Source organism: Mytilus galloprovincialis, chromosome 14 (genome assembly GCF_965363235.1).
Source record: "Mytilus galloprovincialis chromosome 14, xbMytGall1.hap1.1, whole genome shotgun sequence".
In the NCBI taxonomy this organism is placed as follows: Eukaryota; Metazoa; Mollusca; class Bivalvia; order Mytilida; family Mytilidae; genus Mytilus; species Mytilus galloprovincialis.
In genome coordinates this window covers 24946024-25018112 of record NC_134851.1, presented here as the reverse complement: position 1 = coordinate 25018112, position 72089 = coordinate 24946024, and the positions used below count along the sequence as shown (strand labels likewise).

General features: G+C 32.4%; 2 protein-coding genes and 1 long non-coding RNA gene across 7 annotated transcripts; 1 reads left to right on the top strand and 2 right to left on the bottom strand.

Annotated features, from left to right (window-relative positions):
- Positions 1-1542: 1542 nt before the first annotated feature.
- Positions 1543-4644, bottom strand: LOC143059407 (uncharacterized). The gene has a single exon (XM_076232896.1). It carries the CDS (start codon positions 4642-4644, stop codon positions 1543-1545), a length of 3102 nt encoding a protein of 1033 aa, XP_076089011.1.
- Positions 4645-13753: 9109 nt separating this feature from the next.
- On the top strand, positions 13754-22948 carry LOC143059192 (uncharacterized). The gene is made up of 3 exons (XR_012973423.1): positions 13754-13798; positions 14341-14381; positions 22829-22948. It is a non-coding gene; the product is annotated as an uncharacterized LOC143059192 (long non-coding RNA).
- A 21416-nt stretch (positions 22949-44364) lies between these two features.
- On the bottom strand, positions 44365-67961 carry LOC143058853 (methyltransferase-like protein 27). Of its 5 annotated transcripts, none has more exons than XM_076232334.1 (6): positions 67914-67961; positions 60186-60312; positions 59627-59755; positions 58747-58882; positions 57807-57899; positions 44365-45389 (listed from the first exon to the last, which is right to left on the bottom strand). In XM_076232334.1, exons 2-6 carry the CDS (start codon positions 60294-60296, stop codon positions 45220-45222), a joined length of 639 nt encoding a protein of 212 aa, XP_076088449.1. In that variant the 5' UTR covers positions 60297-60312; positions 67914-67961; the 3' UTR covers positions 44365-45219. The 5 variants fall into 5 exon arrangements, with proteins under 5 accessions (XP_076088449.1, XP_076088445.1, XP_076088447.1 ...); XM_076232330.1 differs by lacking the exon at positions 67914-67961 and adding an exon at positions 61967-62055 and having other exon boundaries at positions 60186-60333; XM_076232332.1 differs by lacking the exon at positions 67914-67961 and adding an exon at positions 61967-62025.
- Between the last annotated feature and the right edge of the window lie 4128 nt (positions 67962-72089).

Sequence of the window (72089 nt, the reverse complement as noted above, 5' to 3'; positions counted from 1 at the left end):
TTGCATCGCAATCTAAATCTGACGTCATTTTTCTAACTATTCGACACGTGATTGGCTAGAACGTTCCGTCGACTTCAAATTTGAGCTTGTCACCAACAGCTGATCGGGCACCTTGTTATGATAGAAGTCAGTGTCTTCAGTTCGACAACAACACGTTAATATAGATGTGAGTTGCTTATACTTTGAGGTAAATTATTTTAGCCTTCTTCCGAGGATCTTGGATATTCATTTCATTCACGATTATGAATGTAGTCTGGAGAGAAAGCTGCATGTTTACTTAAAAAATTTGGTTATTTACAAGTTTCTTTATCGGGACTCCGGGATTTTTTTCTGATTTCGGGATGTCGGGATTAAACTTATTTAAATTCGGGACCTCGGGATTTCGTGTTTTTGAGCCCGGGATTTCGGGATCAGGACCCTTCCTATCCCCCCTCATGATTGCATGACTGTGTGCATCATACTTATGCTTCAGTCTGTATTTAATAAAATTGTGTAAGCATTCACATGAGATTTTATATGTGAGAAATATTATTTATTATCATGGCCATAATTTATTAACAACTTAAGGTTTTCATTTATGGTTTTAAATCTGATGCTAAGTCATTATAGTATCATTTTAAATCATCCCTTTTAGTGTACATTTGAATTTGTTGTCTTTACTTGTTTTTTTTTCTTGTCTTTTTTTTTATATATAGACATAAGATTAAATTAAATATGTACTTTTAATATTGATTCACTATAATAATGTGTATCTGAAGTAAATGTGTGTTTGTGTAAATCTTTTCAAATTTTGACACACTTGTTATAAAACAATTTACATCAACAGATCAATATTAATTGTGTAATTATTGTAACTTCTTTTGCAGATTGATTTACAACTGGCACATATAAGTTGACAGTTAATGCATAAAGAGTGTGGTTTCTATGATATGAGGTCTACACAATTAAATGTAAGTATTTATTGTAGTATAATGAATGATTCCTGCTAGGGTCCTTCAGTTCTATATTTTATATACCATTTTCTATAATCTTTATATCTGTTTTGCTCATTATTCTCTATTCTTTGTATTTTAACACACCATCATTCTCTTTTGTTATCAGTCTTCTCTTAATATGCTGAGCCTGACTCAGCTAGTATAACCAAGGGACTGTATCGCAATCTCGGCAAATTATAAAGAATAACAACTTGTGGGTGAAGATTGTAGATTATAATTCCACCAGAAATGATACAGGAGTTTTACAGAGCGTGTATTGTTTGGTAAATTGACGGTGATTTGTCACAATATCCACAGGAGTAGTTTTGTCGTGGCATCCATTTGCAATAGACAGGTGAGGAAGAGAAAGTAAGCACTAGTGAAAATACGGACAAGTCGAGATTATTTCCGGAAAATATGGATGTCTGAAAATTTAATCCAATAGACTATACAGTTAATATAATTGCGAAAGTGATCCAGAATACTCCCCGTCTGAAATCTACCTGATTTCACTATTCCATAACACATATGAATGTCAGTATATGAATCCAAAAATATATACATATAATTACACAGGGTTGTTCTCTATGAGAAGAATCATGTCCACGATAGGGCGTGTGTAGGTTGTGGCTTTTCCATTAACGATTACTCGAACTTCTGCTTTTCGGACATGTTCGTCTGAGCTTTTTAATGAGTTCACTATAATTCCAACGGGCCATTGGGTACGGCAAAGGTTTTTGTCCTTTAGAAGAATGACGTCTCCATCGATGAGATCACGGCGATCTTCGGTCCATTTTCGTCGTTGTTGTAGTAACGGCAGGTATTCCTTCCTCCAACGGGACCAGAAAACACTGGCCAGAGCCTGCACTCGTCTCCATTCGGCAAGACAGAGATCTCGTTTGTCGAATTCCCCAAGATGGTCTGAAGTGAAAACGTAGTTGGTTTTCTGTGTCAATAACATAGCCGGAGTTAATATTAACGGATTCTCTGGATCTGTAGACACCGGTACCAGAGGTCTAGAGTTCACTATTGCTGAAACTTCTGCCATTAGTGTGTTGAGCACATCATGTGTTAGGCTTCTTCCGGCTGCGTTAAGAAGCATAGAATCAAGAATTCTCCTAGTGATACCAATCATTCTTTCCCAGGCTCCACCCATGTGGGACGAATGCGGCGGATTGAAGATCCAAATTGTATCAGAATTGTACAGAAAGTTATTGAAGGGTCCATCTTCAACGTTGATTGAGTCAATCTTTAAATCGTCGATTGCGCCGATAAAGTTCGTTCCACGGTCAGATCGGAAAATCTTAACTGGGCCTCTTATAGCGGTGAATCTCCTGACAGCGTTTATGAAGGCTGAAGAACTCATTTCCTCGATTAATTCGATGTGAATAGCTCTTGTCACTAAGCATGTGAATAAAATTGCCCAACGTTTTGAGTTGGCGTATCCACCACGTGTTTTACGTGAAACAATTGTCCAGGGTCCAAAGGTGTCTATTCCAACGTTAGTAAACGGAGGTGAAGGTTCAAGACGGTCCTCTGGCAAATCAGACATGATTTGATACTCGGTTTTTCCTCTGAGTTTGCGGCATGTCACACATTTGTGAATAATAGATGAGATCAAGCGTTTTGCTCCTACGATCCAAAATCCTGCGGATCGAATCGCTCCATCTGTGAAATGGCGACCTTGATGTTTTATCTTGTTGTGGTAGTGTCGAACTAATAATGTCGCTATATGATGGCGTCCAGGGACGATCAATGGTTTCTTTTCACGGAGGTTTAAGTCAGATTTGGCGATACGGCCTCCTACTCGTAATAGTCCTCGTTCGTCCAAAAACGGATTAAGGTTGGCTATCGGACTCCGCTTGTGAATTTGTTCCTGACGTTTAATGCAATCTATTTCATCTCCGTAAACCTCATATTGAGCAGATATTAAGATGAAATTTTCGGCATTCGAAAAGCCTTCCAGAGAAGTCACTGGTGCTGTCTGTTTTGACCCGTGTAAACGGGAGAAACGTTCCAAAAAGGCTATCGCTCGCACAAGTGATGTCCAATTGGAGAATCTGTTGAATCTATCAGTTCCGATACCTTTATGCTCAAGTGTGGCAAATGTTTTTGCAACATTAACAGTTGCACGTATTTCTCCATCTTCCTCTGGGTCTATTAGCTGATATATGTCCTCAGAATTCTTTTGTTCTGAGAAAAGAAGTTGTCTTGGTCCTAATAACCATTCGCTGCTATGAACTTCGTGAGCAGGTACGGACCTTGTTCCCGAGTCTGCGGGATTACGGTTAGTTGGTACATAATTCCATTGACTTGGAGAGCTAAATTTTCTTATTTTCTCTACTCTATTGGCGACATAGATAAAGAACCTTCTTGTCTCGTTACTGATGTAGCCTAGGACTACTTTACTGTCTGTGTAGAATTTTACGTTGTCTATATGTAAATCTAAATTATCCATGATGGTCTGTGTTATCTCGACTGCTAATACTGCAGCAGATAGTTCAAGGCGTGGAATAGTATGACCACTTGTTGGTGCAACTTTAGCTTTCCCAAGAATGAAACCTATATTTGGTTCACCACTACTGTCGGTCGTGCGTAGATATGCAACAGCTGCTATGGCTTTTTCTGACGCATCAGAGAAGACATGTAACTCCTTTGTGGTGGTTTTGCTGAGATACGGCACGTAGGTACGTGGAATGCGCAATGTTTCTATAGCAATTAGAGTATCTCTCCAAGATTTCCACTCAGCTGCTGTCTCATCAGAGAGAGGTTGGTCCCAATCAACGGTTTCTGATACTATTTTCCTTAATAGGAGCTTGCCTTGTATAATTACTGGAGCTAAAAATCCAAGAGGATCGTAGAGACTGTTTATCGTTGATAAAATTCCTCTCCGAGTGATCGGTTTGTTTTCTGATGATAATTGAAATAAGAAGTTATCAGTGTTTACGTCCCAGCTGAGACCAAGACTACGTTGTAGGGGTTTGCTGTCGCATTCTAAGTCTAGATCTTTAAGATTTGAAGCCAAATCACTGACATGAAATGCAGACATAACTTCCGCACAATTAGAGGCAAACTTGTGAAGGCGTAAGTTTCCATATTTTGCTAATGCTTGCTGTGTGTCCTTCATGAGCTTAACAGCTTCCTCTTTAGTAGGACATGACGTTAGACCGTCGTCGACATAGAAGTCTCTTGTAACAAAGCTAGTCACGTGACTGCCAAACTCTTGTTCTGATGCTTGCGCTGCTTTTCTGAGTCCAAGCGTAGCAACGGCAGGTGACGGACTATTTCCGAAAACATGAACTCTCATGCGGTATTCGACAAGGTTCTTCTGTAGGTCATTGTCTTTATGCCATAAAAATCTCAGATAATTTCGGTGGTCTTTTCTGACAACAAAGCAGTGAAACATATGTTGAACGTCTGCAGTAACTGCGACCATTTCTTTCCTGAAACGCAGCAATACTCCCAAGAGATCATTGGTCAAGTCTGGACCTGTAAGCAGGACGCTGTTAAGTGAAACTCCGTTACATTTGGCGGAAGAATCAAACACACCTCTTATCTGATCGGGTTTCTTCGGATGATAAACACCAAACAATGGCAAATACCAGCACTCCTCATGTTCGTGCAATGGTGGAGCGAGCTCTGCATGATTATTATCTAAGATTTTACTCATAAATGTAAGAAAATGTTCCCGCTTCACTGGGTTTCTATTCAAGCCTGTGGTCTGTTGCTTGGCAATGGCTGTCTTGGCACTCGGAACGGTAACGGTGCTATCCAACTTCCTTCCGAGTCTCTCACAAATTCGTTGTCCATCTGCTTCATGAACATTTTGTCCTCATATGACTGTCCAGGCTTATCATCGTCCTTTGTTTTTTCAAAGAGTGGCGATTGTAAATCTTTCGTTACAGGGTCTGTGTAATTTTCCCGGATGTCAAACTTGCTTGTGCATGGTTGAAAGGTTGAAGGTTGTCCTGTAGGTAAAATGTTGGTTATTTTAACATTTAATTCAAAGGGTACGTGCTGCTTGTTAATGCAGGTTTCTCCTATCACTACCCAACCAAGTTTCAATTGTTGAGCATATGGAGTTCTTGGTGGTCCTATGCGCTGGTCAAGGACGTGGTGTGCCTCTATAAGGTCTCTGCCAATTAGGAGAAGAATTTGGCAATTTTCGTCTAATGGTGGAATGCTTCCTCTGAGTTCTTTTAGATGAGGGTGATGCATTGTGACTTCCGGAGTAGGAATTTCGTCCCCATTATTTGGAATATGATCACATTCAATCAGTACAGGAAGGTCAAACTTGTCATTACAGTTGATTGATTCCATGATGAAACCTCTTCCTCTTTTCCCGGAGGTGACTACTTTGCCGGAGCATGTTGATAAAGTATAGTTCTCCGGTTTATCTTTGACGTCGAAAAGATTAAAGAATTCGGGCGATGCTAGTGACCGGTTGCTTTGGTCATCAATGATGGCGTACATGCGAATAACTTTGTCCTGGTTATCTTTGTGATAAACATTCACAGGCAGTATTTTAGCACAAGATTTCCCACTATATGTATCTTTGCAGATCTCAGTACAGGTAGAGTTAACTGAGGTTGCCTTAGTTTCAGCCGATTCTATAGGCTCCCCGCCGTAGGCTTGCTTAGGCGAGCTAGACTGAGAACTTGCAGGTTGCTGTGGTCTAGTGATGTGAAGTGCGGTAGTGTGTTGTTTACTTCCACATTCTTTACAACTTATGCGTGCGTTGCATTCCCGGCTTCTGTGTTTGGTGGAATCACAACACTTGTAACAGACATTGTTTTCTTTCAAAAGACCTTTGCGTTCCTCTATTGATTTGGCTCGGAACGCTCTACATTCATTTAAGGAATGCTTTGTATTGTGCAGAATACAAAGACCTTGTTTGCTGGCGTCTCCGGATTGTTGCTCAACCGCTGTTTTATGAGTACCAACTTTAGTCTTGGGGTAAGACGTGAACCTTGACGCAGCACCCTTTGTATTTGGTGTGACTTTTGACCCAAAGTTTAATCCAGGATCGTTTTTAATTCTACTGATTTCACTGATGAATGCAGATAACTCTGTAAAAGGAGGAAAGGCAACGCCGTGATTAGATTTGTATCTAGACGCCCTTGTAATCCACTTTTCCTGAAGTCCATATGGTAGTTTTTCAATGACAGGGTTTATTCCGGTCGGTGAATCAAAATAAGCTAGCAGACATCCCAGCTTGGGATTTTCCTTGTGGTATTCTATTTCTGATAGAATGTCAGACAGTTCATAAAGACGTGCGTTGTCCTTATTCGTCAAGGTTGGGAATTTGTCAAGTTTACTCCTGAGAGAGGCTTCCAACATTTCTGGAGCACCATACCGCTCGTCAAGCCTCTTCCATAATCTTTGTATACCTATTGTAGGATTATTGGCGTTCGACGCTCTTATGCTTATGGCATGTTTAGCAGACTCAGGACCGAGCCACTTGATCAATAAATCAATCTGTTCCGAGTCAGATACTTGTAACTCGTCTGTCACGTTTTTAAAGCTTGCTTTCCATGTATGGAAGGATTCTGCCCGATCGTTAAAGCTTGTTAATCGGGAGAAAAGCAGGTCCTTGCGCAAGAGAAATCTAGTAATCTCCGATGTTGGGTTGATTTGTTGCTGGTGTGCAACAGGGATCTCTTCTATTACGCCTTGTTTTTGGTGTGAAACAGGGATATCTTCTATAACGTCTTGTTTTGTGCGTAAGACAGGGATCGCTTCTTTAACACCCTGTTTTTGGTGTTCAGCAGGGATCTCATCTGAAAGGCCTAGTTTTTGTATGCCGGTTACTAATCCCAGATCTGGGATAGAGGTAACTTCCGGTGACTTAGTATCGGAAGGCAAGACAGCAGATGTCTGTGACAGTAAGTTCAGTGCCACGGATGGCACGAACGCTGGTGCTTCGTGACTCAGCTCGATCTTAACAGGAATTTGTTTTTTCTTTTGAGGTCCTGTTACTTCCTTTACAACAGTTGATACAGGAAGTTTATTGACGAAATCTTGCACACGCTGGAGCGGGTCTTCCTTTTCATCAGGAAGATCGCTAAATGCTTGGCTGCCGTCGTATTCTAGGACACGGGCCTCGGCTTCTGCGGCTGCAGCTTCTCTTTGTGCTTCTAGAATGTTCATAGCAGCTTTAATTTCGGCCTTTTCCCGTGTTGCACGTGCAGCCTCTTGTTCCATTAAAGTTTTCCTGCGTATGGCCTCGCGTTTCATTTCAGCTCTCTGGTGTGCAGCCTCAGCATTTCTACGTATAGCCTCTTGCTCCGCCTCGGCTTTTCTGCGTGTGGCCTCTTGCTCCGCCTCGGCTTTTCTGCGTGTGGCCTCTTGCTCCGCCTCGGCTTTTCTGCTTGTGGCTTCTTGATCTGCTCTGATGGCTTCTTGTTCTGCTCTGATGGCTTCTTGTTCTGCCTCGGCCTTTATTTCATTTTGCTTGAAAAGAGTCTGTTCTTCTATCATTGCCTCCTGCTTTAGGAGCAAGGCCTGTTTTTCAGCAAAGGCTATCTGAGTTCTGGCAGCCTCTGCTTTAGCACGCTTCTTCCGTGCAAGACTTGATATGTCAGAGACGTGGGAGCTCCCACTGTGTGAGGATTTCTTGCCTCTAGATGTCTTTGTTTTTGTAGATTTAGCCTTTGTAAGAGCGAGGCGATGCTCGTGTAGTTTTTCCATAACTAGCTCCACTTTGGACAGACGTAAATCCAAAGAGAGTTTACATGCATCAATTTCTTTTTGACTCTCCAATGTTCGGGTCCTTTTCAGAAAGTCTAGGTATTCATCTGTGAGCCTACGATAATTATTACAGGCTTTAACAAGTTTGTCCTGGACTGTTAGGAGTTGCTGGAGATCGTTAGGAGGCGTTGTTACTTCCAATAACTGGGATTCAATGTCTGCCCAGAGGGCCTCTAGTTCCTGACAGAACTTGTCACGTTTTTCAGTGAAAGCTCCTTGTCCTTTTTCCGTGACGTCACGTACTCGCCTAGCCTCGGGAGTTTCATCTGACTGTGATGTATTAGACGGATTTTCTAATAGTTCAAGGACATCTCCTTCTTGGGGCTGAATCTCTTCTTGTTGTTCCACATGACTGGGATCCATATTGACTCAACTTTGTTAGGTTGCTGTCGAGTTCACACAAGAGTTTACACTGTGAGTGTAAAGGTATGTACGTATGTACGTTGCTACGTTGTCGTTCCTTGTCTGGATATGTAAAGACAGGTTGTCGTCAATTTACTATGCTGAGCCTGACTCAGCTAGTATAACCAAGGGACTGTATCGCAATCTCGGCAAATTATAAAGAATAACAACTTGTGGGTGAAGATTGTAGATTATAATTCCACCAGAAATGATACAGGAGTTTTACAGAGCGTGTATTGTTTGGTAAATTGACGGTGATTTGTCACAATATCCACAGGAGTAGTTTTGTCGTGGCATCCATTTGCAATAGACAGGTGAGGAAGAGAAAGTAAGCACTAGTGAAAATACGGACAAGTCGAGATTATTTCCGGAAAATATGGATGTCTGAAAATTTAATCCAATAGACTATACAGTTAATATAATTGCGAAAGTGATCCAGAATACTTAATCTTTAATGTCTCAGCCTTTAAATTTTGCACCTTTGCCCATAGGGATTATAACATGATTGGTGTATCTATTCTGTAAACACCATCCAGACCCTCAGTTTATGTGAATATATATAACTTATCTGGTGTATTTAGTCACACTAACCCAATCTTGATTAAGTCATATTGATTATTAATAACAAATTTGCAAAGCAATGTGATGGGTAAATATCAGTTAAAGTAAGTTGTACTTACAAACTTTATTGTACTATTACAGACAATTCATCAATTAAACTTTGTGTCAAGTTTTCTTTTAATTCAATAATAATTAAGGAATACACAAATGTGACAATTTTGACTGAAGTTTTCTATTTGTATCATAATATGAATACCAATTACTTTTAAATGCCATTAATGGTTTACATATTTTTTTCAGTACATGCATGAAGATGACTTGGAGGCAATGGTGTCATACATGTTACTTTTAACTATAATAGCCTAACTGAAATTTGAAAACAGTTATCAGAGGAAAAGAGTGACCACTTCTTTCTTATGAAGATCAACACTCACAAGGAAATTATCAGACAATTTGTAACCAGATATGAGGGCAGTTTTAGATATATGCATGGAAAGAAAGTAAAATCAATGTTTTTTTAGGTAAAAGCTTGATGATATAACACAAATATTACAGTGCTGAATATGAAAACCCCATGCCATGTCACATGTAACTTTTGGAATGCAGAGCTTTTCAGTATTACAATAAAAGGAAGGATTTCATTAATGTTAAAACTGACTCTGGAACATTCAAGACAAAGAAATAAAGAAATAAAAACATAAGAGGAAATGACTGTGCACTTCTTTTTTGAAGGATCAACACACAAAAGGAAATTTTCATATCATTATGCATCATGTGCAGTAGTTGAGATAATTTTGGATATATACATAAAACTGTGAACTAAGTGATAATTATAATTCAAACATCATATGTGGTACCTGCATGTACTTACTGGTATATATATTGTAATTCACAACATTTTACATGCATCTAGGAATATTCTTTGCATGTTACATGTGAAATAAAAAAATTATCTTGTACAACATTATCATATGAAAACCAGCAGGATGATATATGTCTACATTTATTATGGATCATGGAAACCCACAAGAAAGTATTGTATGCATTGTAATAAGGATTATCAGTTTAATGTGACATATGCAATGCTTTTTGTTTTTATTTTGAGAAAACAATTTTAAATGAATGAAAAAGTATCACAAGTTTCATTGAAACTTTTGAAATAGACATATATGTATTTAATAGGCAAATAATACTCATAATGAACCCAAGGCTTTCATATGCATATAACTTTATTGAATAAACAAATAGTTTTATCTCAAGGAAATTTCTTTTTTTTTTAATGTTTTTTTTCCATCACTTTACTGTTTTATATTGAAAAGACTACAATGAATGCATGTTCAATAAATAGCTCTAGAAATTCTTGTTTACAGCTTATATAGTTTTAAAAAGAAAGACCCATTCACACATGTTATGTGACAGTTACTGATCCTAATAATTCAGTGAACTAATTAAAATGTTAAAAAAAACAGGGCTGAGCAGATTAATATTTCTCATGAAACATGAGTTTGATAGAAGGTGCTTCATATTACCATGCACAAGTGCTTGTTAAAGTGTTTTTTCTCCTATCAGGAGAATCATTTTGTTTTAGAAATAGGTGTTTTGCTGTCCGTCATCACGTTATCTTACTATGCCAAATCTTGGTAATCTAAAAGTCGTAAAGACCCTATGATAATCAAGATAATTCTATTTGCAATCAGCACATATCACACATATGTGCAGTTAGAAATGAACATTGGGTTACAAAAGCTCTTAAAAAGTATAACATTAGAGTACCCCCCTTTTTTCCCCTCTTCGTATGCACGGTGATTCTTTAAAGATTCATGAACACCTCAAGTATAAAAATGAAAAAAAGTAACATTATTTTACATCTTTAATGTGTCTATTTCTAGTCAAAAACTATCAAAATGTCGATTAATTCTTTCCCGGTATTCTTACACCGCAAAGGGGAATAATCGATCTGAATCAATTCAGTGTTTAAATGTCGCCGCGTAAGGACTTGAACATCATTCATTTATAAAGATCGCATTGGCACACCCCGTTAACATTTATTGATCTCTGTAAAACTTGGCACATTTATTCTAGAAAAGCTCCTGAATACCAAAATTGCTGTTTCTTGGTTTTTTTTTAAATGAATCCAACTCTTTAAAATCGACAAAATAGTTGACTTTTGGTGTGGCCACGGTTGGATTGTATGACACTTCTGTTATTTTTTATTATAAATGGGCAAATTTAAAGGAAGAAACAGCTGTTACGGGAAAGATACCATCTTTGTCAACAAAAAACAACTTTATGTTCATTGATTTGTGTAGTTCTTTGGGGTGCGCCAGTCTCTTGAATTTGTCCGTTCACACGCCATCTTTGAGTCATGCCCGTGGTAACCAGGTAGGGGTTTTGAGACACCAGAAATTAAAACTTTGGATGATATTAAGCTTGATAAAAAATAAGTTCTGGGTATGAAAGTTTTTGGACTAAAAGTTTTAATTTCTTGTGTCTCAAAACCCCCCACCTGGTTACCATGGTAACGGGCATGACTCAAAAATGGCGTGTGAACGAACAACTTCAAGAGCCTGGCGCACCCCAACGAACTACACAAATCAATGAAAATAAAGTTGTTTTTTGTTGACAAAGATGGTATCTTTCCCGTAACAGCTGTTTCTGCCTTTAAATTTGCCCTTTTATAATAATAAATTTCAAATTTGAATGATTTTTTGATGAATAAATAGCCGATTTACTCTAGAACAGCATTAACCTACCTGCGCTAAATTATAATCCGGGTACCTTTGATAACTATAATGATTAATTTCTCCTAGACGAATTGTTAATGATAGTAGTGTGGAATTATATCCATCAATTACAATCTCCTGTTATATTGCAACAAGTCTGAAAATCAGTTCGCAAGTACAGGAATTTATAAAATATATAAGTTAATTCAAGAGTTACAGCACATACATTACCATTGAAGCTTAGTAATGCTTAGCAAATCGGTCTTGAAAAACTAACGCACTATATAATATTGTCTTGTTTTGAAGTTACTACATGTCAAAAGTCAATTAAGGACCTGTGAAACAGATGTGTTATAACGGTCAATAAACTAACTCGTAATGGCGTAACGAAGAGATATTTCAACTTCACTACTTGTTGCTCTTTGATTGTACTTGGTACTCTTGATTTGATAGGACCTTGTTAGCAGCAAACATCTTTCAAGAAAAAAGTAAATGAAAGCTTTCTTGTTGATTCAATTTGTGAAGCAGTCTACTTTTAAACCAAACGAAAAACCATGTTTGCCACAACTACGATACACATCGTTTCAATTGTGATATATTTGGACAGGAAACTGAATATGTATAAGTAATAATTCAGATTTAATTCATAACAACATTCCTATACATATTGAGAGAAGAAAAAAACATGTCTGCACGTATAACATTTTCATGCGGTTATAGCAATAAAAATGCATCAGGTTCAAAATTTAGATGAATCCTTTTCGTGCACTGATATAAATTAGACCACCCCAATGTTGAAGGCCTTGCGGTGTTCTGTACTTGCTAATTTCTGTGTCACTCGTTTTTGTTGTTGAGAGTTGTGTGATTGGCAATCATACCACATCTTCATTTTTTATAATCAATACAATACACATACAAATCATGTTATCCATATAGAACAAATCAATAAAAGAATCATGAAAAATATAGACTTGATGAGATATAATATGGCACAACCAACACGCGTTTCATCATTATAAAATTGTCTTTTATATGATAATTACTGCTATTAAGCCTATGATTTAGTGAATGTCGATGGAATTTGTAGATGTCTCCCTAATAAGCTGTTGCTTTAACTTAATTTAAGCCGATGATTTACTATCTATTTTAATTGATTCAAATTTGGCATAATGAAGTCTTTAATGGTTTATTATACAGGACAGGTTTGACTAATGGTTAGGGGTTTTCCGATCCAATTTGCTATTAACTTCCTCGTCCCCTGAATTGTTCTGAATAATTTCCTGATTGATCCCATGTATATCACATCTTCTTATTCTAAATCAATTGTATTGGAATCGATTGCTAACGGTATATCCATAAATGACTAAATTATTTCACGCACTTATCCATACAAAGTAAAACACGGAGTGCGCATCACTTTATGTTCCATTATGTAACATACTAAGCAATAGTAGATAGATGATATATTTATCAATAACCATTCCATTTGATAAACATTCATCTTTTTTTCTTGTATATCTTGTATCTTGTATATGCGGTAGCAAATCATCTTTGCAAATTTTTTTTTCAACAATACTTAAATGGTAATTTTAAATAACTCTTATTTCAGAACGAAATGTGTTCCGCTCTCAATATAGATTTGATGATGATGAGATTTTTCACACTTAAGATTTAAGATATCTACTCATTTTATGTTTAAACGTAGCACTGGCTTGTCAATTGTGAACTAAAGTGATAATTTTGATCTTAACAACATACGATCATTCGGAAACGTATAGAAAAGAGATAATAATAAGTGAATTTTCCAAAAAATAATCTTGTTGTAAATTTAGGTCATTTCAGTTGCAATCAATAAAACATGATAAAAACAGCATACAAAGGGTACATTTCAAATGTAACTGAATCGAAATGTGAGACATACTATATTTTGATTAACTTAATGGGTTATCAGTGGTACAAATACCGGAAGGATTAATTCAACATGTCTGAAATTATTTGTTTATGAGAGCTTATGAATGCTCGAGTATAGTATTGCTATTAAGAATAACAATTTTACATAACGAATGTGTTTTGATGTAATGTAATTATTTTTTGAAATTTCTCTCACTGAATAATGAAATATCAACTCAAATTATATATAAACGCAACACTAGTCAAGCCATTTTAAATTGAAACACCAATTTTAATATGAACAACATCAGAAAAGTCTGAACCATACAGTCTTTTGGCTTGCAATCATTCCAGTTATTGTTAGACACTTGTCGAACAATTATGTCTGTTGCTGTTGTGTTGTACAGATACATAGATATAGACAAACCAACCAAATATAAAATCATGAAATTTCAGGTGCACAAGAATGTTATGCAGATCATTGTTCAAACGTGAGAGGTAAAGTACAAAATAACGTTTGACAATTTAATCTAGTTAACATGAAAGTCTCGTTTATAATTTTGATAATTTTGAATATCGTGTTGCTTATTCTTTAGTTTTCTATGTTGTGTCATGTGTTCTATTGATTGTCTTTTTCATTTTTAGCAAGGCATTGTCAGTTTATTTTTGATTTATGAGTGTGACTGTGCCTCTGGTATCTTTCGTCCCTCTTTTATACATTAATCTGTTTCTTATTTGAATTCCGAAGGAAAGATCAATTGCAAATAAATGAAAATATGATACATATATGTTGATAACCTAATGCTTATTGAATACTGTAAACCAACTTATTTTTGCGGATACTTTATTTCGCGTTTAGACCTTTCGAGTCCATTTCACAGCAATATAATTTGCAATTATCTAATTAACTTCATGTAGTTAAATAAGATTTACATATTGGCGATGATTTAAATTCGCGTTATTTTTCTACTCGCGAAAGGTGCGAAAATTAGTTAGTTTACAGTATCATGGTCTTGTCTAAATTATTTTGTTCTCTTCAGGCACACATGGTGAATTTTCTCCATCAATAACAGATAGCCATGTAAGTACAGAGTGCTGCAGATGGCGTTTAAACAAGCTATCAATCATTCAATCAAAGTTATAAGAGGTTTAGTTGGTGTTATTATACAAAAATTGAAAGCTGTTCACTTATATTTCTCCTATTTCCCAATAAGTCTGTTTATTTTGTCAACACATCATTATCCATATAATGACATTTTACGCAACTGTGTTGAAACATGTACAAGTGAGAGATTAAGCTAGCTCTGAAACCAGGTTCGACCCACAATTGTTTTTATAAGAACACGCTTGTACCAATTCAGGAGTACGACAGTTGAATCAATTCGTTTGATGTGTTTGAGTATTTCTTTATGTCATTTGATAAGGGCGTTTCCTTTTTGAATTTTCCTCGGAGTTTGGTATTTTTTATATTGTATTATCTACAAATATTAATTTTTGTCAAAATACGTTTAACATGTCGTCTTAACACCAACACAAGTGCAGTAAACCATACTTTTTGAAAAAGTAATGTTAAAATATATCTTAATATGTTTGATTTAAGAAGGACATTGACAGTTTTGATGCAGCAAAATGTAATATAGTCAGTCGTGCTAAATGTGTGCATACATGTACACAGTAAACAACATTAACACGCTATGGGACTTGTTTAAATGGAACAATTGTGTGACATGGTTTCTATGACTTTCTTTTATCTGTAATGTTATTGACCAGACTGATGTTATTAAAGTACAATCCAGTCATAGCATCCGTATTCATTGAGAATGTAAATATTGCAGCCTTTCAATTACATGTTGTACTTACAATTGCTCTTCATAAACATGGCATACGTGAAAAAAATACCTAGGGAACTGTGTTGGAATATAATATATCAAAAGCTGTCTGAACCGAACCGCTTCTGGACATTTGATTTTGTTAGATTTTGACAAATATTTGGTTAAATCATGTTCACAAAGCGTCCAATTTGATACGGCTAGACAAACAAACATTGATTTTTATAGTTCGTTCTTATGTTGTACCACTGTCCCAGGTTAGGGGAGGGTTGTGATCCCACTAACATGTTTAACCCCGCCACATTATTTATGTATGTGCCTGTCCCAAGTCAGGAGCCTGTAATTCAGTGGTTGTCGTTTGTTTATGTGTTACATATTTGTTTTTCGTTCATTTTTTTTACATAAATAAGGCCGTTAGTTTTCTTGTTTGAATTGTTTTACATTGTCTTATCGGGGCCTTTTATAGCTGACTATGCGGTATGGACTTTGCTCATTGTTGAAGGCCGTACTGTTACCTATAGTTTTTTAATGTTTGTGTCATTTTGGTCTTTTGTGGATAGTTGTCTCATTGGCAATAATACCACATCTTCTTTTTTATATGTTTAATTTAGACAAGTCGCGGCCTATGCAAGATTCGGCTGAGACAGATTTTATTTCATTTCAATTGAATTAGTTTGTCATGCTCAATTATAAATTTATAATGAACTGATCGAGTCTATTTAGATATGAATCTCAGCCTTGTACATTTACCTGTTTAATGCATACCCATGAATATGATACTCATGTCTGTTTATATTGTTCTATGTTGATATTGTAACAATACTAGTGGTGAGTAAAGACCAAAATATACATTATTTCTGATATTTTAGATTGTTTTTGTGTCAGTCTTTCCATCATCAATCCGATTGAACAATGAATGAGGAACAAGTAGTGATACGATATACACCAACAAACGACAATCAATCATTATGAAATACAGGCTGTTGAATCAGGACTTTAAAGTTTACATATTTTCCTATTGATGTTATTTACAGCTGTCCAGTTTTAAATATATTAAAGTTTGTAATAGCATGAGTAACACGACGGGTGCCACATTTATAGCAGGATCTACGTAGCTTTCCTGAACGTTTTTGGTGTTGTTCGTGTTGCTTGATTTTTAGTTTTCTATGTTGTGATTTCTTTACTATATATGTCTGTTTGTCTTTTTCTTTTTTTGGCCATGGAGTTGTCAGTTTTTTTGTCGATCTATGACTGTATGAGTTTGAATGTCCCTCTGGTATCTTTTGCCCCTCTTCTATGGTAGAGATACGAAAAGTGAAGTATATTTTTATGATATTTGTTGGTAGAGAAATACGTGTATGAATAAACGTATAAAATATAAACAACTTTCATAAAAACGGGTGGTTGGGAAAGCTATCAAACTTCTTTTTCGGGTAACTGAATATACCTAGTTAGGAATATGGCAGCTGTTTTCATTTGTTCCATTGGAGATAGTATTCCATTTTTTTAGTTTTATCAGTTTGATAACTATTTACACCACTGGGTCGATGCCACTGCTGGTGGACGTTTCGTCCCCGAGGGTATCACCAGCCCAGTAGTCAGCACTTCGGTGTTGACATGAATATCAATTATATGGTCATTTTTATAAATTTTCTGTTTACAAAACTTTGAATTTTTCGAAATACTAAGGATTTTCATACCCCAAGAGTAGATTACCTTAGCCGTATTTGGCACAACTTTTTGGAATTTTCGATCCTCAATGCTCTTCAGCTTTGTATTTATTTGGCTTTTTAACTATTTTGATCTGAGCGTCACTGATGAGTCTTATGTAGACGAAACGCGCGTCTGGCGTATAAAATTATAATCCTGGTACTTTTGATAACTATTTACACCACTGGGTCGATGCCACTGCTGGTGGACGTTTCGTCCCCGAGGGTATCACCAGCCCAGTAGTCAGCACTTCGGTGTTGACATGAATATCAATTATATGGTCATTTTTATAAATTTTCTGTTTACAAAACTTTGAATTTTTCGAAATACTAAGGATTTTCTTACCCCAGGAGTAGATTACCTTAGCCGTATTTGGCACAACTTTTTGGAATTTTCGATCCTCAATGCTCTTCAACTTTGTATTTATTTGGCTTTTTAACTATTTTGATCTGAGCGTCACTGATGAGTCTTATGTAGACGAAACGCGCGTCTGGCGTATAAAATTATAATCCTGGTACTTTTGATAACTATTTACACCACTGGGTCGATGCCACTGCTGGTGGACGTTTCGTCCCCGAGGGTATCACCAGCCCAGTAGTCAGCACTTCGGTGTTGACATGAATATCAATTATATGGTCATTTTTATAAATTTTCTGTTTACAAAACTTTGAATTTTTCGAAATACTAAGGATTTTCTTACCCCAGGAGTAGATTACCTTAGCCGTATTTGGCACAACTTTTTGGAATTTTCGATCCTCAATGCTCTTCAACTTTGTATTTATTTGGCTTTTTAACTATTTTGATCTGAGCGTCACTGATGAGTCTTATGTAGACGAAACGCGCGTCTGGCGTATAAAATTATAATCCTGGTACTTTTGATAACTATTTACACCACTGGGTCGATGCCACTGCTGGTGGACGTTTCGTCCCCGAGGGTATCACCAGCCCAGTAGTCAGCACTTCGGTGTTGACATGAATATCAATTATATGGTCATTTTTATAAATTTTCTGTTTACAAAACTTTGAATTTTTCGAAATACTAAGGATTTTCTTACCCCAGGAGTAGATTACCTTAGCCGTATTTGGCACAACTTTTTGGAATTTTCGATCCTCAATGCTCTTCAACTTTGTATTTATTTGGCTTTTTAACTATTTTGATCTGAGCGTCACTGATGAGTCTTATGTAGACGAAACGCGCGTCTGGCGTATAAAATTATAATCCTGGTACTTTTGATAACTATTTACACCACTGGGTCGATGCCACTGCTGGTGGACGTTTCGTCCCCGAGGGTATCACCAGCCCAGTAGTCAGCACTTCGGTGTTGACATGAATATCAATTATATGGTCATTTTTATAAATTTTCTGTTTACAAAACTTTGAATTTTTCGAAATACTAAGGATTTTCTTACCCCAGGAGTAGATTACCTTAGCCGTATTTGGCACAACATTTTGGAATTTTCGATCCTCAATGCTCTTCAACTTTGTATTTATTTGGCTTTTTAACTATTTTGATCTGAGCGTCACTGATGAGTCTTATGTAGACGAAACGCGCGTCTGGCGTATAAAATTATAATCCTGGTACTTTTGATAACTATTTACACCACTGGGTCGATGCCACTGCTGGTGGACGTTTCGTCCCCGAGGGTATCACCAGCCCAGTAGTCAGCACTTCGGTGTTGACATGAATATCAATTATATGGTCATTTTTATAAATTTTCTGTTTACAAAACTTTGAATTTTTCGAAATACTAAGGATTTTCTTACCCCAGGAGTAGATTACCTTAGCCGTATTTGGCACAACTTTTTGGAATTTTCGATCCTCAATGCTCTTCAACTTTGTATTTATTTGGCTTTTTAACTATTTTGATCTGAGCGTCACTGATGAGTCTTATGTAGACGAAACGCGCGTCTGGCGTATAAAATTATAATCCTGGTACTTTTGATCACAAATTATAATCAAAATCAAATCATAACACCGGTTACTAAATGTCGTAGTCAAAAGCTATACGGAACACTAAGGAAAGTCAGAGGCTCAAAGAGGGAATATAATGACATGCTTCAGTCAATAATACATTGTGAACACAAAATCATGGAATTTACACTTTAAATATTTTAATATAATGATACAAGTGTTATTATAAATTGTACCTTTTAAAATTGTTACACCATGATGACTGCTGTACCCATATTTTGACTATTTTATTCATTGTGTCTGTTTAGTTAACGCTTCATTGTAAATATAACGGAATTTAATGAGACTATCATCAAAGTGAGAGGGTTAGCGCTATAAAATCAGGTTTAATCCACCATTTTCCTATTTTGAAAATGCCTGTACCAAGTCAGGAATATGACAGTTCTTGTCCATTCGTTTTTTATGTGTTTTGTTGTTTGATTTTGCCATGTGATTATGGACTCTCCGAGTTGATTTTCCTCTGAGTTCAGTATTTTTGTGATTTTACTTTTTATTACATACACCATAAAATTATTTTCACAGCAAATTACAAAATCCTATACTAATGTCAAACATGTCAGGTTGAAATTTCAATATATCTGTTGTAAAAAAAAACAAACACACATACAAACACAAAATATGAAATCTAAAATTTTTATTGAAAACATTTTTCTAAACGGAAAAAAAGTGTCAAGATAAAAGAGGTGTATTTAAATGCATCATGAATGATTTACAAATAGGCTTCACTGCAATGGATATAAACTCTAAGCCAGGAATGTCGCAGTATTTACTCTGTATGAGACCTAAATTACATGTAATATACGAAGTAGCTGATATCTTCCACTGATTTGGGCGCAATACATATCTTAATTTGACATACAAATAGATTTTTACGCTTGGAGTAATTCGGTTTCCTTACTCATATATATCTTTTGATTTCGTGTCTTTATCTAGTCGAGAAAAATCAATGATCAGAATCGAGAAGTATATTTTAAGTTCAAGATGTGTTATTCAAAAGAATATATTAATTTCTGATTAAATATTTTTATAGTTCGTTTGTTGTGAGGGTATCACCAGCCCAGTAGTCAGCACTTCGGTGTTGACATGAATATCAATTATGTGGTCATTTTTATAAATTTCCTGTATACAAAACTTTGAATTTTTCGAAAAACTAAGGATTTTCTTATCCCAGGCATAGATTACCTTAGCGGTATTTGGCACAACTTTTTGGAATTTTGGATCCTCAATGCTCTTCAACTTTGTATTTGTTTGGTTTATTACTATTTTGATATGAGCGTCACTGATGAGTCTTATGTAGACGAAACGCGCGTCTGGCGTACTAAATTATAATCCTGGTACCTTTGATAACAATTTGTATTTGTAGACTTCTTATATTCAATTTGAACTTTGGAATTCATGCTGAAATTTATGATTTATATTATTAATTATTATTTCAAAGTCTCATCCCACAATGTAAGCATTACATTGATGTATTTGCTGTTTGTGGATGTCTTCTTTAAAATCTGTTTTCTTAACCGGCCTTTATTTTGTTTTCATACGTTTTTATACTTTTTACCAGAATATCGTTCATCATATCGTCTGAATATGGTTATTAAAGATACCAAGATTATAATTTAATACGCCATACGTGCGTTTCGTCTACATAAACCTCATCAGTGACGCTATGATCAAAATAGTTATAAAACCAAACAAGTGCAAAGTTGAAGATGTGATATGTTTGTCACTGATGCCATCAACTAACAGAGATCAAATAGTGTATATTTAGATGTGGAAGTTGTTTTAAACTTCTTTGTAACTTGGGTTTTGGTCGGGGTTGTTGCATTGGCAAACATACCAAATCTTCTTATTTCTTTATTTTAGTAAGTGTCAACGTACGGCCTTGAGCAACTTAAAAAAAAAACAATTACGCATCAAAAGCTACAGAAGTATGTCTTTAATGTGTTTTAAATTAAGTTTTTATATCATAACTTGTAAGAAGAATTGTGGTAATGGTAATTATATAGGCATATTTCTTTCGACTAGACGCACTCAGACAGCTTTACCACTCAGTTTTTTTGGTTTGTTAATGCATATTAATACAGAAAACCTTTTAACGAGTTCAAGATTAGTTTCGTCGTATTTGCTTTCGAGTTATTTTTCATATCAATATAATAGTAACATTTGTTAGGTACGCTTATTTTCAGTTTAGAAAAAGAAACTATACAAACGTTTTAATTAAAACATACTTTTTATATTCTTATGAACATACTTTAGGCTTTGTGAAGCAGACTAACAATAAGTCAGTTAACACGTCTGTAATAGATTAAACCGCAGTCGGTGAACTATGAATTGATAACGGTATAATGTGTAGTTAGTTGTTCTGTAAAGCAGAAAATTTATAATAATTTTCCTTAATCGTCCATAAATTTAGAAATTAATTAGGAAAATAGGGCTTTAATTCCCTCATGCAAATTTTTGCCTTTTACTTTTCGATGTATATGGGTTATGTTCTAATATCCATTTTTGTAATATGTCTCATCAACTGTTGCAGTTCTTATCCACCATTCGCTTTCAAATATTCAGCTTTGAACATCTGGAGAAAGTGAATCAAGTTGGCGCTTTAGATTAATGAAATTTATAAAGTGAAGTTTTCATTTTTTGCACGAGTACAGGATTTATACACCATTCTGTTACGGAATGTTCCTTTCATGATAATATACCAATTTAAAGTGTAGTAATTTTTATTATTCACTACGGTATCCTCAAGAATCACCCTAATGACTAGAAAAAACAATTCATCCTTAATCCTATTACAACCTTTGATTTCAAGGAGCAATTATAATCGGATGACGTTTGCCTTGGAGTATATCATTTTCACTTGATTGTACGCAGCTTTAATAAATCTGTTCATATTGATGATGTCTTAAAGCTCCCACATTCTTAATATTTGGAACATTTATTCATATTTTTGTTCAGTTTTATAAACCAATAATTTCATTGATATCCAGAAATGTCTACTTACAACTTAGAGTAGTTTAACGCGGGATAAAGTACTCACACACAACATGTACGCGATGATTATTCAATTTGACGACTTTACAAGAATGTTGTTATTGTATGATGGATAATATGTTTTCTTGGTGAAAACAACTATTAAGTTAATTAGGTTCACAGTCTTTGATTCAAGGCGAATTATTCAGTTACATAAATGTTAAATGAATCTTAAGTCAAAACAATTATGGAGTAGAATTTTCGGTGTGATGCTTGCTCATCATAGATGCAAAGATTGACATTTTGTACGCCAGACGCGAGTTTTTTCAACAAAAGACTCATTAGTGACGCTCGAATCAAAATAAGTTATAAAGGCCAAATCGAGTACGAATGTTTAGAGCAGTGAGGACCAAAAATTCCTAAAAGTTTTGCCAAATACAGCTGAGGTAATTACAATATCACCTGAGATAGAACATATTTCTTTTCATTTTTGCAAATACCCGTAAATCAAGATAAACATTAGATTCAGAATTTACTGGTCGTGGATGTCTTTATAAAATTCCTTTCTCTGATCCTGAGTTATGTTTTAATTTCTTCTAGAAGATATTTTATAATTTCGTCAGAAGATGTGGTATGATTGCCAATGATCCAAAAGAGGGGCGAAATAAACCTGAGTTAAAGTCAAACTCATAGATCAAAGATAAACTGACAACGTCATGGCTAAAAAATAAAAAATAAATGGGGGTGCTCCGGAAGGGTAAGAAGATCCTGCTCTAGTTATGGCACTCGTCGTGGAATCTGCTAACAGCTGAGACCAACTGTTGTTAATGTAGATGTAGAAGTTGTTAACCTCCCTCTTTGGCATTTGTGTTGTAGTTGAGAGTTCTCACATTGACAATCAAATCACATCATCGTAGCTGTATATGTCAGCAAATGTATGTCAACTTACGGCCTTGGATGGTGACAAAACAATCATAACGCATCGAACGCTACAAAAGTATGTCTAAATTTGTTTTAAATCATAATTTATAACATTTCTTTTTTAGAAAGAATTATGTGCACAATAGTAATTATAGAGGCATATTTCTTCCGACTTGACGCACTCAGACAGCTTCACCACTCAGTGTATTTTTTTTAGATAAATAAATAGAATAAATCTCTTGAACAATTGTAAGTTTAGTTTCATTGTATTTGCCTTCGAGTTATTATTTTTATATCAATATGATAATATTATGTGCTTCTATTTCCATTTTTTAAAAAGAAACTTTACAAAATTTTAATTGGAACAAACTTGTTTTTTGATTCATTGCAAATACTTTTAGGCTTTCTGAAGAATAATGATGATTGATTAGTAATATACTGCACTTCTGTAGTGTATAAGACTACAAGTGATGGACTATAAGTTCCCGACCATATCACAACTAGTTAGTGCATCGGTAAGGCTATGATTCATAACACAGTTTTCTTAAATTGTCTATTGATTTCGAAACAACATAAACAAAGTAGGCTTGAACTGCCAGGGGTAATATTGACCTTAATCTTGTTATGAGAAAATTGCTTATGTTTTAAGTTCCATTTTAATTGATATCTGATCAAATGTATCGGTCATTATACACCGTTTGCTTTCCAATAATCGACTTTGAGCGTTTTTTGTAAAGGTAAATACAGAAATTGCATTGGAGGCATGAAATTCAAAATGTGCAGTTTCCAAGTTTTGTGTGAATATAAGATTATCAAAGTTACAAATGTTCCTATTACATGTATTATGTTGAACTTATGATTACAAGACATCGACCTTTCTTATGTGTATTTTGACATCACCAAAACTTCACCTATCGACGATGGCAACAATAATAGTTGTTATCATTTCATAACCCATGACTTAAAGCATCATGCAGTAAATTTTTGGAAGTATTCAGCTTTTGAATATAAAGTGTCACTTGTTCATGTGTCACTATAACGAATCTCCATTAAGCTCTCATATTTTTTTTATATTTAGAATCTCTAACCAATTTTGTTGAGTTTTATAAAACAATAACTGAAATTTGAAATTAAGACATGTCTACTTTTGAGAGATGTTCTCCGCGGGATATAGCACTACCAGGAACAACATTTATACGTTGAGAATTCAGTTTAGCGACCTCATTAAAATGTCATTACTGTAGGATTTGTTATAAGTTTTGTTTGAATAAGCTATATTGTGTTTGAGTTCAGGCATATTATTCAGTAGCCTACTTTTAAACGCATCTTTTGCCAAAAGATAGACGAGACTATGTTAAAATGATTCTGAGCGTGAACACTTGGTTTGAATGCCTTTTGCTCTTAGGGCCCTGACGTCTATGAATGTCTGCCTTTGTTCACCAACATACTGTAGACCGACCATTATAGAATATTATTGTAGAGATATATTTCTTCAGACTTGACGGAGTCATACAGCTTCGAATTCACCAGTCAGGTTTTTTTAAATATATATTAATACAATTGATTGATTGATTGATGGTTGCTTAACGTCCAGTGGCAAATATTTCATGCATATTCAGGGAAATGAGGGTATCTTGGATAGTGACAGAACTCTTGCCTTGCAACAGGCCACCTACGGACCCCTCAAAAGAGTTGTTGCAAGGGTTCTTAACGTGCAAAGAGCGTGGCACTCTGTTTACACGAGACATCGGATTTAACGTCCCCCTTCTGACCGGACGCGACTGCGAACTTGATACATCCCGCACAGCCAAACGGACGCCCCACTTCGGCAAGCGTTTTACTGCCGGTCGGGAGAAGACCAAGTGACCATATTTCTATACCCCAGTCACCCTTGGGGGGTATATTAATACAAGTAACCTCTTGAACGAGATCAAGATAAGTTCCATCGTAGTTGCCTTCGAATTATTTCGTATATCAATATAATAGAAACATTCGTTTTGCTTCCATTTTCTAAAAAAGAAATTTTACACACGTTTTAATTGGAACAAACTTGCTATTTTTAATGCAATTTTTTTTTCTGCTTTCTAAAGCAGAATAATGATAAAATCACAAATTGTACCAAATAATGATGTCATTTTATGTATTGTCTAACCATGACAAAGATATTATTACGGAGCCCCGATATGGAAATGCATAGAAAAAAAATATAGTGTGCGCACAACTTTAATATATTCTGCGCAGAAAATAATATATTGTGCGCACAGTTTAAAAATATTGTGTGCACAACTTAAATATATTGTGCGTACAACATAAACATATTGTGCGTACAACTTAAATATATTGTGCACACACAATGATATATTGTGCGTTAAATTCTTTGACCTTACACATGGTACGCGGCTTTTATGTCTGCTTTTTAAAGTGACAGAATGGAGAAATGCATAAGATTTTATTTTAAAATGGGGCTAGATTACATGCAAAAAATCATCACTGCATTTTTATCGGCACCTGACGTGAATACTGAATAAGCTACGTGTATTTCATCTGAAACTTGCTCTATTAACAGATGTGTTGTTAGCGGGTACTTTAGATCAGTGTTTATTTGAACAGTTTGAAACATACTTGGCAATAGAGCAAGGACACCATCGAACGTATGCAGACTTTGATAATATAAGTGTATCTGTTTTTTTGTAACAAATTTAAAACTACTCTTTGCACTCATTCGTTATACTTAATGTCAATATTTTGTTTATGTTGATTGTCACAAGACTGACATGTTGCTATATTTACGACTTTTGATTTTGTTATGCCCCGTCGACGATATAGATGGTCATTATATTTATAAGTTTTCACATCCGTCCATCCGTCCGTCTCTATTTATGATAAATGTTTTGGTCATAGTTTATGATGAAGTTTTAGTGTCATAAACTTAAATGCATTTATATGTGGTTTCTCTAAAGATATCATTATAAAAGTGAAGAGTAAGTCACATCCACTGAAAACTGAGTACACGTACACGATCTTTATTAACGATGACTATGTTAGATCATGATTAAGTACGGTTTTGCCCCAAGATGTACTGTTCGTTATTGAAATGTGACGGTGTGATGAGTCTTAAGAAATTCACCATGATGTTGTGATCAAATAAAGATAAAACTGAGTACAGATATAAATCAGAAGATGCAATATAACGGCCAATGAGACAGCTCTCATTCCAAGTCATAATTTTATGAGTTTGACTTTTCCTCTGGTATCTTTCGTCCCCTTCTTTTATTCAACGTCAATAATTATAGGTCATAGTACGGTCTTCACCACGGAGCGTTGGCTCACAACAAACTGCAAATATAAAAGGCCCCAAAATGACTATAACAAAACCATAAACAGATATCAACCACACCAATAAACGACAATCACTGAACAACAAGCTCCCGACATAGACTAGTATGCTTATTTTGATTTAAAATTTTTAAGAGTTTTGTACAAATGTTTCAGATCAAGTTTCATTTTCATTCTGATTAATAGAAGAGAGGACAATAAGTCACTAGTATCTATTTTTTATGGTCATCGATTTCATTATACAATTTTACAAAATGTTGTTCGTATACATTATGAAACTGATATGTTACAAAGCAATTTAGGAATACTCAATGGAAATGTATTCCTCAGTGGAGTATTTTGAAAACAAATAAAATAATTATGATTCATGTTTCTCCAAATATGGTCGGTGTTGATGCATCATTTATTCATAAACTTGTGGCGTGATTGATCGCGATTGGTGCGATTGCCAATGAGACAATTACATATACATCATATACACCATAGCTCATACAAATACGGGTTATATTCTTCTCATATATTTTACGATGGTATGATACTCAACACCTAACAGGAGAGGTTGTGCTTGATATTCATATGATAAAGACATAGATTTGCAATCAGTTTCAATGAGGTCTGGCGCTGGCATGTCAGTAACTGATAGTAGTCATTTGTGAATTTATGTATCATTACCTATTCTGACATCGCCCACGGACTTCTTTTGAACTGAGTTTTGTTGTGCTGATTGCTGTGTCTCTGTTTTTTTCTGCATTGGCAAGGCGTTTGTGTGCATATCCCAAGTCAGGGGCATTTGGCATTTGTTAATCTTGTATGATTTTGAATTTTAGTTTCTTTTCTATATTTTGGAGTTAAGTATGACGTCCATTATCACTGAACTGGTACATTTTTTATTTAAGAGCCAGCTGAAGCACGTCTTTGGGTGCGGGATTTTCAAGCTGTATTGAAGACCCATTGGTGGCATTCGACTGATTTCTGTTGTTTTGGCGGATTGTTCTCTCTTTGACACACTCCCCATTTCCATTCGTAATTTTAAACAATCAACGAAAACAAATCAAATTTGACAGACGGATATTGATACAAGCCTTGAATTACGGACGCCTGACGTGACACAGGCAAACATAAAATGTCATTGTTTAAACATGATTATGAACGAGAATCATTCACAAAACTGTGTTAAAGCTGAAACAACACACACAAAAAGATAAACATGTAAAAATAGTTAAAAATGTAAATATTCATAAAATGAAGAAAAGACACAAAACTGTTAGTTAAAATATCGCGGTTAGAGTGCTGGACGCTAGTATAAATTCAATTGTAAAAAATGAAAATCATGTTCCCTACATCTAATTGACTTCTCATATATAAGTCTGCATAGATATACTGAACAAACAAGAGTTAACACACTGAAACGTTTCGCCTGTTCTTGTGTTCATTATTGAATTTCTGTTAAAAGTAAAAAAAAAGGAAGTTTATACACCAAGCATTACATTGGATTGCCATTAAGATTTAATGTCCGATACACATGTATGCAAAGTGAAATAAATTCCTACAGACAACAATAGAGGCTATACAATCATTGCAAGCAACAAACTTAGTTAAACAATAGCAAAACGAATTTGAGGAAAAAAACCTTATACGACATGCGCGCCGAATGATTATTTTGTACATAAAATACAGTAATACTATACCTTTACTATCGTATCTAAAAAATAGACCAATTCTGAGATAATCATCATTGACCAATAATCCAAGAAAATAAGGTCAAGGTCAGATAATACCGACCAGACAAATATATTTATACCTTACGATAATTCCATCAAACAAATATAGTTCACTTATTCTCTATGGTATCTGAAAAGCAGACCAAACAAGAATCAAATAACATGGACCAATGAACCATGAAATTCAATATAAAATCAAGGTCAGATTATAACTGCAAGATAGACAATCATACCAAATATATCTAGCTAAATGCTTATAGTATCCGAAAAATAGACCGAAACACAAACATTTTACTTTGCCGATCCACTCAACCCTGAAAATTATGTCAAGGTCAGATGACAAGTGGACTTGTAGACATAACAATCGTTCCATACAACCAAATATATAAGAACTATTGGATATTGGGTTTGGTATCTAAGATGCCGACTTAACCACGAACAGTTAACCTTGTTCAATGATCATACATGAATGCGGTCATGGTCAAGTGAAACGTGTTTTACTTATTTTGGGAAAACAGTATATTATTTTGGTGTGCACAATATGTTTAAGTTGTGAGCACATTATATTTAAATTGTGCGCATAATATATTAAAATTGTGCGCACATAATATCTTTTTGTGCGCACATTATATTATTTTGAGCGCACAATTTATTTAAGTTGTTATTACCAGATATTATTTTGTGCGCACAATATTTTTTGTTCTTTGTATGTCCCTAGCAGGGCTCCGTATATTATAATAAAATTGTGTTTGTGATAGTGTTTTAGTTGTAATTTATAACACTGTCGGTTTTTTCTTATGAATCAAATTCTGTACATATGGTAACATAAACTTGTACAGATGAAACAACTTATTTATTATTTTAACCTTTACATATTTATAGAAAATAAACAAAAACAGTTTAATATGAGGCAAGTGGATGTATGACCAAAGACTTATCACATTTAAAAACCAACAAAATAAAACAAAAACACTGTAGACGCACCACGAGTAACTCAAAAACTTGTACTGATAAATAATACATCAATGATACCATAGGAATATTTAAACTCCTAATGGATAAAAAAAATTAAAAAATTAAAAACAAAACAAAACAAAACAAAACCTAGGGTTGAAATTTAGTGAAAATACATAATTAATACCACAAACAATAACACATAACACTACATTAAACCAGACTTACAAAAGAAACATTGTAACTAATAAATACATGAATTTTGGTGCAGTGCAAATACACATTCGGGAGTTTATTTCGAGAAGCGGTTAGGTTCGGTATGAAGACCTCAAGACCACATGGACATAGTAGATAATAAATCACGATCTGAGAGGGATATGAATGTTTTTAGTTAGTTAGTTAGGATACAGACACATCGTATAGATTAACCAATTCGTGACGGTGTCAATTTAATTTATGGAGTTGTATTGTAAATATTTCCTCTTCATTACTCTGTCAGATCAGTTTTTTTAAGGAGCATACTCCTCTATATATGACGTCAGTAAAGGGTAACATGAACGAGCTTAGCGTATCAATTGAGATATGTAAACACGATTGGGTATAAGGCATGTTACTGATGTGAAATGGAAAATTAATAATAGGGACTTTGAAGTCATCCCGTTTTTCAATGACAAAACACCATCTTATTTCAACTTAAGTATCGATTATTTGCAAAATAATTGTTTAGTAATATTATTCTAAAATGAAATATTTGTGTTCTTGTAAAAAACAAAACAACACGTTTTACCTGTCATTCATCCGAAGCGCTGTTCTGAATTTAGCTTCGTCAGGAACACTCAAAGCAGAATATTTGAAAGCCAAGGATGTATAAAGACTGACAACGTAGAAGATCTGTCAACCTCAATGAACCTACACAAATAGCCAAACGATAATATTTAAAAAAATATCAGTTTAATAAAATGATAGTACATACTTAAAAATAAAATTGTGGTTTGACATAATTGTAGTTCATTTCTTAGAGAAAAAAAATAGTTTAATGCAAATGTGGTACATATTTTTGATTAAAAATAATTGTTTGATAAACTAGTAATTCTGTTTTGATTTTCTATCTACGTCAAATTAACTGAATTGCCTTGATTGGAAAATTTTTATGCGAAACATGTTTTATGTGTATTATAATTAAGGAGGTATATTAGATAACCAATATTTAAATAATATCTGCATAACATTCTAAGATGTGCGGTAGAGATAAACGATGTGTCTTAAATTGTTAACTTCATTTAAAAGAATATTTTGGAAAGTATGGAAGTGTAAGCATATTTAATCATGTATTAATATATGAAAAATATCAAGATATATATTTAATTATGGTGCAGTTCAAATTGAGATAATTTTCTGCATGTGGGTTCATCGAATCAAGTGAATGCACTTATTATTAAAATGTAATTTCAACCAAAGGCAAATTAGGTGTTTGGGATCAGGAGAATGAATCAAAAGTACGTAGTATCCATGCACAAAAAAGTGCAGAGAATTTTGACAAAAAGGAACGACTAGCCATTCCTTTTCACGATTTAATATCAATCATATAAGAAGAAAAAAAACACGATAATCTATTATTTTCAACAGAATAAAGACAAAATGTCAAGGCTCATTGGAAAAATAATCGTAAATTTGTTTTATACAGATATTTATTCAAATGTTGATCTAAAGAGTTCACAAATGAGAAGGTGTTAATGGGTGGATATTAGAAAAATGATCTGCTGATACATATATATATTATTAATTAAATGAAAACGATAATTATGATTCTGATTGTATAGTTATATTGGTTGTGAAGATTGTGACGGCTTCTATATAAACGAAATATCTTTCAAAACTTAAAATCCATCGGCAAATCGTAGAAACTTGCAGCTATAGTAGCGGAAGCTTTCGATGAGTACCGTTTGGCTATAATCCAATTCTGTTTGACTTTGTAGATACAACTACCTGACTTTCATGTATCAACAACCGTCGTTATCAACATACACGTTAATTTTTCATCCTTATCATCACATTTATATGATTTCATTCAAGCCGTTTTCGTTGCAAAAAAATATTGCTTATTTAATATGAAGAATTACAAGGTATCACTCAATAATGTCAAGGACTGGTTTCTTTAAACTCTCGAATATCTCTCACGAATTAAGATCAAGAAGGGCGTATTTGACAAACAAAATTAAGAAGTTGTTGAATGTGTCAGTTGGATAGCCATTTGTTTGATGTTTGAGCTTTTCCATTTGACAAGGGACTTTTCGATTTGAATTGTCTTTGAATTTAGTTTAAAGATATAGTGGATTGGTAAACAAGTTATTGTAACTTATATTAAACCCTTTCCACTTTGCTGGTTCGACATTTGATAAAGGATTTTCTGTTTTGAATTTTCCGTAGAATTCTGTGTTTTTCCAATTTTACTTTTATTTACATAACATATCATTTGATTATTCAAATTTTTTCCTGCTGTTTTTACAATACTTTCAATGTTGTTCAATAATGGCGACTGACAAAGTTTCATAAATCTATTTGTTCAATTTCAATTTTTTATATAAGCTCTTAAAATACGTCACTGTGTGTGGTACGTGGTGTTGTTGTTAGCCGTAGAACTAGGTTCAATCCACATTTTTTTTCTTGAAATATACATATATTGATATATATCCTTTCTTGGCTTAGTGGCCGACCTTTGTCTCAAAAACTCCAAAGAAAACAAATCAAACATAAAATTTACAGAAACAGGAACAAATTAATTTTCAACATATGTTTAATTGGATATTCAAATGTGCTCTGTGAAAATAATTTTATTATTTAAATGATACCTTAAAAACGAATGATTATAAGTTTTGATTTTACTTATGTGTTTTATAAATTCCTGTTCATGTGAACTGATATTCAGACATGCTGCATTATTTCAAGTGATTGTATTTGTCTGATTTCATTCCTGATAACTGTAATTATCAATCCGTCTGGTAGAACTAAATCAAGTACTTTTAGTTTTGTAATGGTAATTATTTGTATTTGACCTTCATTTAATTAAGGGAACTTTTATTTATTCTAGTGAGCTTCCTCCAGGCATTCTTGGAGGATGCTCCGAGCATTTTAGAGAAGCTAATATCGTTAATACACCATTACATTCCCATTAATGTCAATCAAATATAAAAGTAATAGTTAAGAGCTTGCATGAGCTTTTTGTGAGCCTTTTGTACGCATGAATTAATAAAGTTTTACTATGTTGCTCTAGAAAATTAGTTAATAGACACAAAAATAGATAAATCAAAACTTGAGGTTAAACAGTTTAGGGATATTTCATCAACATGAGAACGAAAAGCTCTAATATAACTAAAACATATTTATATACAGCCGATCATAATAACACAACAGTGGTTGTAAAAAATGGATTACATCAAACCAGAAACAAGTCACCTTAAAACAGTTATCATTACATGAAAATAAATATTAACGTTGTTGTCAAATCTATAAAAAATATTGTTGAAAAACTATATAGGAAAAAAGAAATAGATTCACAAACTTATAATTTTTTGAAACATAGACACATGTACCTTCTTCTGAAAATTCAAAAAATCAATCTAGAAATAATTAATGAGGCATTTAGAACTGGTCAAATAGTTAGCAACATAAACATTTCTTACCGACCAATCATCCACAGCTTCAACACTCACTTTTTGTTTTTGTTTTGAATAATTATCAATACAGAAAACCTTGAAATGAGTTCAAGTTCACTTGCATTGTATTTGCCTTCGAGTTATTGTTCATATCAATATAATAATGACATTCGTTATTCGCGCTAATCTTCACTATAAAAAAAGGAACTTTGCAAACATGTTAATTTGAACTTGTTATAATATTATCAAATGTTGCTGAAGATATCATTTTCGAGTGCGATAAAATAGAGAATAAAGATGTTGAATATCGTTCCTTATCTGTGTATTGTTGCATGCAATTTTGCAATCTTTAAGTATCTGAATAAACGAAAAAATTGATGAACATTTCTTTTTTAGATATAAGCAAAAGTATTTTATCGATATTGAAACCTAATAAGTCGATTTAGAAAAATTAAGGTGCAGTAACACACAAAACATGAATGAATCACACAACTCTCAAAAAAAATCGAGAACGAGTGCATCAATTTGTTTTACATGCACATCATCAGCTTTTATTAGAAAAAAAATTATGAAAAATTCAAAAATCTTAGAAAAATTCAAAACGAAAAGTACCTAACATAATGGCAAATTCAAAAGCTCAAACACAGTGAACGAATGTCATATTCCGGGCTCTGTGCATACATTTTTATGTGGGAATTCGAAAATGTGGATTAAACCTTGTTTTATAGCTAGCTAAACCTCTCACTTGTATGACAGTCGTACAAGAATGAACACTCTGTCAAAATGTTTAAATTGGGAATAGGACGCCATCAGTAAATTCACGGGTTAAACGACACTCAATGATAATACCTTGGTTAAAGTCTTCATTTTGAAAATCCTATAAACAATACTTTATGGCGAGACAGATGTTTCTATCAACAAAACATAAAGAAATGCGTTTAGAGCATTAGATAGATTTCCTGATTTTTAGTACACACTATAAGTCAAAAAGATATAGTCTTATAAACAAAATAACTCGAAATTTTTATTCGAAACGTTCAACTCATTAAGATTATTTCTACGGTATGGGTCTTTATCATTGTTATGTGCCGTACGCCACTGATATAATTTGACCTGTTATTTATTATATCTATGTCTTGTGAACATTGATGGATATTTACATCGTTGACAACCATACAACGACGCCTTATTTTTATTCATTATTACCATCGGATAAAGATTTAACTTTGACTTAATATACTGATTTTACCATTCCAGTATATTTTCAACTGCTACAAAATTACAACGTTGCAAAACAAATAATTAGTAAATACGCACTTACGAAGAACAATTATGCGAGTAATTAAAGATTGACACAATAACATTTGCAAAAGCAATATAAAGGACCAATAAGGTTATAAATATCTTTTTCTTAATTAAACATGTGGGATGTTTGTTAGAAAATATCTAACAAAATGAGGATTTGTATTTGCATTTAATTTAAAAGAAGATAATTTCTAAACGGAATAACAGGAGATGAAAAAACTTTCTACATGTATCAATTAAGAAACCTTTAAGGAATGATAACTCGATATCTATGAAGGTACATAAATGCAATTATTTTTCAATGCCCACACCATATATATTATTTATAGAGAGTAAGGAGAAAAAATGGATAATAACATTTTTTGAAGGGATTCGTCAAGTCTTTAGTTTTCTATGGTGTGTCATGTGTAATATTATTTGTCTGTTTGTCTTTTTTTAATTTTTAGCCATGGCGTTGTCAGTTTATTTTCGATCTATAAGTTGGACTGTCCCTCTTGTATCTTTCGCCCCTCTTTCAAAACATTTTGCAACCAACAAGAGCAAGGACCCTTGTAAATGAAAATAAAGGTATAAAATGGATATCTGGTGTTATTATATATTATATTAAAAAAAATCATTTCTTACCTGGCACATCTTAGTATAATATGTTATGACCTAAATGAATTTAACAGCTAATATTTAAAAACTAACTATTGTACTTAAGACATCGTGATAAAAGGTTTGAAATGAACAAAAATACAACAATGATTACCCAATACAGAATACCAGGGGTTGAAGTCATAACACTTTGCTCAGTGCTTGGAGCACAAAAATCATGCTCGAAACATAAAATCCAGCATTTTGATTGGTTAATTTTTTAGTACGAGTACCAAAAACTGACTCGAAAGTTTTATGACCGCAAGGCCAGGTCTTGTAGATAAAGCGCTTGTCTAGAGTACACGAGTATCACATTGGTAGTTGGATCTGCTTTATGAGGGTAACCATGCTTTTCTATGTTTTATTTATACATTTCTTTGGATTCAGCCGTAAAATTTGTTGAATTTTATAAACGAAAGTACCTACAATGTATTAAAATACAGAAGCAATTAAAGTGACAATCAACACACATACCAACAATATTCCTGTAACGAGAAAAGAAATATTTTACTGTTTATATTTTTAAAATCTAACATTCTAACTACAATCTATCCCTTTAAAAGCCCATTAACAAAATAACGGTCCTGTATATTATACATGATATAGTAGTATTACTTTTTGATATTTGTAAGAAATGATGTAAATATTATCACACTAATAAGACAATAACAATCAAAACCAAGGAGTAAAAAAAGACTAAAAAAAACAAAGGACATTTACATCCACAGTTATAAATAATAAATTAGAAACAACACAAACTCCACTAAAAACCGGGAGTGAAATCAGGTGCTCCGGAAGGGTAATAATTTCTTGCGCCGTATACGTCACCCGCCGTGTTATTTCTTTGTTCAGTTCGGTAATGATGGAAGGTTATTATGACTGAGGAAGAATATCAGATATGATTTCTGACACACTTTTGTCATAATGGCCAATCAGCTCATGATGGCGACCGTAAAATTTCTTGAGTGATGAATCTTACGGTAGTACAATTTACAAAGGAACTCTCTGAACTGCTGGTATATACAATGATAACATAAAACATAATTGTCCATTAAATGAAATAATACTACTTTCGTCAAGTTTATCAATAATGTTATATATTTGAGGTTCACATTTGAAGCCTGCAGCATTTCGTGTTTTACATAAACATTGTAAAAAGACAAAATAAAAGCCTTTTTTTTCAACCAAACGTAGTGTAGTTTTAATTTTTTTTTCATATATTTAGAGATAGTTTCTTGCTAGGTTTCGTGTAGCCCAATTAACCTTTCGCAAACTTCCAGGTTTTCATCCATTATAAATCATAACTTAAATCATTGTTCTTTAACTACTTACACTTAAATAAACATAATTTAACTAAACCGTTCCAGGACCCAGACAAAAAGGTTTTAGCAAGTTCTTTAACTTGGCAATGAAATATATCTATGATTTATCTATCGTTTCCTCTCACTTCATAACTAACATATAAGTGTAGGCTCGCATCCCATGCAGCTAAGTGAAATTGAATATAAGGAAACAGTAGTATACCGCTATTCAAAACTCATAAATCCATGGACAAAAAACTAAATCGGGGCAACAAACTTAAACCGAGGGAAACGCATTAAAATGTCTGCTCTTTGTTCGGGTTGTGGTCTCTTTGACACATTCCCCATTTATATAAGGTTACTTTATACAGAAATATTCTGTCGGGGATTGTGACAAATGCAGACGACAAGCGACACATCCTACATACATACTTTAATAGCATAGCTCTGTTCTAATAGCAATATGACGTTTAACTACTGATGTTGACAAACATGCAGTGTTACGTTCACTATGACAATTTTTTTTAATATAGTGGAGCGGCGGAGAGGACAATTTTTCAGAAATTTCAATAAGCTAACTATCTCATGGCATTATAAAAGCTCATTGGAAAGCTGAAATCGTGTCCTTTTTGAAAATATGCGTCGTAAATATAAACGCCGGTACAATCTTGCCGTAAATCAAGATCAAAGTTCCTCATTTAAAAATTTCCTATTTTCATCTGCAGAAAAAAAAACATGATATTTTACAGAATTGATAACAAATGAAATAAATTATATAAGTAGTATTAGGTAACAACACATAAGTTCATACTAGATGTTTGTCGATATTTGCAAATGACGTCAAAACTTTTCCAAACCCATTAAATAATTTACAGTAACATAATACCTTGATATTTGAACGAGACAAATAGCATTCTGGAATACTTTAGAATATAAGTGTTCGAAAGAACATCGAAATGGTTTGTTGATAAATCAGACAAAATTTGCAGTCATGTTAATTTTTGTTTAAGTTTTCCGGGATTCGTCATGTCACTGAATTTTCTAAAAATGAATGTCAACTGTCCCAATGAATGATGACTTGTCCGATGATGCGATTTTAATTTTTAGTCGACATTACTGCAATGAGTGAAAGCGTGTCATATAACAAATATAAATAGTAAGACATTATTGTTTCCGTACAAAATGAACCGTTGAAAAATTCAAAATAAAGTTAAAAACAAAGTTCATGATAATTCATCTCTGTCATCAGAAGCGTCGGCTGATACGGCCTGGCCATTGTTGCAACTACCTACATTTTGACAAAACCATAAATCAGTACAAAGAAGACCATGTTCTTTGCAAACACATGCTTCCTGTCATGATTGTTCTTCTTATACACGGACAAATAATATCTTATAGGATGTCTAATGCCGTCTGTCCTTCAAAGAAAACTGGCTCCAATTGTCATTTTGCACACTTTTTGAACCAAAGTCACATGGTGAGTCATTATCGTGGTTGTCCAAGTTTGCAAACACCAAAACTTTGCTAAGCCACAAAGCACGTTGTGAAAATACTGATTCATATAGCGGAATCTTTATACGAATTTTAACTGTATTTATAGTCAACTGATGTCACCGCATATTGCTTAGGGGTGCAAGCAATAATAGGCAACCGTACGGCCTTCATGAATGAGAAAATCCAATGCCGTATAGTCGGTTATTAAAGACTACAACATAATAAATAACAAAAAGTTACGGCCTTGTTTTTAACAAAACAATGAACAAAAAACAAATATGACCGCAATCATCCAACGAAAACCACCTAGTTACAGGATCCTGATTCTCGAGAGACAAGGTTTTCTAAATGCAACAATGAACAAAATTGAGAATGGAAAAGGGGAATGGGTCAAAGAGACCACAACCCGAACAAAGAGCTGACAACAGCCGAAGGCCACTAATGGGTTTTCAATGCAGCAAGAAACTCCCGCCCCTGGAGGCGTTACTGGTCCATAAACAAAAATGTATACTTGTTCAGTGATAATGAAAGTCAAACAAACTCCGAAATATACACAAGAAACTAAATTAAAAAACATACAAGACAAACAAAGACCAGATGCTCCTGACTTGGGACAGACGCAAAAACGCGGAGGGATTAAACATTCTTTATCTAGTCAGGGTAAAAAAACTGACATGAAGTGCTAATGATTAACGCCTATACGTTTTGTAGTAATATAATTAAATTTTGCTGAATACATCAGTGTCGATTGTGATAAATTAGAGAATAACGAGGTTTGATAGCGTTCCTTACAGATGTATTGTTGCATGCAGTTTTTAAAACTATTGGAATCCAAATTAAAGAACAGTTGTATTGTTGATGAATATTCCTTTTTTTAAATTTAAGCAACAGTAGTATATCGATATTTAAATCTCATTAATCGATTGAGAAAAATTAAGGCACAGTAACACACAAAACCTGGGTGAATCGTGAATTCCAAAAGAATCGATACAGGGTGCACCGATTTGCGAAATCCAAAGAAATTTAAAACGGAAGGTTCCTAATCTAATGGCAAATTCAAAAGTTCAATCACATCAAACGAATTGATATCTACTGTCATAATCTTGACTTGGTATATACATTTTCGATGTTGAAAGAGGCGAACTAAACCTGGTTGTATAGCTAGCTAAACGTCTCACTTGTATGACAGTCGTACAAGAATCCACACTTGTTCAACATATCTCAATTGGGATTAGGACGCCACAAGTAAATTCAAAGATTAAACGACACTCAACTATAAAAACTGATAAAACAATGGTAAAAGTCTTTAGTTTGAAAATCCTATAAACCGTACTTCATGGCGAGACATAACATCAGAACATATGTTTCTATCGACAAAACATACAAAATGGTGTTTAAAGCATGATATAGACTACCTGATTTAAGTTCACACTATTATTGATAGCAAGTCAAAGAGAAATATTTTTATTATCGAAATAACTCGAACGGATACATTTTAATTCGAGACGTTCAACTCATTAAAATTATTTTATACGAAGCAAACTAGACGGTATGGGTATTTATCATTTGTATATGCCGTACGCCACCGGAATGCTTTGGCCTATTTTTGCTTTTATCCATGTCTTGTAAACATTGGTGGATATAAACATCGTTGACAATCATACAAGGTATCCTTAGTTCGATAAAGTATTGCAAATCATTAAGAGTTTACATTCACTTAATATGTTGTTTATTTTTCCATTTAAAAATACCATTACAAAAACGTAACTGCTACAAAATTACAACGTTGCAAAACGAATCAGTAAAGACGCACTAACGAAGACAATTTACGATGAGTAATTAAAATATGATTGAATGACATTTGCAAAAGCAATATAAAAGACTAATATTGTTATAATTTTTTTTTTTTTATTAAACATGTGGGATGTTTGAGAGAAAATGTCGAACAAAATGAGGCTTTGTATTTGCATTTCATTTGAAAAAAGAAATTGTTTGAACGGTTTAATAGGAAGTTGAAACAAAACCTACAAAATGAGGGTTAGTAATTGCATTTCAATTTAAAAGAAGAGAATATCTAAACGGAATAACAGAAAATGAAAAACCTTTCTATCAATTTGAAAACATTTAAGGTAGGAAGGGTGTCTTCCTCCATCTTGGATTTGGAAATACCAGAAAACAAGGTCTAGATCTTTAATAAAATGTGCAAATTTTTAGAGTTGCAGGTAAGTCATGTGTTAGAACTTTCATTTCAGTATAGAAAATGACATGTTTTATCATATTTATGGTTGTTTTTACAAAATAACAGAATACATTTGTTTGATTAAATTTTTAAAATTTTCCATCTAAGGGGAGGCAACTCAAATGACAGGGCAGATAATTTAGATTAAGGTACTTTTACAATAGAACGTGTTAGGAATTTACCTATTTTATAATGTAGCAAGAAAACCTGTCCGGTGACCCTTTTTTTCTTTTTCTTAAATGAAAGCATGCTATTAAAGCTATCTTCTCATATATTATCTCAAAATTCTATGGTGTAGTTTATGCTTTATTGCAGAAAATTGGGTTTTCCATGCATTACCTATACAAAATTTGTCAATTTTGAATACCATGTAGCGTGAAAATAACCCCGCTACCCATTCTTTTTATAAAAAACAATTAAAAAGCATAGTATTTTTTTAGCAAATTATTAAAAAATTCTATGAATTATAATTTAGACACCCCATCTTCCTTAAGGAATGATAACTTGATATTTATGAAGGAACCCAAACGCAGTGATTTCCCATTGCCTTCACCATATAGCATGTGTATAGAGTGAGACAAAAACTCGTTTCAAGAAGCAAATTCAATCAAACCGATCTGATTGATAGATCTATTAATTTATTCATTGACGCAACGTTTGATGGAAAATTGCATCTATATGCAAATCAAAAACATTCGATAATTAGTCATTTCAAAACGTTTTGCAAATCAACATGAGCAAGGAGCCGTGCAAATGCCTACAAAGATGGGATATGCTTGATATAATGGGAAATTGTGTATATTTTTTTTCTTTAAAGTTGAAAATACATATTATTTATTCATATTTTTATTTCACTCCTTAATACAATACGCTATGAACTAAATGACTTATACATGAATAAGTCCGTTTGATTTATCGTTTGAATTATTTTACATTTATAATTTAGGGGCATTGTAGCTGACTAGCAGTATCGGCTTTGCTCATTGTTAAATAGCCATGCGGTGACCTATAGTTGTTAATTTCTGTTTCATTTGGTCTCTTGTGCAGAGTTGTCTCATTTGCAATCATATCTTTGTTATAGATTAATCGCTACTCTTTTTTAAAACAAAGTATTGCAAGTGTAAAGTGACAATCAGCACAGACGAGAATGATTTTACTGTTGATATTAAAGCTAAGATTCTAACTACAACCTATCCCTTTGAAACTAACAACATAAAGGTCCTGTACATTATATTAGTAGTACCTTTTAACAGTTGTAAGACATGATGCCAATATCATCACACTTAAAAAAACTTACGGTAGTACAATGCACCAAGTAAAATTAGGAAAGGAAATGGGGAATGTGTCAAACCGAAAACAACCCGACCATAAGGCAGACAACAGCCGAAGTCCACCAATGGGTTTTCAATGTAGCGAGACACTTCCGCACCTGGAGGCGTCCTCCAGCTGGCCCCTTAAACATATGTTTACTAGTTCAGTGATAATGGGCGTCATAGTAAACTCCGAATTATACACAAGAAACTAAAATTAAAAATCATAAAAGACTAACAAAGGCCAGAAGCTCCTGACTTGGAACAGGCGCAAATTTGCGGCGGGGCTAAACATGTTTTTGAGATCTCAACCCTCTCCTTATACCTCTAGCCAATGTAGAAAAGTAAACGCATAACAGTACGCACATTAAAATTCAGTTCAAAAGTCCGAGTCTGATGTCAGGAGATGTAACAAAAGAAAAAAAAACAAAATGACAATAATACATAAATAACAACAGACTACTAGCAGTGAACTGACATGCCAGCTCCGGAACCTCAATTAAACTGATTGAAAGATTATGTCTTCATCATATGAATATCAGGCACAATCCCTCAATATCAATATTTAAGCCAAAATATGAATTTAATGACCTGACAGTATCGTAACTATATCCCTTCTTAATAAGTCTGTTTAAAGGTTTTGTAAGCTTTTTGAGGTGAATACTGACATGTTTGAGCTTCGTTAAGAATATTACCATAAAAGATTGGATGTGAAATACCTGAACATATAAGATGTCTGCATGTTGAGTTATATTTACGAATTATTTCCTTATACCGATGATAAAATTTAGTACATGTTTTGACTAGTTTGTGATATCGCAAACCCTGGTGTAATAATTTTTCAGTAATACATAAATTTCCCTCGCTAAAATCTAATACGTTATTACAAACACGAGCGAATCGTACACGTTGAGATATATAAACACCATAAGATGGTGACAATGGAATGTCACCATCTAAAAATGGATAATTAACGATAGGAAAAGACAAATCATCTCTTTTATCATAAATTTTTGTATCAAGCTTCCCGTTACTGATACAGGTATCAAGATCGAGGACAGGGCAGTGGTCATTGTTAGTATTAGCTTTATTTAAAGTTAGTTCAACAGGATAAATTTCTTTAGTATACATACTGAAGTCGTCATCCTTGAGAGCCAATAGATCATCCAAATATCTAAAAGTATTGTTAAATTTGGTATCAAATGTTGTTTCAATGGGTCTTTGCTAATTTTAGTCATAAATTGTAATTCATAACAATACAAAAACAGATCCGCATTAAGTGGTGCACAGATAGTCCCCATTGGAATTCCAACTAAGAAACTCGTTGAACTGCTCCTGTATACAATGAGAACTTAAAACAACATTTTCTATTAAATGAAATAATACTTCTGTCGTCAAGATTATCCTTGATGTTATCTTTTAGAGAACACATTACTTTCACTTTGAAATCATGCATCATTTCGTGTTTTACTTACTCGTAAAAAGACAAAATTTTCACCGAAACGTAGAGCAGTTTGAAATTAATTTTCACATCAAGAGACTGTTTTTTGGCAGTTAATATAGTCCAATTTATCTCGCATGAACTTTCTATTTTTTTGTTTTATTTAGCGGAAATTATAATTAAAATCGCTGTTCGTTTCCTACTTACACTTAAATAAAGCAGAGATGATCCGAAACCTTCCAAGGACCCAGACAAAAAAGTTTTAGCAAATTCTGCAGTATCTTACTGAAATACATTGATGATTTATTGATCGTTTTCTGTCACTTTATAACTAACATATAAGTGTGGGCTTGCATCCCATGCAGCTTAGTAAACTTGAGTATAAAGTTACTACATACAGCAACGTCTGTTTTACATTCTGTAAGTGATGTTGACAAATGCAGACGACAAGCGACACATTATTCATACATACTTAAAACATGGCTCTGTTTTAATAAGAAGATGAAGTAAAATTACTGATATCGACAAATTATGAAGTGTTATGTTCACCATGACAAAATGTTATGATATATCTGTGTATCAACTCTTCACCGACAAATTCTCTTAGTCTTAGATATTTATTATAAGGAAGTGTCGTCATATTTGTGTATTTACTGATTATGTCCTCCTTCCCTATTGTGATATTGGAATAAAAGAGAGGAAAAAAAACATTTTATAAAGTTTGTTTGTTTGTTTGAAGTACTTACCGAATTTTGCCTTCACCTTGTTCACCATGACAATTCAAATCTCTCTATTTAACATCAAGTACCTATAAACACGAGAAAAACGTGCAAGGAGGTAAATCCAGTCAAGGTTGTTAAACACTTCCATCATCATCACCATACGATAAAAGCGTAGACTGAATGTGGATTCGCAAGGATAATGAAGCATGTATGTAAAAAGCATTCGTGAATTGCAACCAAAAACAAAAAGCTAGTTAAGATAAATATTAGATTGTGCTATGTGCGTGATCTATGTATTAATGAAAAAAATATATAATTTCAATGAGTATAATCTATGTAATACTGGTAAATTTTTTAGTCAGTAATTTCGATGCCACAACAAGTCTTTACTACATCTTTTTATAAGATACAGAGATTTGGTTAGAAAGTTAAGTTGTACATATAGAAGACTTCTTTCATACGGAATAGCATATCCCATTTGGTTTATGTATGGTTTTGCTCAGCCAGAAATTTAAGATACGATCCAGGTAAATGTATCAATCATTAAAATAGACTTATTCTACAAGGTCCCCCATTAAAAACTGTAATTAAATCTATGATTTTTTTCAGTTATACACATATGCAATTCATGGAACAACAATCTGTCGACACCTACATGTGGCAGTGTACAAATCACTTTTTTTCTCTGACTGTTAATGATGTTTTAAAGTTATATTCATTAAATGCTGGATGTGTACTGATTGATGTGTCAGTCTTAGATACTTGCTATTTTAAATTAGTTGTTTTAGCTTTAAACTAGCTGTCAGTAACAGCAAAAAATTGTTAAATCTGCAATAGGTGTATTTTTGTTGTGGGATGGATGTATACGCTGCCACGTCAAATGTGCTAGATGTTCTGCTTTGCTTCTGTGAAAACCACTTCATTTAAGATATGACAGTTATTTTACCAAACCTCCTCATTTGTATACATTATAGTAGATGGGTTAATCACTAGTATTATGCACGACTCATCAAAACGGTTAAAGTGTAGAGGTTTCAGTATATTTGTATTTCGAATTTATCCGGAGAGTTTTACATGAAAAAATTTAATAGAATTGAGAATGGGAATGGGGAATGTGATAAAGAGACAACCCGACCAAAGAACACAAAACCGCCGAAAGATATATTTTTTGCAACAAAAAGACAACAACCTAACCAAGGATCAAGCACCAGACAAAAGGCCACCAAAATAATTCAAACACAGGGAAAAATTCCCGCAAACCCGGAGGCGGGCTTCAGCTGGCCTCTAAAAAAACATTGGTGCTAGTTCAGTGAAAATGGACGGCATGCTAAACTCGAAACCATATAAACGAACAAGAATCAAAAGGCACACAAAAAATACAATAGCCAGTGGCTCCTGATTTGGGACAGGTGCAATAGATGTCGTGGGTATATAAATGTTAAGTGTGATCTCAGTCCTCACCCTTTAATCCTAGTCAATGTGGAAAAAAAACGTTCTGTTAAACTTAGTTTAAAGTAAATCCAATGTCAGAAAGATAACAATGTAAATATTTTTGATTTTAACAAACGAAATCTCTTTATTACATAACAATTATAACACCAGGGTTTTCGATATCACAAAAATAAAAAAGTATCTTTTTAAATTCGATCATCGGTAAAAAGATATATTTCGGAAATATTAATGAACGTGCATGTACCGTTGTCAAGTCATTTAAGATGGCATTTATTTAATAGGTAATATTGATTCTCTCAATATCCTTCCATACACATAGACATATTTGTAGATCTTGGCTTGCTTATCGTTTTTCATCTCGACGTTTCTTTATATCTATCCAAGTTATCTATATAAATGGCAGACATGCATTTTTTTTTAAATTAAAATCGTCTATCATGGTTGTATAAGAAACTTGCTGATCATTTTCCTTTCTGGTCATAAATGCTATAACAATTCATCTCTATTTATTACAGTTTCATAATGATAATATGTACAAATAAACACGAAATAGGTTTAAACGTCATAACAATGCAATTTTCTAACGTAAGTAGTCGTATAAGAGATTAATTGTAAATGAACAATAAGAGGATATATACATCGTAACTATTACTTCCCTTTCTTTTTTTCTCTAGAGCCTTTGTCAAGATAATAACACAACCTGTATGTAACCCTTATTTTTTTTTTATCCTTAGTCATATCGGTCACATTGTTTGTCAAGGGAGATAATCCAAATTGCCAAGTAATTAATATGGGCAGTTCAATCTAGTTTAATTTGACATAGTATGTTTTTGTAAAAGTAAAAGTTAACAGACGAAGACGGAAGCTAAATGACGGAAACAAGTCATTTGACTTTAAAGCTGTGTCAGCTTGAATCAGAATGAAAGAGTGACATAAAGAAGAAAATGCGCAATTAGTCTTTTATGATTCTGTACACAATAATGAGAGCTGGAGTATCTTTTCTATATTTCTGTGTTTCTGTAATTTCCTCTTTCTTCAGTTGTTTATTTTTTTCCAATGTTTCTAATAATGGCAATAATAATTCAAATGCTACTGTTCTTCCAACAAAACAAAGAATACAACCTGAAATAGATTTCAACATACATAAATCTACAAAATACATAAAAAGGATATACTCATGAAAAATACCTTTCTAGATGTCATTCAACCTGAAAATGTTAATAATAAATTTGATGAGTCCTAACACAATTGCCTAACATAAGGATTTGTTATAACATAAGCAACACGACGGGTGCCACATGTGGAGAAGGATCTGCTTACCATTCCAGAGCACCTGAGATCACTCCTAGATTTTGGTGGGGTTTGTGTTGCTTATTCTTTAGTTTTATATGTTGTGCCATGTGTTCTATTGTTTGTCTTTTTGTCTTCTTTCATTTTTAGCCACGCGGTGTCGGTTTATTTTCGAATTATGAGTTAAACTGTCCCTCTGGTATCTTTTGTCCCTCTTTTGCATAGAGACATATTTGAATGAAAAAAATGAAATCGGGAAAAATAGTTGATTATTTTGATAGAGCCTGCGTTTGTTTTAAACATTAACATTTTCTATGTGTTTCTCTCAATAAGGGTTGTGTTACTGTTCCTATAAGTATTCAATAATGACGTTTAATTTATAACCTCTTCCAAACGCACTTTGATTTATATCATACTATCAATTTCGTTGTGTTTTTACTATACGGTTTTGCAATACACGATATATAATGAATGTTAATGCACTGATTATATTTTCTGATACAATAGTAATAAGCTACGCATTTTAGACACAGAGTAAACTGTTCTGTGATACAGTGATACATTTTCAGTTTTATTGGTTTTCTATTTGTTACTCTTGTAATAATGTGTTGTAATTGACAATGAGCCAATCAACCAGCTGATACCTAACAATGAAGAAGTAAACAATTAAAGGTCATCGTACGGTTTACAACAATAGGCAAAATGAATACTTCATAGTAAGCTATAAAAGGCCCAAAATGACAAGTGTAACATTATTCAAATTAGAAATTATCAGAATAATTTCTGTACAAAACAATAATCGATAATTCAATATGATACATGTTTCCAACAATAAACGACAATCACTGAAATTCAGGCTCCGTATTAAGAACAAGTTAATACATATTATGGCCGAGTAAAACATGTTGCGGGCGCTATATCATCTTCTGTCCTTGAACGGTAGTGTAATGGCATAGCATACAAAAAACTCGTATGAGAAAGCTTAGCACATCAGATTGACATAAAAAAGCTAACAAAATAATTAAAGACACTGACTTCAGATTTGCGATTACTCGGTCTTATCCAGTTGAAGGCATAAACCAAAAAATAAGAAAAACATTGTTCTTTTTTTTAAATATTCACCCGTCTTACCATGTCAAAAAAATGAACTTAGGGAACATATATTTATTCTAGTGAGCTTCCTCCAGGCATGCTTGGAGGATGCTCCGAGCATTTTAGAGAAGCTTATATCGTTAATACACGATTACATTCCAATTAATGGCAATCAAATATCTATACTATTAAACGAGAAGACCTCATTTTGGGTGTCGCTTCTCCTCTTTCCACAATAAATTAATCCACACGTCTTTGTTTCCTATAGGTACAGTGCATAGTCGCACATGTCATCCATTCATATGATTATTCAGGTTGAGTTATTTTAGGAGAAAAACGAGAAAAAAGGCATCCGGATATTGTCCCGTCATTGGTCGAAATTTTAAGTCAGATTAGACTTCCGGTTTGCGGTTTTTTGTATTCTTTAAACATACATATACTTTGAATAAAGTGTACTTTCAGAATTTTATCTGCTATCATTTTAAAATTTACTATTCACGGTGGTCACAGAGTTTATTAAATAGAAAGGGTCTGTATACTATATCAATGATCACCATGGATCGATTAGTAAACTTAGAATTGAAAGTAAATACGCTTTAGGGAGCTACCATTTGATTTCTATAAGGGGGGGAGGGGGGGGGGGGTGGCTAGGATGAAATTTGAAAAAATAGGCAGGACAGGAGTTTTGAGTAAAAAAAAAAGGCAGGATGAGACACTTGCAAAAAAAAAAAAAATCAGGACGACAATTTAGGTAAAAAAAAAGTCAGGATAAACTAAAAAAAAAAGACAGGACCGAACAGAGTGAAAAATAAAAAGGCAGGACAGAGATTACAGCTAAAAAAAATGCAGGACAAAATTTTTCATCCTAGCCCCCCCCCCCCCCCCCCCCCCCCCCCCCCCATAAAAATCAAATGGTAGCTCCCTTATTTATATAGTAATGAATGTTCATAATATACAGATAAGCACTAAAATTATTTATGTGAACTTTTGTTACCTTTTCTGAAAATCTCATGTCATTAAATCTTTTACAAAATTCATTGATTACAAAAAAAAAGAAGATGTGGTATGATTGCCATGTTCGGACAACTCTCCACAAGTGACCAACATGACACAGAAATTAACAACTATAGGTCACCGTACGGCCTTCAACAAAGTCATTAAATCTTTTACAAAATTCATTGATTACAAAAAAAAGAAGATGTGGTATGATTGCCATGTTCAGACAACTCTCCACAAGTGACCAAAATGACACAGAAATTAACAACTATAGGTCACCGTACGGCCTTCAACAAAGAGCAAAGCCCATACCGCATACTCAGTTTCAAAAGACCCCGAAATGACATTGTAAAACAATGCAAACGAGAAAACTAGCGGCCTTATTTATGTACAAAAAATGAACGAAAACCGAATATGTACATTTGTAACACATAAACAAACGACAACCACTGAATTACAGGCTCCTTACTTAAATGTTCATAACATACTAAATGTATGTTCATATTGAAATTGATAGAAAACCAAAAATTGGGAAATTTGGAAATAAAGGTGAGGGTAAAAAAAACCATTTCCTGTCCCCAATAACCTATGACTTATGATACTTTTGCTGAAATTGTCCAGTCATTCTCATGTATTTTACAGAATTCTTCCAACAACACTTTACATACTTTAAACTACGCTCTGAATGCCCGCGATTTCGCGGGTGTGTTCTAGTAAGAGTAATAGTTAAGAGCTTGTATGAGCTTTTTGTGAGCCTTTTGTACGCCCGAATTAATAAAGTTTTTTTTTTTTTTTTAAAACTAAATTTTATTAACATATTTACATTTGTTAATATATACATCAAATACCGGTACCTTATCCCGGCCTCGTTAACATTAGTATAATACATCTAAAATTATGGTTAATTATGTTAGTACACAAATTTTCTTAAATCCGGATATAATTGATGTCTTTGCCAGAATGATTTTCTAAACTAGTATCTTTGTTTACAAAGAAGGTAGATAACACGTGCAGTGCATATATATATATATGGAATATAAACTAATAAGTGCTTTTTATTCAAGGAAATGTTTCCAAAATATTTGTTTTGAAAGGATTATTGATATGCCGTTATCTTTTTCTGTTGTGAATATTCGATTGATATGCAAATGCATTTTGCCAAATATGACTACAGTAAAATCGGATGCTATTTTATCAATTGAAGGTAATTGTCATTTATGTCAGATTATAGATTGTAACGTTATGTCTTGGATAACGTTAAACTTGTGGGGGGATATGAGTGGACAACAACAAAAAGAGACGAATAATACATAGTACAAGTAATAACCATGAAAACATAACAAATACATATAAAACAACAGCTGACTGTTGTGTGAAAATACAGTCAAATCTAAACTCACAATTTATAAACACTATAATTTGCATGCACATACATAACCAGGTAGTTAGTTATACATGTGCTGTGCTTGAAGAAAAATTACAGTATAATCTCAATATTTCAAATCAAATATTTACATGTATATACATAAACATAAACAGGTAATTATACCTTTGCCTTGTTTGAAGAAAATTACAGTATAATCTCTGTATTTGGGTGAATGAGTCAGACATTCAGTTCATTAAATTGCTTTAATAGTCTGTCAATTTTATATCCTAAAAAGTTTCTTATTTCAATAAAAGTTCTGATCTCTTGTCTTAATATTTTGAGTGGTTGTATAACTTTTATTTTTTTGTCAGACATATAGTATACTTTATATATTGTGTAACTAATAATAGTTGAAAGTAAATTGAGTCCATAGTACTCTTTATCATGTATTTTATATCCAAAAGCTATGCTTTTTAGATTGATAACATGTCTTCCAATATTTAGTTTCTTAAGAATTTGTTGTACTTTTTCCCAGAATAATTCAAAATATGAACATTTGAGGAAGAAGTGTTCATAATTCTCTATTTGTTTACAGTGTAAGCAGGTGTCTGTTTCTACTATATGCCATTGTTTTAATAGTTGATTACAGGGAAGTATATGATGAAGTAGTTTCCATCTAAATATTTTATATCTATTATCATCTAAAAATGTAAAGATAAATTTTAATGTTTCATATGCTAGATTAGTATTTTCTAGTGTAAAGTATGATTTCCATTTTAAAAAGCCAATAGGTGTTTGCATTTCCTTTGTTTCTAGTAAGAAGTTATAAATATCATAGTTATTTAGGGTTTGAATAGGCTTTTTGTTTATGATGTTCAGATTTTCTTTTATATTTATATTGACTTGTGTATGTTTAGAAGGTGAATTTTTGATGATATTGGTCCACTGTTTTGGAATAGCTTTCTTCAGTTTTGTGAGCTCAGCTATCCAGTTTTCCTTATTTTTTAGTTTACTTAGTATGATATCTGAGGATATATTTCCATCTTTATCTAATAAGTCATTTATTACCAGAATGTTGCTTTGTATCCAGTTTTTAAACAGTAAACATTTATTGTTGATGTTAATATATTTATTGCCCCATATTATTTGTTTCCTTATTTCCCAAAACAATGTAGGCTTTTGTATAGTTTTTTCTTTTACTTTTATCCAGGTCTTTATTAACTGCATATAAAACTCTGGGATTTGTTTTATAATATTTTTTTCAATAATATTTATATTGGCTATATTCATCTTGAATATTAAAAAATTATCTCCTAACTTATTCAAAAAATATTTTGGAATTATCTTCCAATGTTGCTCATCATTTTCTTCAAACAATAATTGTTTTATCCATTTTAGTTGAATTGTTGAAATATAGGTATCTATACAAATCATTTTTAATCCCCCTTCCGTATAATTTTGCGACAAATTATCTCTTTTAATCATATCTCTTTTCCCATTCCATACATAGTTATATATCATAGTTTTGATGTTTTGTATAAAATCTTTTGGTAATATCATGTTGCTTGCTATATATGTTATATTTGGCAGTATTAGAGACTTGACTACAGTTATTCTTCCTAGCATACTTAGCTTTCTTTTTGACCACATGTTTATAATTTTTTCAATTTTATCAGCTTGTTTTTGACAATTAAGTTTTTTACAGTTTTCTTTATTATAGCCAAAATAAATGCCCAAACTTTTTATAGGTTCTTTCGTCCAATTGATTCTTTCGAATTTATCTTTAGTATGTTTAAGTCTGCCTAGCCAAATTCCTTCTGTTTTAGTTCTATTTAATTTTAATCCTGAGAACGAGCCAAATGTTTCTATTAAGTTCATGACTAAAGATATTTCCTTTTTGGATTTTAAAAATAAGGTTGTGTCGTCAGCCAGTTGACATATTTTTATACTACAGTCTTTTCCATTTCATTTAATTTGGAACCCTTTGATATTTTTCTCAGATCTAATTCTGCAGGCTAATACCTCCACCGCTAGTACAAAAATCAAAGCGGACAACGACATCCTTGTCGAATTCCGCGACAGATCTGAAAGGGGTTTGATATCCACCCATTATTTACAATGCACCCAGATATACCATTGTATATAGTCTCAACCCAGTGTATAAAATCTTTTTTAAATCCAAATTTTTTTAATGTTTGTATCATAAAAAAACATTCAATTGAATCAAAAGCTTTTGAAAAATCTAGAAATAAAATTGCTCCTTCAACATTGAAGTTTTCAGCATAGTCAATAACATCTTGTATTTGTCTTATATTAAAACCAATGTATCTATTTTTTACATAGCCTTTCTGGTCTGCATTAATAATATTGGGTAAAACTTTTTTTAGTCTTTGTGCAAGTGCATAAGCAAGAATTTTAACATCTACATTTAGTAAAGTTATTGGCCTATAGTTATCCAGAGATTTTGGATCATTCTTTTTAAAGATCAATGAAATTGCCCCCTTTTTTTGCGAATTTGTTAAACTTTTCTTTTTATATGACTCATTATATACTTTGGTTAATATCTTTTGAATTTGGGTCCAAAATTTTCTATAGAATTCTACATTAAGTCCATCTAAACCTGGTGCTTTATTAAGTTTCATTTTAAACACTGCTTCTGTAATTTCTTCTGATGTCACAAGCCCTTCTAAGCTATTACTGTCTTTATCTGAGAGTTTTTTTTCTATTTTAGTATTTTGAATATACTCTTTAGTATGTAATTTATCTGGATTTGATGATTTATATATTTTTTCATAATATTTTACTTCCTCTTTTAAAATTTCTGTTTGGTCTGTTATAGTATTGCCTTTATCGTCATATAATTCTATTATACTTTTATTTATTTGTCTTGATTTTTCTAAATTCAAGAAAAAAGCAGTATTTTTTTCACCTTCTTCTATCCATTTTGCTCTTGACCTTATTTGAGCTCCTTTAGTTTTTTCAAGGTATAATTGATCTAATTGTTCAGATATATTATTTATCTGCAAAATTAATACAGAATTATTAGTACTTTCACTTTGGTCTAATTTAATATTTAGCTTATTAAGGTCGTTTTCAAAAGTTTGAATTTTATCTCTTTTTTGTTTTTCTTTTCTTTTGCAAAAATCTAGACTAATGTCCCTTACTTCAGATTTAAAGTTATCCCACAGTATACCTATATTTTCTGTCGTTTATTCCTTGTTTTCGTAATATTTTATTAGTTTTTCTATATTACAACATTAGTCTCTATCGTTCAGTATTGATGAGTTTAATTTCCAGTATCCTTTTCCTCTGTTTACTTTTTGAGTTCTGATTTTTAATGAAATACCGTTATGGTCTGTTGATTTTAATATAATAGGCCTTATATCTGCTTTGACTATTTGTGCTTTACATTCCTTACTTTCAAGGAAGAAGTCGATTCGAGTTGCTTCTAATCCTGATTTTCTACGCCATGTATATTGAATTTGTGTTGGGTTTTTATCTCTCCATATATCTATAAATTTGAAATATTTTATGAGCGTTTTAAGCCCGTGAACTGGTTTGTCAAATTTGTTTTTTGTTTTTTTTTATTTTTTGTATCATTAATTTTTAGAATGTCATTAAAATCTCCTCCCATTATAATTTGGCCTAAGCTATGTTCTTGAGTCCAGTCTTTTACTTTTTTAAAGAAAGCATTTCTTTTTTTTGCTATATTTGGTGCATATATATTTATAAGAGAATAAATATTATCTCCTAGTTCAACATTAATTAATAGATAACGTCCCTCCTGATCTTTAAATTCATTTATAATGTTATATTTTGTTTGTTTTGTGAACCAAATTGCTACACCCCTTGATGCGCTACTACCCCAACTATGAAAGATTTCTCCAGGTAAGTCATTATTTAAATTGTCATTCATACTTCTGGTAAAATGTGTTTCTTGCATCATTAAAATTTGACATTTTTGCTGTTTGCACCACTCAAATAATCTTTTTCTTTTTTCAGATTGCAGTAAACCTTGAGTGTTTACAGAACATATGTGAAGTGGTTTAGGAGACATTTGTGTGTAAAGGTAAGTTTGTTTATTTTTTTATTTTCATTCATTATTTGTTTGTTCTTTCTGTTTTTATTTTTTCCGCTAACGTACCTTTCGTTTATTGTTAACTCTGTTCTTAATTTAAATGACCTAGTTTGTTGGACTTCATAATATCGCAAGTGTGTATTGACACAGTCACGTGATGAGTGTACATATAAACAATACCACGTGATATTGCTATCATGTGACGTTTGTAAATAAAAACAATACCATGTGTTTTCTATGTTAGTTGATTCAAGTTTGTTTATTGTAATGGGGGTTTTACTTAAGTTCTGATTTTCCCCGTGTTTAAATGCCATAACCAGTATGTATCTTGTAACAATATTTTTCATACTTGCATGCAACTTAGCAGCATTTAAATTTAAATGTATACACTTGTTTACCAACTTATTTTTGCATACAATACAAATAATGTGACATCCTTTTGTCGCATTGGTTTCATTAAACCACATGCAGACTAAATATTGTTGTATATTTTTTTTTGTATAAACATAAGAACATTGTTAATACAATGAGATATTTACAATTCAAAAAATACATTGTTTATTTAATGTGTTATTGTGTCATATTACTTTTCTTGCAGTTACTTTTTCTGCTTTTTTGAACAATTTTCTCTTTGATGTAATTCTTCTGGAGGTGTTACTGGCGACTTTTCAAATACGTTCAAAAGGCACTTCACATTTGTTGACTTTGGTGTTTTTGGTACTGTTTCACTAGTTGTATTTGATGTTTTAACAACATGTACATAGTCTGACATATTACTTTGTGTTTGATTCTGTTTTTTTGCTTCCTTTTTTTTACGTCGTTCGTCATTTCTACCGATATTGTCTTTTGGGGTCTTTTGGGTTTCCTGTGGAATTGACTGATATGGATTTACAAATTCTGTGTCACTTAGGTTTTGTGTCGCTTTCTGGTTTTCTTTATTATTTTGCTTTTCCTTGGATTCTGTTGATTTACCATCAGTTTCATTTCCTTCTACATCTCCTGTTTGTGCGCTTGATGTTTCGTTCTCTTTCTCTTCCTCAGATTCTGAGCTTTCTGTATTGTCTTGTTCATCCTCTGTGAACAAACCTTCTGTGCACGCGTCTTGTTTGTGACCAGACTTCCCACACCCTTTACATTTCCAGTCGTTTGTACATTCACCAGCTATGTGTCCTTCTTCAAGACACTTTCTACAGATTATTTTCTGGTTGTTTCTTGGCTGTCCATAATGTATGATATTTGCAGCATACTTTCCTATTTTTAGAAATCTTGGAAGAGGGTTTTCAAATTTCAGGCAAATGATTATACGGTCTCCTGTCTGACAGTTTGTATTCAGATCTTTGTACCTTAACCGTTCTCTGTAGTGTGAAAGTATTTTGATGTTATATCTTTCAAAAACATATAGTATCTCTCCGTCGTCTGCGGATAGTGGTATATCTTTGACTCTGACTCTAATAGTTTCTTCTTTATCATATTCTGTGAAGCGAGGATTTCTGGTATAGATTGTCATGCTCTGACCTCTAATAGAAAGTCCTTTGGATATGAGTGTTTCTCTATCACTTTCTCTATCTAAATATATTCTCCATAGACCTTTGACGCGTTGCAATCCTCGTATTGCATGCTTTTTCACTACTTGAGACAGATTAATAAAGTTTTACTAAGTTGCCCTAGAAAATTAGTTAGTTGACACAAAAATAGATAAATCAAAACTTGAGATTAAACAGTTTAGTGACATTTGATCAACATGAGAACGAAAAGCTCTAATATAACTAAAACATATTTATATAAAGCCGATCATAATAACACAACAGTGGTTGTAAAAAATGGATTAAATCAAACCAGAAACAAATCACCTTAACAGTTATAATTACTTGAAAATAAAAATGTAGTTGTCAAATCTATAAAAAATATTGTTGAAAAACTATGTAGGAAAAAAGAAATAGATTCACAAACTTATATTTTTTTTGAAGAATGATAACGAATCAAAACATAAACACATGTACCTTCTTCCGAAAATTCATAAAATCAATCTAGAAATAATTAATGAGGCATTTAGAACTGGTCAAATAGTTAGCAACATAAACATTTCCTACCGACCAATCATCCATAAATGTAACTCTACCACGAGACGCATTGAAAGATTACTGGATCTAATTCTAAAACCATTATTGAAGAGTCATCACTTTTACATTCAAGATACCAAAGACTTCATTTATAAAATAGAGTCGCACAAGGTACATTAAGAATGCATTCTCCATGTCTATTATGTAACAGTTATCAATGCATTTTCATCAGTTGACAAACTAGAATATACTTTAAAAATTTTAAACACACAGAATAAACTGCATTTGTAGAGTTAAGAAACATTGAACTTGAATTAAATGGACATTTATACAAACAAATAATACGAGCGCCTATTGGTGGTATATGATTTACATCTGTCTGGTCTATTAAAAATATCTTGAATATTAAGTTCCAATGGATAGAAAACATCAAATTGCACTACCAATACAAAGACGACAGCTTTATGTTCTTCACAGGCACATTAAAACAGGTTAAAAATTTCTTTAACACAGCAAACAACATTGTCCCTCTGCTTAAAATCACATTTGAGGTGTCTAGATTTAGCTTGACCTATTTATTTACCGAAGTGTACAGAGGTGAAAGATTCAATAATAATAACATACTTGATGTTCAATCAAAAAAAAAACACGAAACGTATCAATATTTGAATATTAAATGTTTATCTAATTCAGCGATGTGACTATTATTTCTAATATGACATATATATTAACACACTGTAATACTTTTTAATGTGTGTGTAGGAAGGGCTCTAGTGATTGGTAAATATTGATACGTCTTGCGTTTTTGTATATTTGATTTAACAAAAAGTAAGTTATTATTATGGAATCTTTCACCTTTGTACACGTCGGTAAATTCTAAATAGGTCATACTAAATCTAGACACTTCAAGTGTGGTTTTAAGCAGAGAGTCAATGGTGTTCGCTGTGTTAAAGAAATCTTCAATCTGTTTTAATGTGCCTGTGAAGAACATAAAATTGTCGTCTTGGTATTGACAGTACAATTTGATGTTTTCTATCCATTTGGAACTTATCTAAGATATTTTTAATAGGACAGACAGATGTAAATCTGCATGTCGGAAAAAATATACCACCCAAAAGGCGCTCCAATAATTTGTTTGTATAACTGTCAAGTTAATTCAAGTTCATTGTTTCTTAACTTTACAAATGCCGTTTATTGTGTTTGTTTGCAATTTTTAAAGCATATTCCTGTTTGTCAACTGATGAAAATGCATTGATAACTGTTTCTTCTTAGTTATTAATCTTCATATTTGTGTACATTGACGCTACATCATAGGCACACAAAATGCATTCTTTCTTGAACTTGTGCGACTCTATTTTATAAATGAAGTCTTTCGTATCTTGATTGTAAAAGTAATGACTCTTCAATAACATGAATAATAGTTTTAGAATTAGATCCATTAATTTTTCAATGCGTCTCGTGGTAAAGTTACACTTATGGATGATTGGTCAGTAAGAAATGTGTATGTTGCTACCTATTTGACCAGTTCTAAATGCCTCATTAATTATTTCTAGATTTCAACAATATCTTTTATAGATTTGACAACAACGTTAATATTCATTTATATGTAATTATAATTGTTAAGGTGACTTATTACTGTTTGGATGTAATCGATTTTATTTAAAACCACTGTTGTGTTATTTTTATCAGCTTATATAAATATGTTTTAGTTATATTAGAGCTTTTCCATCTCATGTTGATGAAATGTCCCTAAACTGTTTAACCTCAAGTTTTAATGTATCTATTTTTTGTGTCAATTAACTAATTTTCTAGGGCAACATAGTAAAACTTTATTATTACAGGCGTACAAAAGGTTCACAAAAAGCTCTTACAAGCTCTTAACTATAAACTCTTCTATTTGATTGACATTAATGGGAGTGTAATGGTGTATTAACGATATTAGCTTCTCTAAAATACTCGGAGCATCCCCCAAGCATGCCTGAAGGAATCTCACTGAAATAAATATATGTTCCCTTAAAAACGGGATGATAAATCTGACAACTTTCAAATTGTTAGCTTAAAGGAAAGAGAACCGTAGTTTGACAATGATGTCATGCATATGTAATATGTGTACTGCTTTAATCTCTGTTCATTCGTTTGATGTGTTTGGACATTTGATTTTGCCTTTTGATTTTGGACTTTCCTTTTTGAATTTTCCTCGGAGTTCAGTATTTTTGTGTTTTTACTTTTTACGACACTAATAAAATTGAGTATGGAAGTGTCTATTTTCGGGAGTATATAGATACCTGTCAATCATGCATTGTATTATCTAACGTTGTACAGTTTCTTATATATATAAAGCAAACACGTTCAGATTATTTCGGTAATTTTGTCGTGTAAATGTTTACACAGGCATTTAAGCAAGAAGTTTGGCTAGCCTTAAAATAAGGTTCAACCCATCATGTTGTCTAAACATGTCCTGTACCAAGTCAGGTATATGGAAAAAAAACTCGTCATAGATACCAGGATAAAAATCTTATATTTACGACAGACGCGCGTTTCGTCTACAAAAGACTCATCAGTGACGCTTGAATCAAAAAATGTTAAAAGGCCAAAGAAAGTACGAAGTTTAAGAAAGCAGAGGGTGTGACTATAAGTAATATTTACAAACTTTTTACCTGGTTTTCCAAGTCTTATCATTTCGTACACTGAGTCTTCCGGAATGTCACCTTTTCCAAAAGCACCAGATATACAACAGGCGTCATACGAACCTGCAGAGTAGAATACGTAATGCAATATATCTTAGAATGCAGTCATTATTACAAATAAATTATAGAAAAACGAAATATCATATTTGTTCGAAGCACTTTTCTAGATTTATCTTCATCAGGAAGGTTCAAAGCCGAATAGTTTAAAGTCAAGGATGTATAAGAATCAAAACAATTGCACATGATTGTTTATAACTACGTAAACTGGTTGAATCAGAACAATCGTGAAATTATCTAGAATACATGTTACTAAATACGATTAATTGGAAGGTACGATTTATTACGATATAGGTTGAGCAAAGTGACTACGATAATCCATACTTCTTACTATTTCAATTCTTGAAAGGTTGTAGAACAGTTGGCAAAATGAACACTACACTAGTAATTGTAATTTTTGTTTAAATCATCTGATGCGTCTGACGTATACAAAGTTTAATTTTATCAACAGTTTCTTATATCCCTCTATTTATTCACAAATATGTATAGTAACGTTACTAATCAGATAATAAAATTGCTATTTACATTGACAAATAAGCCTTTAAATATAACTTTGTCTTGTCAAGTCTTTTCAAATAAATAAACTCATCATAGATACCAGGACTAACATTTTACAATTACGCCAAACGCGCGTTTCGTCTACAAAAGACTCATCAGTGAAGCTCGAATAAAAAAATGTTTAAAAGGCCAAATAAAGAACGAAGCTAAAGAGCATTGAAGACCAAAATTTCCTTAAAGTTTTGCCAAATACAGCTAAGGTAATCTATTCCTGATACACTTCTGACAATCTTTTTAATTGTCAAGTTTACTAAATATTAGTCCCTAACTTGTTTCTTAAAAAAACAATGCTTACCTTCTTTAATTTTTGTAGGTTCTGATGTAAAGAATTGACAGTAAAGGTTGCGATATATATGTTTCTGTTTTGCCAAGGTCAGCATGCCCTGTGACGGATCAATTCCATCAAAAATACGGAATCCAAGCTCATGCAGCTGTAAAAAATATATAATGATTTATTTCATTTTTATCTTCTAAAATTGACAATAAATATAAATTATAATCATAATACATGTTGTCAACATTTTAGATATGGAAAGTTGATTTTATTCAACATACATCAATTTGTGTCAATTTTCAAACTGTGATATAGAGATTTGATTTTGCTTTACAACACATTAACAAACACAACATGTTGAGGATATCAAAAGTTTTGAAACACCTTCATGACCATGTTTATGTTTTACAAAACTGCAGTGGTATTATGTGGATAAATGTATTCCAATAACTAGACATTTCCCTGGGACTCTTGTTATGTGAGTCCATTTTCTTTTGATTTGTTTCAATTGATTTAAACATGAACTTAGGTACAAAACATTTGATTTTAACAGAAAGTGTAATCAGAACAAAGAAAAACACGCATGGAAAAGGTTTAGTTTCTTGCATTTTACTATTTTCACGCTTAAAGTCAAGAGAAATTAAAAATAAAATCCTATTCAAGAAATAGAAAACGCGCATTTGTGAATTCAGACGTTGTTCGAATATTTAATCAATAATATCTAGCTTAAGCGGTATGGGATTTGCTCATTGTTGAAGGCCGTACGGTGATCTATAGTTGTTAATGTCTGTGTCATTTTGGTCTCGTGTGGACAGTTGTCTCATTGGCAATCATACCACATCTTCTTTTTTTATAAGGTATTCTATGTTTTGGTTTGAAGACTTAAATACAATTTACTTACGCGTTTTCCAACCAGACCAGTTCCAACTCCTAGATCAAGTATTTCCACTCTGTCTCGGTTGTCAGTTATATATGTTCCTACTGTTTCTGCACAAATATACGGACTTTGCCAACCCTCTTCTCCAAATACCTAAAAGTACGATAAAAAACGGAGAATTGATGTGGGTATATATCGCAATAACGCAAATGTGCATAAATACACACAAACAAAAAATTACACGTTCTTGAATAGAGTTTCTTATACTTATAAAACTTAGTAAATATATATCTATAACAATCCTAATTCCGTTAGTCATATTTGACCTGTGATGAATTTGGTTATTCCATTTAGATCCTTAATGATTAATAGCCTCTAATGTTTTACGTGTGCATACTTGGTATTCAAAAAAACACTTCATGTAGATGTTCATGATTTGACCCCAAGAACATTCTTGTGACACAAATATAAAATTTGTTAGAGTGCTGAAGCAGCACTTTATATATTGTAGTCATTCAGCATTTGTCTTAAAGGGCAAGTATCTAATTTACATCTGATTGTATGACAAGAATATAAATCTAACCTGTTCATATGTAGTACAGAAATTATCATATTCTTTAATCCTTTCCTCCTGTGTTGGATTACCGTCGGACAAATACCATACCCGCTGTTTTTTGCTGTCATCATCTTCCATTTTTTCTTTGGATTGTCTATGAATGGAAAGTTTATTTCTGTTAAGGGAAACAAAATGCAAAATTAATTGTTACATTGCATTTTAACTTTTGTATTTTGCGACTTTTTTTTAAATAAACGATTGTTATATTTCCCCACCAAAAAAATGATTATACATAATTCTTTGCAACAAAGAGTATAATTACAAAAATACCGAACGCCGAAGTTAATTCAAAACTGAAAGTTTCCAAATCAAAAAGCAAAATCAAAAGCACAAACAAATTAAACGAACGGATAACCACTGTCATATTCTTTAATTTGTACAGCATTTTCTGAAGTGGAAATATCAATTTTTGCAAAACATATTGCATACATAACGAAGTTTATTTAATTTGTATTTGTTAAAGAGTAATTGAATAACAGATTTGTGAAAATTTTGATTATTTCAATGAATACACTCGATGACATCCCTTGTCTCTGATGGGGTCTTTTTAATTTCGAATGAATGAATGATTTATTTGCAAAAAAATTATATCCTATGGCAGTTAAAACATTTATTACATATATGACACAATGATAAACAGCAGGAAACAACAAGAGTTCAAATTGTGTTCTGTCAGCAAATCACTAAATACTTTAAGCAAAATAACGTCATGAGTTTTCTCTAGTTTATATAAATGACATTTTTTTCTAGGTTATTTGAGGAACGAATTTGGATCAAATAATTACATATCTTGTAAATAGAGTGACTTATCCAATATTCAGTTCTTCACAGTCAGAAGCATAACAAGAATGCTACTTTTTAAAGTCAATATTCATTCATTTTAATACCTATGCTAACAACACATTACGTCTACAGATTGATTGACCTATATCCATAGCTAACTTTTTTTGTTTTTAATAAACTCTTTTATCTTAATATGCATAGACCGCTGATGGCAGAATTATTATTATTTCAATGTTGTCTCTGATTTCAATGTTTTGAAATAAACCATTAATAATTTAGACTGATTTTATGATCCATAGTGATCAGTACCATGATATTTCCTTTTTTTGTTATATATACTGTTACATGATACAACCAAGAAGAAAATATATATATGTTCACTATATAATGCTATGCAATTGGGATACACATTTTTTTTAATGAAAAATTTATCATTTAAGATAAAATCAAAAGATAAATTATAAGAGATCTATTGTATGAACAAAATAAGATCAAACTAATTTGTATATCTATTTTTTTCCTAACACCGCCAAATGTTCATACTAAAACGACCATATCGATCTCTTCAACAGAAAATAATGTGACAAATAAAAATGATATACAAAATGTAAAGTTTTGACATCAAAATCATTCACATTTACCTGTAAATAAGACCAACACTGTGTTTATATCCAGCAGAGTTTATATTATAACTTCAAACAAGGAAGAAATATAAACACAATGAAAGTTATTTTTAATTATGTAATGGTTATTAAAGAACACGTTTCCGGATCAATACACGTAATACGTCATGGATAATAATAGATAATTTAATAATATTAAGCATATTTGAAATATTTGAAATATATTTAAGCAGAAAAATTGTTTTCTTTAGTTTTTGTCTATCAGAAACCAGAACAATTTTTTTTTTTTTTATCAAAATTAAAATGAGAAGTAAATATTATAGCCTTCCCTTAATAACTTACGTGACTGCTTCCCTAAAGATATAGGAATATTGGTGGTTGTGTTGTGTAAAAGGAATATATAAATGTTTGGATAATAGTACGTTTTCTAATAGGACGTGACACTTTATACTTTAGTTACATAATATCTGTTTACATGAATGTTATATCATTTACATCATTTAGCCTGTTTTAAAAGTGCTATGAACATTTTGCACTATTAATTTTATCTCACAAAATGTCCTTCGATTAAACGATAAATACCCGATCTTAATTCATATTATATGAGTCAAAAGCTATACTGTACGTTAATGACAGTGACCTCTTCTGATTTTCGGTCATGGCAAAAATGGTTATTCCCGTATTAGCCTTCAAATCGAATGAGTCAAATGTGATAAAAAAAATACTTAATTTTCAATATCTATCAAATCCCTCTCAAAATTAATAGATTTTTTTTAAAAGTTAGATATAATAGGATAATCATTATAAACTATGACATAGAGAGACTAACAGCTGTACGATAGAGAGTTGATTTATCCGTGAAAACATCACTGTAGATTGCTTAAATCGAATCAAAAGAAGAATGAAAAAAACAGTTCAATTCAAAGATGATAAAATTAAGTGCAATTTAGGACATTATTGTCGATTTGACCGATGTTCAGTTATTTTACTAGTGTTCTATGCTTCAATCATACTTTAAATACAAATAAACGAAAAGAGACATGTGTGTGCACGTAGTACGATGGATAACCTTGATTTTCCTAGATTAAAAATTTATGATGTTGTTAATCTGAAGTCTCAAAAGCTAAACTTTTCTCAATTTTTTGCCGAAATTCCCATCTTTGACACAATGTTCAAAACATGCAAAATTGACATTTTTGTCATCTGATATGATTTAACTTACCTCAATTTATATAAAACCAGTATCAATTTAAGATTATTTTCTAAAAAAAAAGTCAAACACTTAACATGCTTAATGTTCATTTGAAATATGTTAATTTAAAAAAATCGCGTTTTTGTCACTGAAAAATGTATTAACAATTGTATTTTTGAGGAAAATACAGATATTTAACTTTTTCAATTTTTCTGAGTTTGACCTTTCGTATGATTATATTTTGTATATATTGTGATTACAAAGTGATTATATAACAATGGTCATCATCCCTTTTATTTCTATTTATTGAGTAAGATTGGAGAGTTTTCTTTGTTTAATTACTGTTTAAGAGGATAAAGAATAAGAAATAAATACTATAGTCTCCACTTAATGATTAATGTGTTTGCTTCCCCATAGAAATGAAAATAGTTTGGGATTATGTTGCGCAAAATTTATATGTGAATGTTTAAACATAAACTTAATTACCCAAAGACAGGACAAAAATTGTTGTGTACATGCAACACGGCAACACAGTCATCTATATAATAAAACATTTTCAATTGAATGTGACACTTTATACCTTTATAACTTAGTATCGGTACACCTGGATATTTTATCGTTTGGTCTGTTTTAAAAGTGCTCTGAAACTTTTTGCACTGTTAATTTTATCTAATGTAATGTCCTTTAATTGTTTCAATAACTAACATATATTAATTCAATTTATATGAGTCAAAAACGTTAACGGCAAAAAAGGAAGTGAGAGCCAAAACGTCAAAAGAGTACAAAAAAGAAAACAGTATACATTATCATCCGTATAAACCTTCAAATCTTATTTGAAAGAGACTAACAACCGTCAGAAAGAGAGATGACTTTATCATACAAAATCACTTACGATTGTTTAATTCTTTAATTATAACATAAAAATTGAGAAGAAAAAAACATTTTAGATAATAAAAAGAAAGACATTTTGAGATTTTTGGCTGATTTGGCAGATGTTGAATGTTAAGACTTTTACTAGTAAACAATTTAATTATGTGTGTACGTGGAAAGATAGATATCTATAATTCTAAAGTGTTTTTTTTTTAATCAAAAACATGATGATGTCCGCAATCTGAAATCTCAAAAGTTGTTTTTTTCCTCCATTTTGGCCGAATTCTCAACTTTTTTTGGCATCTTATTATATCGATAATGAATACACTTACATCAAGTATTTTTCTTTCGGACATGTCCTTAAATTAAAAGTTCCTGACGAATAGATCTAATAAAGAAATGAAACATGCATATGCGGCATACATTAGTGCGTGCAACAGTTGAATGTTAAGATTTGCAATAAAAATTGAAAATTCTGTTTTGTCGAAATTATACTTAAATGGTAAAGTGCCCAAGCCCGAAGGTTTGAGATTCTTATGGAATACTAAGCATAATGGGAATGAAGAATATTTTTCTTTATAAGACAAATCACGTGCGAAAGTTTCAATTTACCCCAAAAATGACACAGGCAAGTTACTCACTCTTGCAGAAGACGGCTTCATTAGCGGCCGTATCTGGAACAACCTTTTTAAATTTTGGGTCCATAATGCTTTTCAACTTTGACTTTATTAATATTTTGATCTGAGCGTCTTTGATGAGTCTTATGGAGATTAAAAGCGCGTCTAGTGTATTAAATTATAAGCCTAGTACCTTAAATAACTATCATTCTCTTTTTTTAAAGTGATTTTTTATTTAGAAAATGCATTGTTTATTATTGAAATTAGAGATTAAAGCATAAAATCCCCCTTTCAAAACTGTAACATGGACTAATATTTCAAAGGAAAAGATGTTTTATACAATTAGTGACGCAGTTTGTATGCAAATTTTTTACGCTATATTTAATAAGCAAATCTAAAGTTTTATAGAATAAAGTAAGAATAATTGTATGATGCAATGGTAAGCAAAGACAGACAAAACTTCATGTAGAAATATTCTGGAAGCTAATGAATGTCAAGATGTACTTTACAGGTATCGAAGGTTATAGCCTCATTTTGTTTAAAACTAACATTGTAATATAGACGTGATAGATGTACTTTAACATATATTAACCAGAATACATATAGATAAGTTGTACTTAAAGATTTATTTACAAAAATATTTACATCTGTTGTACTTGAAGATGTACAATCAAGAACATATAGATAACTTGTACTTTAAGATAAATTGTGTGCTTATTTATCATTTAATATTGTCTCTAATAATGTACGTATGTCGTATTTGCCTCTTGTAAAATGAAATAACAACAATACCGAACTCTAAAATATATATACATAAACAGAATGTCTCTAGACAAAAGGCATAATCAAAAGCGAAATTACATGGATATCAACTGTCATATTCCTGACTTGGTTCCGGCATTTCCTTTTTACAAAATTGTGGATTAAACCTTGTTTTTTAGCTAGCGAAACCTCTTTATTCTTGAATATAAAATATGTCCTTGGTGAAATAAAGACTAAAATCACATTAAACAGATGACTTGTGAGTAGATTTGTATTTGTAATGATTTGTTTCAAACATATAATTTTAACGTTGCTTGTCTGAATTATTTGAGATGAACGCAAACATACACAATGGGATGATTTCTATATAAATAATTCATTAAAGCGTCATATATATTTACACTCAGATGTATTGCACTAAATTACAACCTTCTCGTTTAAAGTTCAATTAAGGTAAACTTTCCATATTTAAGGACAAAGACGTCTTTCATAAAGAACTTAGTTATTGACCTGGACTCATATAAAGTATTATACAGTATGCGACTTTGGTTTCGACCATATTTGTTGACCTCGTTTGTAATTGTTAAATATATATTTTCGAAATAATTATTAAAGAGACAAGTGCCATAAACGAACGGATTGAAATTTTTATGGGTTGTTCAGCATTCTTTGAAAGATGTTTTCTCTAAAATATGTATCACGTTCGATCATTTTGACTTTAACCAAAAAATACACAGGCTAAAACTCACTTTCCAGAGGACTGCTTTATTCTCTTTTTTAAAGTTGTTTTTTTGTAAAAAAAAAAACGTATTCCATTTAATTAATTAGAAAATACATTGTTTGTAATTGAGATTAGAGGTTCAATCATAACATACTTCTGTGTAACTGTAATATGAAATAATATATTCAAGGAAGACATATTTTATACAATGTGTAGACAGTTTGTAATGCAAATTGAATTCTCTCTTTTTTATTAGCACCATGGTAATATAATCAATTTAACAACAAAATAAATTAATATTTCATATGCAATTTGAGGCATAGATAGTCAGACCGTAAGATAGAACTACAACTGTCAATAGTAAGTCAAGTAATAGTCTCATTTTTGTTTTATCTAACATGACCAATTTAAATGTACTTTGAGATATATGAACAAGAATATGTATAGACAAGTTGTACTGTAAGATATATTTGCAAAAATATAGATCTGTTATGACTTATGACTTTACCGTGGCTGATATGAATTAATTGAGATGACCGCATGTGTATACAGTGGGATAATTTCTAAATGTTTGATTCATTAGAGTAATATAAATATTTACACTCAGATGAATTGTATTATATTTCTACCTTTTCGTGTAAGGTTAAATTAAGGTGAACTTTCCATATGTAAGTACATAGACCTCTCTTATCAAGAACATATTTATTGACCTCGCATTTTATCAAGTATTAAAAATTGTGTGTCTCTGATATAAGGCATATATGTTGACCTCGTTTGTAAACACTATTTGCATGAATTTCTTAGAATGTTCTGATATCAGTCAAAAAATAGGTTTTACGGTCATATGGTACATCTAGTAACCCAATTACAGTCATGAAAGTCAAACATGTCAAATGTCAAATTGCTCCGGGAACATGTTTATAAAACCTGACAGTGATCCTTGTCTAAACGCAGCATAAGAGTTCAACGTATACTCGTGAATTTAAATTGATCTTTCTGAGGGTAGCCAGCTGAAATAGATTTCGCTAGGTTTTTTTCATTACATTTTTCTCTTACTTTTTGACGAAAACATTAAAGTACAAGAAAATTAAAACACGCATGTATAGCAATCTGACAACCATTTATTTTTATCAATGAGAAGCTTAATTTCTATTAAACAACAGTAAGTTACTAAAGCGTTCAGTTGAGTATTATAGAGTAGACTCCCTTATATGTTCCTTGTCCCTATTCACGATGATCACGATCAATTGAAACTAAGTTTTTCTAGTTTAACTGTGTTGTAATGAATACTGAAAGGTGACCGGGTAAACTCAAATATCGATCGTAAAAATAAATGCATCATTAGACTAATATATAGTCACCAAGTGTGATCCCCGGTAAATATTTGCTAAAAATAGTATCCAACTGTACCGAAAACATCAAACATTTATAAGGGGCGTTAAGGTATAAAAGTACGCACAACGTCAAATTATAAGGTAACGGACAACTCAATATGCTATGTATGCATGTTATTTATCATTGTAAAATTGCCAAAGTTATAATGAAAATGTAACTATATTTGGAAATGCAGAATAAATAAATGAAATATTTTTTGTAAGAATTTTGTTTATTTTAGTTAATTAAAAGGTGGATATTTTTTGGATTTTATTTCTTCTCTCTCATTATCCATTATACTAATTTAGCATTGTTTAAGTTCCATGGTTTATGTTCAAATTATTATTCAAAACATTTTATCTAAAAACATACATCGAAACGAATAAATCAATGCTAGAATTTGACCACGTTGGCTGAGGATTAAATAAAATGCCCATGTCCCCGTAGCTGTTATAGTTTTAACTTCTTTCAAGCCTGGTTTCAGGATAAGCGGACGCAAAAAACGGATACAAATCATATATTTTTTTTATTTATTTCCCCTTTAACGAGTCGATATGATTCGACAATTATAGAAATTTTCATCAATGGTTTACATTTTGTATTATTTAACTTCATTTTTCAATCTCGCCAAAAAAACATGCACAATTTTGTTCTTTGGCTGATAAGTATTTTCGAAATACTATTAATTTCATATGTTCACTACGATAAATGGACATATGACTCTGTGTTATTACTACTGTACAGATATCTTACCTTTAAAAAGCACTTGTTCAGTAGACCAATGTGAAAGGAAAAATGGTTAAGTGGTTCATCACCTTGTCCCATATAAAGGATACATTATCAAATCTTATCAAAACCGAATACATCTGGTAATCATACAACACGTGACAACTTCTTCGCGCTTTGAAATGTGTGAAGTTCAAGGATTTATGATCAACAAACGCACTTGAAAATTTTACCGTGGTTTATCCATTTAGAGATTGATATGAATTACCAACTAAGTAACAGTAACAGTAGTGACAATGTCATGGCTTAAAAAGAAAAACACAAACAGACAAATAATACATGTAGCCTACAAGCTACATCTGGAAAACTAAAGACTAAGTAACACTAACTCCACCAAAAAACTGAGGGTATATCTCAGATAATCTGTAAGGGAACGTAGCTCATATTTCACATGTGGCAACCGTCGTGTTGATCATGTAAGTACAACAACGGAATAAGTCTAGATCACATTCGAAAAAAAGGGAATGAAGTTATAGTTACAAATGTACAACTAGTTTTTTCATCAAGGATATCATGATAGGAAATACAAGCCCGTAAATATCGTATCAATTAGATTATGTGTAATCCGTATGCAGGCGCTGCTGGGATGTTGCTACAAAGACATAGAAAATTGTAATCAACTATGTTGTCGTAAAGTTTTATTTTCAACCGACCATCATTGTCCATTTCTATTTCCAGATGTAAGTCAAGATATGATGATGACTTAACTGTATCTGCAGTATCCCTTATCTCTAGTTCGATGGGATATATGCGTTGATCAAATTCACCAATGTTTTAGTTAAGGAACATCATCTATATAGTTATAAGTGTTGTATAAATGATAGAGAAAAGAAAATCATGAACCGTCTAACATAAAAATTAGATTGAGGTGGTATGGGTGTTTTTCGCGATCTTGGATTGTGGAAACAGATAATCTAAGGTTCAGATTTTCAATCAAGTTATCATAATGTGATGCAGGAAAGTAGTTACCAAATGTAAATATTCATTTAAAAGGAAAAAATAAAAGATTGTAACTTATAAATATGATTAATTTATCCAAGGGTTTGTACAGAAAGGAGAAAGAAAATAAGCCCAGTCTTTTAATTTCGCCTTTCGGTATATTGATGTTGTACTGTCTCTTAATAATAATAGCTTCAGTGGTCACTTACATTTAATATATTCAACTGAACTTAAAAAAAAAGATACTACCGACACAGATAAATCTGCTTCATATTTATACCTTTTTTCTCGAAATGACTACTGATGGAAGGTTGAATAACAAAATTTATGACAACCATTTTTCTATAGTCAACTTTCCATTTCTGTATAGCTACATCCCAATGGCACCAGCATATGGAGTATATGTGTCTCAATTGATACGTTACTCTAGAGCTAGATCATAGTACGTTGATTTTGTGGAATGAGGAATACTGCTTTCTCAAAAAATGCTAAGACAGGGCTATGAATCAATCAAATTAAGGTCATCACTCAAGACATTTTACGAACGCCATCAAGAATTGATTGGCCATTATGACAAAAGTGTGTCAGATATCATATCTGGTATTCTTCCTCGGTCATAATAATCTTCCATTATTACCGAATTGAACAAAGACATAACACGACGGGTGCCGTTTACGGTGCAGGACATGATTACCCTTTCGGAGCACCTGACTTTACTTCCGGTTTTAGTTGATTTCGTGGTGTTTCTTATCTATTATTTGTAACTGTTGATGTAAATGTCTTTTGGGTTTATGAGTCTTTGTCTACTCCTTTGTTTTGATTTGTATTGTCTTGTACAAGTGTTAATTATTTTAGCTTGATTTTTAATGGTTTTTATTGGAATATTATAGGGCGGTAACTCTGAAATAGTCTACATGGATGATTCCTGCCGGGAAAAAACGGTGACCATATTTTTTCGTTTGATATTCTCAAAACATTTTCGGAAAGCTTTCGTATTTTATTTTGCAATTCTATCATTCAGTTTAGCTTCTTATCACATAATAATGATTTTTCCTGAACAATTCATACAAAATATGTCATTTTGTCATAACCTGTAGCTTAAGAAAATGTATCAATAATACTTTGTTTTGTCAAAATTTCAACAAATTCTGTCATTTTTAATTTAGACTCCAATACCACCTGAAGGTCATAATTCAAGGTAAAAGAAATGCTTGTTTTGCTTGTTTGTGCATTTTCTTCAATAATTTATTAACTAGATAGAAAAGAAAAGGTGTACAATATTATTGGAAGTTGTGGCAGTTATGATACATGTATATTCCATCTATAGTGATCTTATTACATCTTAGGAGTCCGGAGTTATTGACCTTGAACTTGGAATTTGTAAGGTTAAGGAATGATTTTTTTTCTAATTGACAAAAGTGTCAGCCCTGTGATTTTACAGGGTAGGGTGACAAAAAGCGAACAAATATGAAACGGAAATGATTTTCTTCAAAATAGATTTTGGTTTGTTTTCTTAATCAAGGTAGAAGAAGTACGATACAACATGTTTTAATCAGCATTCCGTAAATATTAATTGGCATCGGAAATGATCTTTTTTTTTTTACTTTTCTACATTGGCTAGCGGTATAGGGGGAGGGTTGAGATCTCATAAACACGTTTAACCCCGCTGCATTTTTGCGCCTGTCCCATGTCAGGAGACTCTTGTCTTTGTTAGTCTTGTATTATTTTACTTTTTAGTTTCTTGTGTACAATTTTGAAATCTGTATGGCGTTCATTATCACTGAACTAGTATATATTTGTTTAGGGGCCAGTTGAAGGACGCCTCCGGGTGCGGGAATTTCTCGTTACATTAAATACCTTTTGGTTACCTTCTGCTGTTGTTTTTTCTATGGTCGGGTTGTTGTCTATTAGATACATTCCCCATTTCCATTCTCAATTTTATTGTATACCCTCATTTTAGTAATTATCCCTCTTATTAAAAAAAAATAACATAGATTTTTTTTTCTTTTTTAAATCAGCGTAAGGAAAGAAACAGGATGTGACCTGTTGTAAACCAGGAGTGGCTGATCATCTTTTTCTTTATTAAGAAGTGCAACAAAGATTATCTTTTGAGACAAGATGTGACAATTCATAAACAAGAATAAGTAAAGTATCCCCTTATTGTAAGCAAAACTATAAAGAAACCATTCATATTTTAGAATTAGCTTTAAGTTAGTTTGTCTGTTGAACGCTATAAAGGAAAAGATTAACATCTAAGGGACTACTATACCACGTTTTTCACAAAATCTGACACCCCGTCAGCAATCAACGGATATCATATTAAATATGTTGTTATTTTATAGTTCGATTAAATGTGTGTTGGATTGCCATTTGAGTTTTGTTGCACGTAAGTGTTTCTGTTGTGTCGTTGTTTTTCCGTTATAGTTAATGTATGTTCCTAGGTTTTTATTTGTCATCGAGATTTTTTTATAAAAGTGTAAAAGGGTACAAATAACCATAAAGTAACAATAACATGAACAAATGTTAGATATTTCGGATAAAAGATCTCCTCCATCAGTATGATCACGATATTAAATGAAACATGACAATCTATTTTGATTATAAAACTAGCACAATCTATAAATTTTTACACAAACATAGTTTTAGCGAACATCAGAGATGCTGGTACAGCTCTTTGTATCATTATATATCGTGTTGAATATGAATACTTTTATTTACACTGAAGCGTTAAATGTCAGAAGTCTGGCATTAAAAACCAAGTTCATCTGATTTAAAAGAGAGTCAACACATGTCTTTCGATTTGAAGTTTTACAACCTTTTTATTATTTAAAAACAAACATTACAAATGATCTTAAGGTAGAACCCAACACTTTAACTAAAATTAATTTGGCACGTTTAATTTTCTTAAAATTCTGACAGTTTATTAACTTTAACCATTTGACAAAAATATAAAAATTTCCAAAATTTTGAACCAACCGTTTTATAAGAAAAATTACACTTGTTATATAGCAGTTTGACAGACACTCATTTTGATCATTGAAAAGCTTAATATTCCCTTAACAACACAACGTAATCAAAACGTTTAGCTGATTTTACAGAGATATCTCTCTGTAGTGGTAGGTACCACCTAAATATGAAAATTTTAATTCCTTTTTGTCGCTGGTGGAAAGTGATCTCAGTAGACAGCATCCCACACATTTGTTT

Bases quoted from the DNA above. Each gene is read 5' to 3' on its own strand.
- LOC143059407 (XM_076232896.1), bottom strand. From the start codon at position 4,644: ATGAGTAAAATCTTAGATAATAATCATGCAGAGCTCGCTCCACCATTG.
- LOC143058853 (XM_076232334.1), bottom strand. From the start codon at position 60,296: ATGGAAGATGATGACAGCAAAAAACAGCGGGTATGGTATTTGTCCGAC. The intron at 59,756-60,185 runs GTTAGATTTATA...TCGTACTTTTAG, and splicing joins TCTGTACTACATATGAACAG to GTATTTGGAGAAGAGGGTTG. The intron at 58,883-59,626 runs GTAAGTAAATTG...TATTTTTTACAG, and splicing joins CTGGTCTGGTTGGAAAACGC to CTGCATGAGCTTGGATTCCG.